This window comes from Echeneis naucrates, chromosome 3 (assembly GCF_900963305.1).
Source record: "Echeneis naucrates chromosome 3, fEcheNa1.1, whole genome shotgun sequence".
Classification (NCBI taxonomy): Eukaryota; Metazoa; Chordata; class Actinopteri; order Carangiformes; family Echeneidae; genus Echeneis; species Echeneis naucrates.
Window position 1 is genome coordinate 23,502,603 of NC_042513.1, and position 72,089 is coordinate 23,574,691.

The following is a 72,089-nucleotide window of genomic DNA, read 5'->3' on the forward strand; positions in this document are numbered from 1 at the left end:
GTATGATAAATCACACAGCAGGATGAAGGCAGAACGAAATGCAATAGGACCTGTTCTGATCCATGTATCAAATACTGTTCACGTGACGCAATCCGAGACCATGTCTGTGAAAAATGGACGGTCTTGACCGTAATGATGTAGTGAGTCAGCGTCAGAATGAAAGAATTTCAACGTATTCTCTCTCAGCAAGTTCACATAGCTGGACTTGATAAATGTCACTGCAACAATATGAATGTCTTAAAACTGAGCCCGCACTAATCCTTCAGTGACATTAGAAATTAAAATGTTTCATATGTAGCCAGTAATTGTTAACACAATAGCACATTTGCATGCTGAGTTATGATAGCTGTATCCACACTGCATCCATAATGATAAAAAAATATGGCCTTGTTGGGAAACATCACCATAAAGCACCAAAGATCTTAGTTTCCATCTGTATTTTGCATTTAACATTAATTGCACTTTCCATGCTTTATTCATTATATTTTATAAATCTCGCTCTCCTTATTAGCATTATTATTCTTATTAATATGTGCATCTCAATTTCTGATGAATAACCAGTCTACAAACTAAATGATAAAGGTCCCTCTAAACACTGAAAGCCAAGTGTAACAGAAACAGCCCTTTTGTTGTACTTGCAGTGAAACAGCAGCCCCAACTGGGGAGCCAGAGACCTCCGAGTATTTACAGATCAGGCCAAAAGTTTGGACACACCTTCTCATTCAAATGAATAGGAAAGTGTGTCCAAACTTTTGGCCTGTACTGTGGGTCGGCCACAAACACACAATAAGGAAAGTGTGGTTCTGTAGTTTCAGGTGGCCTGAGCTGCAGTGTATTTATGTACACCACAACATTGTACGGCCCCGACGTGTTGTTTTATTGTCCTTAAAACTGAAAACAGAAAGGCTCTGATGCATCACCTCCTAGAATTTCTACTGTCTGTTCGTCTGGATTCTTTGGGAACTGCCAACAATGAAACAATGCAGACTTTAAGTGAAAACTGAGGAAAAGAGAAAACGGAAATGCCGCCGGACGCGTGTTAAACCGGTTTCAGCACCATGGACAGAGAGCTGGACGCTGATTGGCTCGATAGCAGGACGCCCGCGGATTAAACTCGTCCTCCGATTGGTCAGGCTCAAAAGTGACAGCGGATTGGAGCTCGCTGATTGGCCGAGAGTCGGGGCAGTCAGGATTTGTCTTTTCTGTTCACAGCGTTGATCAGAAAATATAATAACAGTCCAAAAGACGCCAGCTGTCGTCCGACTAGCAGCCGGAGTCCTTTCGGTGTCCGAAGCTTCCACCGGAGACCGACAGCGTGCGGAGAGAAAGCGGCCGCTTTCCGGAGCCGGTAAGCAGATTAGGGTTTCCGTCGGAGTCGGTAATTCCTGCCTGTGGTGGCCAGCGAGCCGCCGAATTGTCCCGCTGCCTCATTCGATCCATCAAAATGCTGGATACGAGTGCATCCGGCCTCCCTGTCTGAATGTGTGTGTGTGTGTGTGTGTGTGTGTGTGTGTGTGTGTGTGTGTGTGTGTGTGCTTTCACTTCACCTTTATCACCACCACTGAGAATGAAGTGTGAAATCAGCTGTAAGTGGCCACATCTACGGAGCTGCAGGGAATAAATCACCGTGCTTTCTCCTCTTTGGCAGGCTCAGGAGACTGAAGATCGACACTTTATCCACATGGCAGGTCAGTGATTACACACACACACACACACACAGTATCTGCTGCTGGACAAGTTCTGACTGCTATTTTTATATGTTGCAGAACCAAACTTCCCTCCACTACCTGGATTCATTCCGCTCAAGCCATGTTTCTACCAGGACTTTGATGAAATCCCAGAACAGCACCGCAGCATGTGCAAGAAAATGTACCACCTCTGGATGTGTAAGTGGCGTTGGGATGTTCAGCTGTTGTGCTGAGATCAGGCTACTGTTTCTTTAGAGGCTACAGCAAAGCGGCAAAAGGCCCTAAAAGGAGGTTGAAATCATCTGAATTCTCCTGGAGGTCCCATAAACCTCTTCTTCTCTGAGGTTAGCTCATGATAAGACGAGAAGGGCAACAGTTTACAAGGATCCTTTTGATCCAAAAAGATTCTTGTTTTTATTGGCCGAGACGGTTATATCCTGACTGGTTTATTTTCTAATGACTCATAGCACTGACCAGATGGCCTTGGTTTGAGCAGAGCAGTTAACTTTGGAATTGCGTTTAACAATTTTTGCCAGAGGCACTTTCATCAAAGTTTATTACGCCATAAACAAGCGATACAATGATATTTGTGATATTGCTCTGCTCTGGAAGCTTCACGCCCGTCTGTGGAGGCATGCAAGGGAGCCAAAGGCAGCGAGAGCGGCAAGAAAGCATCCAAAGCTGCTGCAGCGATGATGCATGAGCTGTGACATTCATTTAGCTGGTAGGAAAAGAACAACAAGCTGAATGCCAATAAAAAAAAAAAAAATTAATAAACAGCCATAAAGTTGCTGACACAACGTTGCAAATGATTTCAGTCAAATGAAGCAATTCAAGCATCATTCCTCCACAAACTGATTACAAACTATAAACTTACATAATGATCTCATGTTTGCATCGATAAAGAGAAATTTCTTGCTCTGGACTCGTTTATAACCCATTTTCTCTCCACAGGCATCCCCTATTTTGTAATTGATAAACATTTGCAGGTATTCAAAGTCCCAATTTGCTACTGGCTGTGCTGTTATTCTTATTTTCTCTGTAACAGTGGCGTGCACGTCCCTCTTCTTTTTGAATTTGCTAGTCACAATATTTTAAAATGTGCACGTATTGCATGCACGTTGCTTTTCACACGGCTTGAACTTTTGATCTTGATTTGTTCCTTCTTTCATTTGTCAAAGTCACTGTTTTTTGTATTTAAAGAGTTCACTTAATAGCTGTCATGTTGCAGCTGAGTCTCACGTTCTAATGTTCTCCGTAGACCAGGGTTCTAAATACACTGTGACATGTGAAAGAACATAGAACCAAAGCGCAAAGACTGCCAGAAAGGAGACGCACAAAAAGTCCGTTTGGGCAACACAGGCCATCTCTTATCAAGTCAAGTAAAAGTATAACATCATTTAAACATAATTTTAATGCTTGCTGTCTTCAGATTCACATTGGTTTCCAAATTTCTGTCTGCATGTGTGTCTACATGTACTGAAGAGTTTTCTTTTTTTGCGTCATTGCTTCAGCTCTCTCTTTTTGCGGCTCTTGCAGTGAATGGTGCCACACTCGCGGTGAATCTCATTGGCTGCTTTGCTTGGATGTTTGGTGGCGGCGGAGTGACCAACTTCGGACTGGCTATTATCTGGCTGCTCATGTTCACCCCTTGCTCTTATGTCTGTTGGTTCAGGCCCATCTACAAGGCCTTCAAGTAAGATACACACATTACTGTGATTCCTTCTTTATGTATCTATCTAAAAAAAAAAAAAAAAGCATGTTTGCTCCAATTTGGCCGATCAGAGGACGACAGTAGATGGCAAGACATTTCCTGCCAGGGAACCATTTTTGATGACGTTAATTTCTATCCATACTTTGAGAAACACACTGAGCCCAAAATCAAGAGGAACATTTTTTTTCCTCAGTCAAAGGACTGACTGTGCACGTGCATCTTAGCCTCGATCACAGATACTTACATACCTACATACTGTGAGGATGCTGGATGCGTCAGCCACTTTGGGAAGGCAGCACAAACTCATCATTTACTAGCGTGGCGTTGTCCTGTGAGGAGACAAAGGATGCAGCACTAACATGATGCTGCATCTCCGATGATTATAGACTGACGGAGCGTTGGCCGATATGCTGAATGGTAACCTGGAACAAAACGCAGAGTTCAGTTTGGTCTGTCAGCTGGTAGAAATATAATACATGCTTGGAGGTAACACAGACCTACAGAGGAAGAGCGCTGCCTCGATGCTCTGTCACACTGTCACACATAACACAACCGGCACAGCGGCGCACCAGGCCTCTCTTCAATAGCAGCACTCTGCACTTGACAACGCATACGTGGCAGAAAATATGAAGTGAAAATGAAATGAGTGAAAAAGGAAACTGGTGGTTTATCTGCGTAAATTTGAACTTTTGTTTGTTTTTCTTTCTCAGAAGTGACAGCTCCTTCAACTTCATGCTGTTCTTTTTTGTGTTCATGGCTCAAGTTGGCATCAGCATCATCCAGAGCATCGGCATCCCTGGATGGGGAGTCTGGTAAGGGTCAAAGATTTAGTCATATTTTTAACGGACACATTTATTCTCCTCTCTTTCAGATTTACTCATTAAAAAAGAGTTTTAATGTCAGTTTTTTCGAGGACAACTCTTTGGTGGCTCTTACGGCATTCATACTGAAATGTTACAAAGAAACCGCGGCAGTTAATGTGATTCAAGTATAGTAAATGTTACTGAAGTGATAAATTCAAGTTCAGAAGTTGGTTTTGAGAACACAACTAAATCTGTACTTGAATGAAATATTTTGAGTTCAAGCAGGAAGTCCAGACAGGTAGACTTTTTTTTAAAGACCTTGTCCGCTGCTTTCATTAACATGACAGTGATGGACCATTAGAAATTGCCCTCATATAACATTTATGATGGCCAAGTTATTAGATTTTGAGAGGCCGTTAAAAAGCTCCTCAAAATGTCACCTGACTCAGGCTGATGAACAAAAATTACTATTATGACAGCCGCCATAAAGTTTATAAATGCCACCATGTGCAATTGGGTATCCTCATGCATGAGCTATAAAACTTTTAAACTTTATATCAAAGCACTTAAAACCCACAAAGTTATTGTCATTTAACATCCAGATGTTCAGCGGTAGAATCATAAGAAACACCAGACAATCTAACAACAGACGATAACAGTTCACATTGTGTTTCGATTCGTTTGTGTTAAAGTTCGTGTCTGTCCTTTTTCAGTGGCTGGCTGGCTACCATCTCTTTCTTCAGCTACAATATTTTGATTGCACTGATCATGCTGGTCCCGACCATCATGTTCACTGCTGTGGCCTCCCTCTCCTTCATTGCCCTCACTAGAGTAAGGCTTGAATGGAATAAATGATCATTTTCTGTCTTCTGTCCGATGCTGCAGCTGTTTTTGTATTTTTGTATCGGGGTTTCATGATGCTAAGTAAAACAAACAAACAAACAAAAAAACTCCACAGTTCTAAATAGGACTTATTGCTAAGAGATAATCACTAATAACTCTAAAAATCTGCACGACGTTATCAGCTAAATCAATGAACAGCACTAACCTTAACTTGTACGTTTCCGCAGATCCATAATTTCTACCGTGGCAGCGGGGCCAGCATGACCAAAGCTCAGGAGGAGTGGACCACCGGAGCCTGGAAGAACCCCCACGTCCAGGCAGCAGCGCAGGAGGCGGCCATGGGGGCAGCAGCCGGAGCCATGCAGAATCAGTACTCCAGCCCGCAATACAGTGACAACCAGATGTAGCCCTCTAAAACAAAGAGGTGACACTTATGCCAAAGTTTGGAGGTGGCAGAGTACGGAAGGGTTAGGAAGAGCGTCTGAGTAGCTTTGAATGTGTTGTACTTTAGTGGCTCCATTATGAGAGCTATGAGCTTTGTGTTGATGTACAGACCTTCCAGTTTTTACAAAAGAAAATATCTTTTTTTTTTTTTTTTTAAATACAATAATGTTGTACACCAAGGATAAATTATTTAGTGTCAATCTACGTATTTATATATGTGTTTGTATGAATTATCTATAATTATAAACTATTTAGGTTGTAATATCTTTCATTTCTAAACTTCAGGGTAAACCAGAAATCCACTCTAATTTTGTAACTTCATTTTAAACGACTCTTCTTCTTTCTATGAAACGGTTTCCTGATGTTTCTATGCAGTTTATTGGTGCTTGCACGGTGAACTCAGAGAATGTTGCTGTCTGAAGCAGTAAATTTGATGCCTCTCTGATGTACTTGAAGCTTCCTGTTGACACGTCTACCTGCACTGAAAACGTCAGATTTACATCCAAGATGAACAAACTTGTGTTTCATTAGTTCTATGTGAGTAGAGTGAAAGTAGTCGGTTTACTTTCTGTAGCTTTGGGCCAAATGCCAGTCGAGCATGCCCCCCCCCCCTCTTTTTTTTTAAAGGCGCTGATGAATGCAGTGTTGAGGAGATAACCTTCCTGCTGTTGTGTAGCTGTCTGACCACAGAGGGGCGCTGATGGCTTTAGTGTGAAATAAAAAGCTCCAACATGTACACATTACCTTCATTCATCCTTCACAGATCACCGTCTGCATTTATGGTTGTTCTCTCTATTTGCTGTCTCACTTTCTCTACGAGACTCGTTTCTTTCATCTTCATCGCCGTCAGACGGAACGAGGCCTGTGGAAATCAAGGTAATCACTAAACAGCTACCCACAAGCACAAATGTAACGTGATGTGCTATTTTTGGGATGCATTTGCTCTATTTAGCAGCAGTCTGCGCCTCACAGATACAGGTCCAAACATCATTTGGAGAGGCTAAGTAGCTGAGCACCTCCAGGACAGCTGGCAGCGACTGGAGCATTGTTGCACGGCTGACCTTTTGGTTAGCACCACACACATTCAAAGTTAGGCACCATATTAAGAAATGATTTCCTAAATGATGAACCTTCAAAAGTTTTGGCATGAGACGCCACACTAAGAAAACACACATAATGTTTCATTTCATTTAATTATGTGTATTATGTGCATTTCCAATATATGCATTACAATAAAGAGGCACTTTACTTTTCACTTGACAGTTTCTCTTTTTCACTTCATCATGAGATGACGGGTCTCGGTGCATTAGGCAGCCTTGTTTGAATAAAATGGTATGTATCAAAATCGTAATGAGCTGCTAAGTTTAATATCCACAGATTTGAAATAGTTTGTTATATCATTATTGAGCAGTTGCGTGAGGAGGTTGCTTTGCTTTGAGCATATTTGTTTCTTATCTGAGTGTTTTGTCATGTTTGCCCCATTTAATCAAGACATTTTACTCAATCATTAAAGTGTGATTTTAAATTGTTTCCAATACATTACACACAGCAAATGGTTCCACAGCTACGTATAAACACTGACAACATGGAGATGAAAAAGAGGAGTTATGTTGTTTTCCTTCAGGTGGCAGTATTGGTCCTCTGTAGCTGTTCCCCGGTCACACTGTCCTTCCACCAGGGGCGCTATATGACATGTTTCTCTTCCCATTTGTTTGTTTACGGAGTCCAGAATTTTGACATAGTTTGGGTGATAGTTGGGAGTCATATTTGGTCAAATGTAAGAAAAAAAATGCACATATAAATCTATATCATCCTGAGAACCAGCTACTCATTTCTGTCCTCTGTAGTGGACATTAGTTTTTGCTTGATTCCTTTAATACTTTCAGACGCACCTGACGCAGAAGATAAAACATTCAAACGTGCAGAGATTTCCTCTCTGCGTGTTTGAATGTTTTATGTTTGACATCAATTGATGCCTTGTTGTCCACCCCACACTTAATTTATCCCCAGAAAGTCAAAATGTAAACACCTTTTGTCTTCCTGGGTCTCCGGAGGATATATAAATATATAGACATATATGTGAATTTGAAATGGATTTGTATCCTCCTCCTCTTTTTGCAAATGATAGAATTGCTCTGTGTGAAATTATTCAACAATATAGATACCCAGAGGACCCACCAACAGCCACTAACAAACGCTGTAATTGCCATATACACGGAAATCTCTCGTGACAAGCTGTGACAGCAAAGACTTGTGCGTTCAGGTAGACAGGAGCGGTTGACAGCTACAGAATATATTCATTGATTCATGACAAATCAAATGCTTTCTCCGTGTACTCCTTTCTCTCAGGCCACAGAATGGGAGGAAAACCATTTGAGTGCATGCCTCTTGTCATTTAACTCAATAATTTACCTTAGGAAGGCTTTACGGCGGGTAACGCTTTGTCTTTTTGTGAGATTCCCACACTAGCCAGGGAACTCTTGGGCAAGCTGGTTAATAGTCCCTGCCTATAATGTGAGTGGTGTGGTGGTTTTTAACTGCCAAGCTGAAAACAGAAGCGGTTGGTTTATATTCCTGTGTTGCAAAGTTTAATGTTTGGTGCTGCTCTTGTGGCCTGGAGTGGAATTTTAAAGCCTTTTAACTGGAAAAAAAAAACAAACAAATACAAACCAACAACAACAAAAAAAAAAAACAAACACAAAAACAGCTGTTGCATCTGGAGGGTAAGCGATTTGGAAGAGGTGGAGGGGGGGCACATAAAGGGCACGGTATGACCAAAGCTGACATAGCACAGAGGGCCTTTGTGTTTTATTTCTCAGGAGAGATGGCGCTGGAGTGGCCTTTAACTCTTAACTCACACAGACACACACACTCCCATCACCATCTGGACAAAGTTGTACAGAGCTGGATTCATGCACTCACAGAGCCACACATTTATGCTCATGTAACACAGAGACACACACGTGCACATGGAGCCGGGGTGCTAACACCCACTCGGACCTCCTGAGGGTGAAGCCTTCACAGTTCAGCCGAGGGGCAGGATTAAGAGGGAAGCACTCTATTTATTCATACAGAGCTGAACGCCCTGTGTGATGCTGACCATTACCATCCGGCACGAAGTCCTTTGACTTCACTTTTCTTATCCTGTTCCATTTCTCCTGATGTCCCTCAGCACCTGAATTCACCTGTACTCATCAGGCAGTTTGAAATTCACTGTAGACAAAGTTGACTTGGACTAATCGTCAGCACATGACAAGAATCCGAAGTAAATATTTAGACTGATTTTGACAAATGACCCAAAGAAACAGACGGCAATCAAATCCGTGGGCGTGAATCAGCTAACTCTGCCTCTGTGCGTGTGCATCTGCAGCCCGAGTTTTGCAAATGGTGTGGTTAATCATTAAGTTGGCTTAAATGGAACAAAAGTAAAATAAGAGTTCGCTTGCAAAATGCTCCATTTTCTTCTCTGTAAAGTGGTTCCTGTTAATAATGGCTCTTACATCTAGTGACCCCAGAGTGCCCCTGCCTTTGTGCACTGGCTGATCCTGCTGCAAGAAGCCATTAGTAACGCAGCTGCAACAAGAACTAAAGCAAAGAATTTGTCTGGAATCATCAAAAGTTCGTTGTGCCTTGAAATAGACTTTCATCCCTGATGTGAAAGTAAACAACAAGAAAAAATTCAAATGTGTTCATGATACATGTGATGGTGATCTTATAGCACAATCACTATTTCTGCTAACTGTGCTAAAGGTGTGTGATTTTTTTTAATCACTGCAGCGCTGAAACTGAGCAGAAGCTTATTTCATTCTATATTTCACCACAATGAAAAATCTGTCCACTCAATGTGGCGCCGTGCCAATCGTCAATCTTTTGTGCCAGGCAAGTTTCTCCCATTTGAACTGAGCTATGCTAAACTAAGTTATGCCAAGATATGATCCTGCAGCTAGCAGTTAGCAATCGTGGTATTGATGTACTTGTCTAAGTTCCACATGCAGCTTATGTGCATTTCCAAAAATGTCAAAATATTCCTTTCACAGCAAACTGACATCTGACATTCAACTTTGGAACTACAACGATGGTTCAGTCCCAGTTGGACTTTGATATTTTTTATTGACACACACTCAAACAAACACAAATCAGCAGCTCTCAAAAGCCGTTGGATTCGTGCATCACGAGAGGAATCAGAGCATCCACCCAGCTACTAAGGAGGGGTCACCCAGCTGTCTGGAGCGGGGCCATGTTACTCAGCTACAGCGAGGGAGTGCTGCTGCCACCAGCCTGTGAAATCACCGATCTGATGATGGGAGTCGTCCTCCTGACAGCACAGGAAACGGTGACAGTGGAGGTTGGAGAATGAGTCTGGTGAAATATGGGCCTGTCAGAGGGGAGAGAGGCTGAGCACAGTGGCGCAGGGCCGTCACTCCCCGTGGCTGACTTCATCATTGATGCTCCCTACGGAGCTGATGGAGGTGCGGATGATGGAGCTCGAGGTTTTGTGAGGACCCGATTAAGGCTGTAAGCCTATCTTCCGTCTACAAGATCTCCTCATTTGTTCCAATTGCCTGGGGCTATAAACACGAATACCCCAACTTCAATTTCTGTCTTTCAAGGAGGGAAAGCCTTAATGAGAATTTATCGCCCTGTTGTTGTAACGGTGTGGACTCCCGGGGCCCCATTTGCATACTCCTTCAAATTGATGAGTAGATAAAGTGAGGGAAGTAAGTTGCAAGAAAGTGTGCTTTTTTTTTGTTTTTTTTTTCTACAGATGACGCCAAAGACAAGCCAGATGTTTCAGCGGCGGGGCAGGTGGTATTTAAACTGTCAGGCGGTGCACTTGAGTGTATCTTGCGCCTGTGACATGAGATGCTTCTTTGCCCCGTATAAAGCCCGTCGCTTTCCGATGTGGAGTGTTAACACAAGAAGTGAAATGTTTGTTAACTCAGATATATACGGTGGTGTCAGCTCTGTGTAAAGTGTGCGAAGGATGAGCTATTATCAAAACAAATGAGCCAGCAACCGCAGCTGCATGTAAATCAGAACACTGCTTTTTTCCCCTCACGATTCAAATGTCCTCAGCCATTTACTATCTCCCAGCCAGCGCTTTCTCATCTACCTCTATTCTTCCTTTACATAGCCAGCCTTTCCTCTTTCCTCTCCCATGCAGCAATGTGTTTATCCCTACGGAAATGAAGATTTCTTCACATCTTTATTCATTTAATTAGGTTGCAAAGCAGAGCTACAGCCAGAAGATGAATTACCTGTGGCCTTGATATTGTGCCATAGAGTCTCTACACAGTAGGCTCTGCAGAAATTAGACCTTAAGTCTGGAGGTGGGCTTTTTGGCAATGTCGGCTTACAGACTAGTCCCTATTTTCTCTTTCCACTAAATTCAATTATCCTCACATAAACCTGCTGGAGTGGAGAGTGGAGGTCTCAAATCGTGTCTTTCATCCCCGTCTCATCGTAGGGCGGCTCAATTAGGGTGGAGCAGTTTGACTCTTTGTCAACAGTTAGTCATTTGATTAATATGGAGGAAAAGTGGAACTAGTTTACTTTGGAACTTTGCTGGACCCAGAAGATGTCAGGACGTCAGTCTTATGTTTATATGATTTACATCCACAAATCTTCACCATCACCATAAAAGAAATACAAAATTGTCTCAGACGAAGTCCAAACTGATAAATAAACACATGAATCCAGTAAAAGCTTAATTAAACTCCTTCACATGAAACTTGCTGATTGCAGAGGCAATAGCACCCCAAACAAAAGGTCGGATTAAATGCAAACAATAATTGGAATATAAATGCAAACACTCCCTCGTGTTGTGACCTCAGCATGAACCAACACACGCACTGGCTTTGGCTAAAAAAGCTAAAAGTTGTTAAAGTTTTTATTATGCACCGCATGAGTGAAATCAATGTCAGATCAACGACACTCTCTGTGCACAGGGAAGGAAAAATAGAAAAGGCGAGGATTGGAGGAGGAACACCATTTTGGAGCCTAATGATATTTTTTTGAGGCAGAAATTACACTCGGCCAGGATTTTTATTAGGAACACCTGCACACCAGCTCATTCATGCAAATACCCCATCAGCCAATAATGCGTCATCAGTGCAGGGTGGAAATTTATGTTAAAACTGGTTACGACTTTGAGTTTATGTTCACATCAAACAACAGAATGGAGAAACGTGATCTCGGTGACTTTAACGGTGTTGTTGTCCTTATGAATGGACTTTTCACACTCCACACCATCTAAACTCTGATAGTTTACATCCAATTTAAGGCCGGGGGAAAAGAAATAGTCTGGTATGATGAATCCAGATGTCTGCAGAGGAACACACATGAATCCCAGCCAGCTTTGGGTCAACAGCCCAGACATGTTCAAAATGACTAAATTATAATACCAATGAGCCAAACAGCAGAAACAGAACAAAAGATATGGCCTTCTGATTATCTATGCCTGCATATGCACAGAGGCAGTTGTTGAGGTTTTCAGCTGGGAATGCTTCATTACTCTCACTGAAAACACACACACACAGCACACAGCAGGACAACACTGTTCTGTTCTGCTAGATCATGGCAAAAGGGTCCATCACCAAAGGCTCCTGCACGTTCTGTGTTGACGGACAGGAAAGCTTAAGTCCCAGATTCTCAGCTTCTGCTCCTCGTTTAGCTTTTAACATGTCGTAAAAAACAGAAAAGCCGTGGCAGCGTGAGCAATATACATTAAAAGTCAAAGGCGAATCAATAAAAGCCTTTATATGGCCGGAGAAAGGAGACAAATTATTGTGATCACAGTTCCTGTCCCTGCTGCATTTTTTGTCAAGTCGTCGTCAAACTTGGTGCAACTCTCTAGACAGGGCGACAGTTGTTACCCCACAGTGCTGTGCCACGGGTTACAGGTATTCCATCTCAATAAGGCACATCTTGTAAATCTAAATCACAAAACAAAACGGCCCAGGGTCACAGAGTCCATCAGGGACTGAATGGCTGCATTTCCAGTCTCAGGATGGGGCGCCATGTTTCATCACTGGCTGGCTGATGCCAGTTATAAAAGGCGGAGGAGGGTGGTGCTGTATTTTGGGTAAGAGGGTAGCTGCTGCTGCTGCGGGTCAAATGAGCATCCTCAGGATCCGTGCTGTTGCTCTGCTTGTCTTCTTTGGGGACAGCAGAGCTCGTCCTTGTTAGAAATCTGCCTCTTCATTTTTAAACTAGGTTATTAGCCAAGTTAGCCTTCTGACACAAATACTTATCCATCTAAACTATCAAAAGGGCCTACGCACAGAGTAACCAACACCAACAAACACAGGTCTGATTCTGCAGCAACTTCAAGCCACTGCTGCCGAGTCAGAAGGCAAAAGTTAAGTTAAACTGCTTCCATGAACAATCGGTGACCCTCGAACCTCCTCAGTCACTAGAAATGAATCCACCTTTAAGAGATTTGACTGAGGCTGACTATATGAAGCAGATCAACACGAAAGAGTTTCTCACAGCAGTCTTGTGGACTCATGGAAACAGAGAGATGGCCGAACCAGCATTGGTGTGGTGTGAAGTAGCCTTACTTACTCATTCTTTTCTATTTGGCACAGTTTTTACTGCTTGCGTATGAGCACATCCTCGTGAGCTCGGCCGAGCCGAACGTGATGAAGGTGACAGATGAACACCTGACACAACTGGCCTGTATCCATCACAGATCTGCAGGGTTTGACTTCTGGTCCTCCACCATCGCAGCTATTACCCTGCTCCAATTTGCAGCCCACATTTGGTCATGACTGACTTTAGATCACGGGAAAGGTGTTTCCTTGTGTTTTTCCATTACACCCATGTTTTTTTTTTTTGTTTTTTTTTTTTTGTGTGTGTGTGTGTGTGATGACGTCCTTTTTTTTTTTTTTTTAATTTAATGACGTTTCGCCACTGAGAATACTGGAAGATCTAATCAGTGCTGCTTCGCTTCACTTGATCTGTTTCCTCAATTTGGCTGCAAGCTTGCAGCTGCAAAAATGTTTGTTGCTTTACATGGTTTTACTGGTAAAGTAAATGTAGCTTGATGGTGGTGGGGGGGTATTCATCTTGGGGGTCTTTATCTCTCTCCCTGGGGTTCTTTTCTCTGTTGATGATCGGACAAAACAGCTCGCTGCTCCAAGCGGAATATTTACATATGTAATGGGTTTGCTCCTGTCATGTTGCAACTTGATCTCTGCACAGACGAGAATCTTTCCCTTTTTATTTTTTTTTTTCTTGTTGCCTGACTTCTCTTGGGATGGACCCCCCAGTGAAGAAAGCTTATAGTTACATAGAAGATCTAACCCAGGTTTAACTCTTGGATCAAGAAGGGCACTGATGCTGCACATGCTGTCAGATAATCAGCATCATCTGACTCCAGCAATCACAGCAAGCTGTTCTGACCGTTTATACCAACACATTGTGCCACTGTGTCCCCCCCAGCCGCCTCCTGTTCCACCCTCTTACCAGCACCCTTGCGTTGGATATCTCTGTCATCATGTGTATTACATATCTCAACAATGCGGTATGTCTGCTGGGTTTTCTTCTGTACACCCCTCGTGGGTATGTTTAGGTCCTCCGCTCAGAATGTCAGACTGTTTGGATTCGTTTGGGAAACACCCTCTAGCTCATTTCCGATGAATGCAATTACATATTCCTAAAAAAAAAGTCTTGAATTCAATGCTGCAATGTGTCCTTTTAATTACCAGCAACATGAACGTGAAGCCAGCGATTCGAAGGAGGTTCCTTTAGGACACTGTGTATCAGGGCTTATACATTCCCATTAAAGAATATAAGACTTTACCAGCAGCTGCATGAAAATATGTGCTAGCAAAACAGACTCACAAAAATGGATCTGTAGCTGAAATGTTTCAGCGGGCCAGGCAAAGTCTTTTTTTGGAAACGTAATACACGAAACAATTCAACACATCATCTAGTTTCTCCGTCCCTCATTAGGTGTTATCCATCTCTGTCACACACTTACACACGCCAAAATATACATCGACACACACAAGCTAATCAACATAAACACGTATGTTCAAAGTCAAGCATGTCAGCACGCACTGTGCCACTTTCACAAAACACTGGGCCGTTGGAACTGGGCTGTTTTCATGTGAGCAGCCTGAACAAACAGCCCATACCAAGAGGAAGTCCCTTCATAGGGGTCAGGGTTTTGTTAGGATGGACCAAATATGAGAGTGAGAACTGCCTATGAAAGCAGCCAGATAATGGATTCTCATTCCTCTGGTGGACAGGAAATACTTCTACTCAGAATGCCTATTTGTTTTCCAAATCAAAACGTGCTTCACCGAGTTGCCATTTTATCAGACACAGGTTAGAAGAGACTGCAAGTAAAAAAAAAGAAAAAAAAGAAGAGAGAATCTTTATGAACCTCTTTTCTCCATTGCTCCAGCCCAAAACCAGCGTTAGAGACTGTTTTTATACTACCGAGGCCAAACTGTGAAAGAGTTAAACTGTCAGCTGCTTGTTTTTTGAATGAAAAGTACAATTTTCTCTTGACGAACTGTTGGATAGCAGCTGAAAACTTGAGCCCTGCCTTCTCTCTGATTGAGGGGGTGCAGTATCTTTCTGTCTTTTCCAGCAAGTGCTGTGTCCTCTGTGTGTGTGTGTGTGTGTGTCTCCTCTTCTCCACTACTCTTCTCTTTCATTCCTCACATCTTCCTCCTACAAGTTCATGTAAGTAGACTATTTCTGTACAGCTTGCAATTTTTGTTCACACTTGGTCGCTTTTCAGTTAAAAGTATCTTCATGTTATCTTGACTTTCAGCCATCAAAGTGTGACGAAGCTTGTCAGCGCAGCAAAAGTACTAATCATTAGACAACACTTCCATTTCAACACATCGCTTCAACATTGCCAATTTTCTTGTGTGAGTCGGCGTGCTGTCTCGATGTAAGAGATATGCAGCTGCATTAGAGGACTGAAAACAGCAAAAATAATAATGCAATGGCCTCCTTATGTATAAAACAAAGAGTATTACATTTAATGCACCACATTGAGATTTAATAACATAATACACTCCTCTCACTGAGGCGGCGTCGTGTTCCATGTAATTACTCTTCGTGCATTGTGTGTTTGCTTCCAGACGTCAGGGAGAGTAAACTTGTGGAAATGGATTGTCGAGAGTCAACAACAGCATGGAAACCAGTGTGACTGATTCATGTATGCAGAGTGCTGCTGCCGCCACGCAGTTGTTCATTCAATGTTTGGTGTTTCTAAGCAGCTTATATGCAGCGTGTTTTTTTTTTTTTCTGTGTTTGTAAAGGTCAGATTTGCATCTCTGTCTGAATCGTCTATGACAAAATCACATGCAGAACCTGGAAAACGCCTTAATGCATTAAACATATTACACCTAATCTTTCACGAGGGGGGATGATATCAGTAATTTGTCACACCTGTCATAAGGTGTTTCCTTTGGATCAACTGATGCTTAGTCTGTGTAAACCTGGAAATACGGTTTCATACGCAGCACTGGGAAAAGAGTGCTGCCGAGCATTCTCATTCAATTCTCAGTAAGCAGCAGATGTGTAAATGTATTTATTGTATATGACATTTTGACAGGTGTTCACTGTTAGAGAAATACAAATTTCATCAGCACATGTCAAAGACGCTGTATAACTGTCACCTACTCTTGGGCTGCCGATCCACTGAGTGTCAGAGCGTCACATGTTGATGCATCCGTCTCAGTGAGTGTACAGTATCATCACGAGCAACCGGAGTAAACTGCTTTTTAGACCAAATTAGACGACTATTTACAGTACAACATGTACAACAAGATGAAAATGGATGTGAAAGACCTGCAGGTGTTACTGCAAGTTGGATACCAGGCCTGGATCCATCCCACGTGATTTAAGCAAATTTAACAACATAGATGGCACGCTGTTAACCATAATTATAATTAAGCTTTTCACCGAATCACATTCTTGCAACATGAAATAATGAATCCTGATGACACAATAGAAGAGCGCCAGTCATTCACTTAGCTGCGCTGTAAACAGATGCAACACCTGACCCCATGTTTTATTTACACAACATGATTCCTGTCACAAAAGTTCTGTACATGTAATACTGAATCTCAAGCGTCGCCAATTCCAGCAGGACTGAATTCTTTAGGATTTAACGTCTGCAATCTTCATTTCATCGTCAGTGACAGTCTCAGATCATGTGCTGTTTGACGCATGCAGCGGATTTGAGGGTTTCAGCTGTGTGTTGATACAGAGCGGAAGGAGGCTACAGTCAACCATTACAGGCGTTTCCAATGGCAACCAAACACGTAACAGGAAACAACAGCTCACTCAGTTGGAGAGGTAGGTAGAGAGATGACTTTTTGGCACTCTGCATATATTTATAATACTACAGTATGTTTGTGTTCTTATCCAACAACACATACTATTTGAATCATTAAGATTACCGAGAAAATATATAGATTCATTAAATTTCACAAATTACAGTAACAGGTCCAAAAGGATAAAGTACAGTAACAACAAAATATCCTCCATCATTAAAGTCATGCATCAGTGGAATATTTGTATATACATTCTTCAAAAGGTAAAGATGACCTATGTGCCATCTGACCAGTGTTGGTAGTTGAAGAAAAGACCCCGCGACAGCAAACGTTTATCTCTCATACTGCGATCCTTGTTTTTTAGACAGCAGCCTTTTCTGCCAGTTAATCTTCCTGTTCCTGTTTTACTGAAATAAGAAAGGACAAATGGTGACCCGACGTGCATTTCCAAGGATTTGGAGGAGTACAGCATCAAGTGCTGACAGTCAGTCTCAGCGATGACTGATTTGATTGAGCTGACAAGATAAAATAGGACCTGCTGTCCTCCTTTGGCTGTTAACATGACATTAAACAGACTGTGCCAAGAGAATCACAGTGTCCCAGCTTGACCCACTGCGGGGCAGTGTGGGGGGGCATTATGGTTCTTCTGAGTCACTGAGCATCTCCGTCTGCCGCCACTTGGGAAGTCTTTGTCCCATAATTTTGTTCGTTGGATTCTCTGCTGAACCCTGACTTGGCTGAAGCGGCTCATTTCAGCACCGCTACCATTTCATGCTTTATTCATAATTCAAGCCTTGTCACTCAGTGTGTATGTGTGTGTGTGTGTGTGTGTGTGTGTGGGGGGGGGGGGGGTAGATATTAGTGTGCAGATACAGTAAACACTTTTAGCATGTAACAAAAACCAAACTGATAGCACTGCGATATGAGAAATTTAACTGTTTGGGAAGTATTATGAGATCGTTTTCAGGGATCTGAACTGTTGGTTCATTATTGGGTTATCAGCATGCAATATGCATTTTGCAGCATTACGTGTGTGTGCCCACTTTAAACTCCCACATTCTTATCAGTGCCAGTGGAGCCCTTGCTTGCTACGGGTCCAGGATATCAAAACAGAAAAGTAGAGACAAACAACATCAACAATGAACCAACAACAAATGGATTCCATTCACATTTCCCTCCAGTATGGCAGCCTTCCAGTGCCTGATCAAGACCTGGAAAATAAACAGACAGCAAATAACGCATTTGTTAGGAAAACTGTACGCAGCTGATGCAATAAGAGACGCATCCCATATGGCCACGAAGCGCTGATTAAGCTTAAATGTAAATGGTTGCTAATTAACCACCTTTTCCCTAAAAGTATAAAAAAGACAGCGAACAAATCTATCTTAAAATGATGTTTACATTTTTTCATTTGATTTCAAGTATCTTTAGACTATCTTATAGAGGCAGTAATTCCAAAACAAAACAAAAAGAAAGAAAAAGAATAAAAATTTGAATGAAAAGTGCAACTAGATAATATGAAAAAGTGTTAAACCCCACTCAGGATAAAGCTGAATACCAAAACAGAATATCACAAAATAAATGGATAACCAGCTCTCTGCTGCTGTGAGGGTTCAATTCAACATTCAAAATAGGCAGTCACACGTTTCAGGTGTTTTTATGGGTGTATTGGAGTTTTAATTTTTTTTTGTTATTATGAAGCTGCAATTTGACCGAAGATTAAACGTTTTTCTTTTCATAAAGAGCACAATTCACTGTTTGCCCAGTTCGATCATTCTTCGCGACAGAACACAGAATCTCTGTTTCATTATATCAGCAATAGCATGCAAACAGCGACGAAATCAGATCTTAGTAAAGCCCTGAGTGTCAAGCAAGATGTACGATGTGATGTGTTGGTTCCTTTAGCGTCAAAGGAAATCATAATGGTGTGTAAATAACGGCGTGGATTTAAACATTAAATCCAGCTTCCTGAATATACTGAGCTTTGCTTTGATGATAATATTCTTAACTGTACCAATGAAACTCAGAGAGTCAAACTGGAGTCCCTGACACCTCCTTATAGCTCCATGGAAAAGCCACCACGTCTCCCTTTGAGCGCGAAATATGAACATTTCAGTGGCAATTCATTTTAAATGGAAAACACGAGTCATTAAATTATCAAACATTTCATCCAGGACGCCATTTACTTAACTTACTGAGCTTCTTCATAAACGTGTGTGACGTAGTCACCTTTTCAAGTGTGTTACTGTCACTCAAAGGAGGGAAATGACACAAACCCTATTTGCCGTCTGCTTCTCAGTGTCATTCCACAATAGATATCTTAATGGTAAAAAAAAAAAAAAAAGCTGATATATAATGAACAAACAGACGGTATGTTTTCTTTTACTTACTGTGCTATTTTGCAGTTGGTTGTTCTAACAAACCGTCCTGTATAGTGAATGTTACACCGGACCACATTGTTGGTAAAGTCTGACTCCAGCACCAAGAATTTGGGATTAACCTGGAGCTGCAGGCAGAAAACAGAAGGCAAATTACAATTCATCTTATTCCCTAGTTTCAACACGCTTGCTTAGGAAAAAAAAAAATCTATAATTGGTGTAAATAACATTGAACAAATATAGATTTTCTCTGTGTGAACTGTAGACCTACCTCTGGCGGCCACATTGACCGAATAAAGTATGCATGAAAAGCAGACAATGTGATGGATGGGAAACCTGTGCCACTGAGCCGTGAAGCGCTGCAGCTTCAGAAAGTCTGGACGACTAGTTACCAACAAAACTTCCAAACTTTATAACCCGGATCAATCTATTTTTGTAGCCTAGGCCCGAGACGTGACCCCGTACTGCCCAAGAAACTTGCCCCGTCTGAGCTCACCAGCTCCTCAGTCAACTCTTACCTTTAGAATGTAGTTTCCAGGTTTGATGTCGGTGATATCGATCCACTGGCAGTCGATATCCGCATTGTATGTATCATAGCAGCCTGGACTCAGACCCTGAGGAAAGAAGGAGAGAGAAGGGGGCGACACTCATGAAGAATACCGATCTGAGTAAAAAACAATAGGAATTTTAAATAAGTACTCGAGAAATCTAAAATCAAGCTGCAGCTGCCGTAGTGCAGTGGATAGATATCGGCCTTGCGGTTGATGGGTGCGGTTGTGTAAAATGTATTGTTAGTCTCTGCTACGATGAACATCCATCGCTACGGATTACGCTGATGTTTCCGTCTGCTGCGTTACCTGAGTGTGAGCGGTGCAGGCGTAGCGCTTCAGGTGACCAAAGTCACAGGTGGTGTCCTCCAGACAGAAGCTCGCCTTGTGACCCTCAGCCACTTTCCGGCCAGTGCTGACCTCCAGCAAATCATAATGGCTGAACTCATCCATACTGTGGTAGTGCCTGTCAGAACAAGCAAAGAGCTGCAGCTGAAGATAAAAACCAAACTATCAAAGTTTAAACAGATCTCAACTGAAACGTAATGCATGTCAAGATACCCACTGATGAAGATGTCTCCATGGGGTTTTTAATATAACACACAGAAACAGCATGAGTGACTTAAGGAGTAAACTGCGTCATTCTTGTTATTTCATAGAAACCATTAGCACCATTAACACCATGTGAGCAGCCGCCTTACAAGATAACAACCCAAATAAACAAACGACTGCACTCACCAGTCATTGATTTTGGTGCAAAACAGATTCCTCCTTGGATCTGGGTCTGATTTAGCTCAAACATGGAGCTGCCTGATGTTTCTTCTAGCTCGAACTGTTTTTGATATGCACTGTTCTTTTTAAGTCATGCCTGGAGAACAACTTTCATTTCAGCTTCTACAAGTTTAAGTGTACTTTTCATAGAAACGGTCACATTCATTAACTGTGAATTCAACTTGTTGACCTCGTTTGTTAACATTTTTGTAAGTGATGTTGCACCTTGACTGATCACATTATTTCACATGGAAGGACAATGGATGGTAATTAATGGAAACAATAAAGTATTGCTGTAGCACGACATTAACACCCTAATGATGTATGAATGATGTTGTTAATTAGCTCGTATCAGTCGCCAACATCAGAGGTGCGTTTGTGTGTGTGTGTGTGTGTGTGTGCATACTTGTAGTTATGTTTGAGCGGGCATTCACATATTTGTGTGTGAGCGTGTGTAACTTTTTTGTGTGTGTGATTACATTAGTGTATTTGTGCACACTGCTTTGAGTGTGTTTGTGTGTGTTTGCACAGCTTTAGCAGCTTAGGAAAGCCTGGATGCACCTGAGCACTGATCATCACAACTGAACCGTAATATGAGCTGAGCGAGTCCGTCAGCGAGCTGGTCCTTTTGACATCATCTGCAATATTAACCGCATCGTGACTTGCAGCTCTCTCTGATGCCAGCGTGACCTGAGTGCTGTTTTTTTTTCTAACTGGTACATGATAACAAGTGTATTTGCACTAAGTATGGTGACAGACATTATAATGATGAATTTATGCACGGCAGCAGTGACTGAATTATTGAAACACATAAAATTATTGTAAAAATGCCCTGCAGTCCCATTCATCTCTTTTTTTTTTTTTGTTCTCCCTCACCCAAATGATTGAATGTTGCTATGCAGCTTGTTTAATTTTTCATTTATTTCATGAAAAGATGCATCTAATGAACGTGAAAATACTCCGCATGCAAATTCAAAGCTGTTTTTCACCGAGATTTTGGTTTCTGTGTGCTCTAATGTGAGCAGTGCGATGTGTACGGTAAGGCAGATGTTCTCTGTCATACGAACACAGCCAGTGATGAGCTATGCTGTGTGGTCGAGTGGTATAAAAGTGAGCTGACGGCAGAGGACACACAATAACACGCACACACAACGCTCCTCAACGGTGCTGATACTTTAGGTGTGTGATACAGGCACAAATTTCATGGGATCAAGCGACTGTGCAGCTCTGCTGAATATGAAGCATGGCTGGTCAGGTCTCTGGCCACGACATCATCTGTCAAAGGCACGACAAATGCACATAGCCAGCAGTGAGAATCTGGCCTCTATATTTCAGATAGCACCGTTGGTACAGAATGAAGGATTTTCTATGTACACATCTTTGAAAAGGTCATCAACAATAAATCCAACTATTATGAAGTTCAGAGAGGTGTCACGCTAACACTGGTCACTTTGTAGAGTGTTTTTGTTGTGGCTTTGTGTTGCATGCTAACAAAATGCCCAGTCACCAAATTCCTTAATCAGGGACACATGAACAAATTTTTTTAGACATTATACATACATCATCTCAAATGCATATTAATATCATAATGTTTTTTCCAACAGGAAACCCGATTAAAATGAGCCAATGCAAGATTCAAATATGGCTTCAAGCTGAAATTGTGAAGGAATCTCTCTCCATTATTCCCTGACTCTTGAATGACTCTACACAGTATACTTCAGCGGTGTTGACTTTTGCCGTTATAGAAAGTGAGGTAAGCACTGGAGCTCTCACAGTCAGACAAACTCGGACTATATAAACATTGCCCTTTCACCTTACCTCATGGCCCATGTTTCAACATAGCAACAGCTTTTACTGGAACACTCATTAAAGGTCGAAAGAAGACTTGGAAGGAAAAGAGGGTACTTTCCACAGATGGAGAAGTGACCATTCAAGGACTCGTTCTTTCCACAGGAGGGGGCGACCAATTAAGGCTTATTCTCAGGTAGAACTGTTTCTGCTGCTATCTGGCTCTTTCTTTTTTTGTGAGCATGGGCAGACATTACTCTGTGTGTTTTTTTATAGGCTCGTTTTATGAGGCAAGCGAATTATGCAACACTCACATGTATGCGCACGCATGCATTCAAATATGCGTTTGAATCAAGACGGGAAATGGAGCGCCCGGAATTTTGAAGCACGGTCTTTGTTTGTGTTCCCGAATCTGGCGTTCATTTCAGAGGCAATCTTGAGGTGATTATCTACAGTATATATATGTGTGTGTGAAGTAGACAGGAAGAGTAAAGAGAGGCAGAGAAAAAAGATTGAGAGTGGGAGGAGCTGGACTACGAGGTGCCTGGAAAGGTCCCCAGCCTTCTTAGATTCCTGGATCCCCTCGCTGACTACGTCAACGACAGAGAATGTAGTGTTGGAAGAACATATGACGTTTTTTTTTTTTAACAAGAATAGCTCGTGATTGTAATGTACAAAACATTCCCGGTTGTTGTCGTAGTCGTGACTCATTTTCCACTTGTGTTGCAGCAAACAAGACTTTAAAGGTTGTAAAGCACAGACGACCACAGTAGGTTCTTTGAGAGCTATCCGGCGGTGGCCTGACATTTGTCTTCCGTGATGTGCAGACGGGATATGGAGACATATGTCAAAGCACCTGCACAAACAGCAGCAATGATCTTTGACCACAAAGGTCACATAGTTTTCTGAAGCTGACTGAGATGAATAACGCACAGGCTGCAGAACTTTTTCACTAACTTCTGTGCATTCACATTTTGGCTCTGTCATTATTGATTGTCGGTGTTTCTACTTCGTTTGTTTGAAAAAAAGGGACGTAATGCGTTTGGGGGCTTGTTCGGGACGGGGTCACAAAGACTTATGAAAGGATCCTTAGGCATTTCTTCTGGCCAGGACTCCAGTCTGATGTGGTTAGCCACTATTGTTCATGTCATGTGTGTTGAGTAACTGGCGAACCAAACCCAGAGGTTCCCCCCTTGCTGCTTTCTGGCCCGTACCAAAAATAAAAAGTTTAAGAAAACTAATCAAACACTTTTAATAACTTCCCCTTGCTTCCCACGCGGATGGGTACAAAACAAATAAGTTCTACATGGAATTCTGTGTACTCATTTGGGTGAAGAAAAACACACAAATTCCAACATTTTTACAGCCTGTGATACTCAGGAGGATGCTGTTCCGTTTCTTTGCTGTAATGCTCAAGCGAGGAAATCGGAGTGAATGTAATGAAAAGCAAAACTGTCAACGGCACAGTTTATTTGAAAAAATGTAGGGCAGGAAAGTTTATTGTGAGAATCTGGGCTAGAGATTTTCTTCCCCTAACCCTTTCGTTGTAACCAAACACTGTGTCCCAGTAACCTACAACCATGTCCTCATACTTTAGCAGCTGTGTGATCTGGTGTCACGGATTGACGGGGGAAAAATGGATTGATTTGTCATTCTGATCACACAGCCAGTGGAATGATTGCCTTGGCTTTCTGCCCCCTGGGAACCACTGTGTAAATGCAGACTGATGTCAGACAGCAACAACACTGCCAATCTCCTAACGGCCAGTCAACATTCTTCAAAGATGAGGCTAGCGGAGCAGAGCCTGGCACAGGCGTCAGTGGGCGGGCTCGCTTATATTGAGATAAGAGCCGGTCTACATGGAATATAACGTCATAAAACAACGGCGATATCCTCAGAATCACCTCATCAGCAGCACTCCGCAGAGATCCGGTCCGAGCCACAACTGCCTCACTAAACCAACTCAAATCTATTCACGGTGGAAGACACAATGAGAGAACCGCTCTCTGAATTGCTCAAACACACACAGCTAAATACTATCATTTTTCATGTGATTTGAATTTAGAGTGCATTGTCCTGTTGCTCTATTTCACGCTGGGTTGGCTCTTAAATGAACTCTATGGGTTTGACCCCTCCTCCAACCCCCCCAGCACCACCGCTCTCCTCTTTAGAGAAGCAAAATGAAAAACAATCTGTGCCCACTCAACAGAAACTGAGCCTTTTCCAGCACTGTAACCCCCACGGGGCATAATATGGGGCTCATGACTGGGTGAATTCACCTTCAGTCAGATGGCATCGAAATGCGCCCCATCAACCTGCCAGATATGAACTCAGAGCTTTGTGCCTTCCAACACAGGGTGCACTACTACTGTACGGACCAACAGCACTACAACGAAAACCTTTTAAATTCCTCCCCAAGCCACGCTTTAAACTGTGTGAAATACTCTGCTATGATTAATATAATACACACAACATGGTTTCAAAACATAAAAAAGGAAAGAAAAGGAAAACTGGGACTGCTGCATATCTTTTTTTATCTTCTAACTCGTTTGTTACCCGCCTAACACGGCTGCTTGCACGAGGTTGGTGAAAAGGGAATCATGATGGTTATTGGTGGAAACATTGGAGAAACTCGGCCTCAGTCCGACTCAGAACACAAAGAAAAGTCTGTGGTGCACCTGACCAGTTGAGTTAGCATCTTTTATTTGTACTCTCTGTACTCAGAAGGTGTTTGGTTTTATCTCGCCTATCTCTGTCCATGTAAGTTGATGGAATTGGTTGCTTGTGGAAGATGACGTATGAACTGAGGCTCTCTGGATCTGTTTTTATGAGACTGCCATCAGTTTACTGCAATTTCAAGGTGGAGATTCACAGTCAAGGTGTTCACTGTGTGTTCAGAATATGTCTAATGTGATAAAACCACAGAACTCAGAATCAGTGAAGTTAATGATTTTTCAGTGGAAGGGGGTCTGCCTGCACCCTTTTACAAACCAGCTTTATCCAAGCTAGTTTTCTTCTTCTGGTATTCACCTAGATGCAGTGAGGCCACTTAAGGTTATTAGGCTGGTTCGTGTCTGACACCCGCTGATGAGAGGTAGCAGCTCCTGTATTGTACAAAGTCGTTTCGAACTAGGGTTGTTCACCACATGAGAAAATAAACACAATCTGTGTCAATAATTGTCTGCGGTATTAACTGAATGTGCAGTCCTTGCACGAACGTGATGACATTATAAATACATGTGTAAGACTGAAGTGGGATTGTTTTGAAAGTCTTTGCAGATGAGCTCCTTGGTTACCACAGCAGCCAATTCTGTTGTGACTAAAGCGTGACAAGCTGATTGAGTAAAATCTGTTTCGTATTAAGCACTTACTGATGACAGCTATGCCACTCCCAGGTATGACGTGGCCTGTTAGGCATGAAGTCGGCGGTGCCCTTGTTCTTCACCCTCTGTGGGAATCGCAGCAGGACGCGAACATCGTAGTCAGTGGTCTCCGGACCGTAGGCCGAGCTGAATGTTGGACACATGCAAACAAAAAACAGTCAGGGGGGAAACGGCTCAACTGGCTTCAAAAACAATGTCGGCGTGTCTGTTTCTCATAACTAAGACAAGGAGAAAAGAACAGGACTGTGAAGGCTTGGAGGCAGGAAAACAGCCACTAAATAATTCATTCTACAGATTACAACCATCTCTCAAAAAAATACACTTTCAACATGGGGGTGGGGGGGACACTATGTTGTACAATACACTTTTTTTGTGTGAAAAAGGAGGGACAACCTTGAGTTCATAGTACCACTGAAGATCTAAGCCATTCGTCTTGTGGCTGTTGTTGACACTGGAGTCTATGGCAAATTACAACAGCCCATCTGTCGGTGATTGCTGCAAACTCAGACAGGATATGAAAGGGCTTTGAGGGATGGCTGTGCTTGTGATGGGGAGAGGGCAAATAGAGCAGCCATGGGGACAGCACACTTCATTCTTCACACTTCAGCACCATCATTTCAATAGTTTCCTTAGTGCACTGACAGTCGAAGGGTCCAGGTCTACAGCTCAAGGGATGCAATTCGCCAGCACAGAGAGATGAAACTCACGGCAGCCGGTATCCCTGACGGTGACGGGCATTCAGCCGTCGGTCAACTCTTTTCATCATATCTTTCAGATTTTATTGCACAGAATGGGTTTAATTCGGAAGGTGACATTAGAAATACGGATGGTTCACTCATTGGTTAATGCTACCCAAAGGTGAAGAAGCTGGTAAAAAATTGTATTCATAAAGGAATTTACAATTTGTTGATGTGGATTTATAACTTAATTCGTCAGGAGGCCACAGAAAAAGGGGAACGAAATGAACTGTTTCCAATTTCATGAAGTTAAACATCTTTGGAACGAACCAATCACTGAGTCACAAAAGACTCTTAAGATGTAACAGAAAGAATGGAAATAAGAACATGTAACATGAAAACAAACCCAATAGGGCCAAGAACATTTCTGATACTGCAACAACAGAATGGGGTCACTGAAAAAGTAAAGACGTTTATGAATTAATAACTCGTAACGGACATCCAGAATTGAGTTTACCTTGACAGGCATTTTTCCTCTGCAGCACAGCGGAGAGAGTACATGTGGGCTCTCTGGATGTACGTGGAGGCTTGGACATAATTGGGATCGGGAACCAGGTCAGGCAAACCTGAAATGATAAGATGCACTGCTCACCTTCTATTGTCAACGTATAGCGTGCTCGAAAATCGCACAATAGTTCAAGTATTTCTAGCGGTTGCAGTTTCATGATTTTATTGAGGAAGTATCAACTTTTAAGGCCGTGGTGACTAATAATTAATCATGTGCTCGGTTTGGTTTGACTTGTTCAGGGATAGAAAGGGGTCCAACAGTTTTAACATTAGACTGTCTTTGTCTTTGCGGTTACAATAATAAGAACATGGTTACGTTAGTGGAACAGTAACGAATAATACAAACAACTTAAACTGATTCTGTGTTTTGTTGACCCATAAATCTCCCCGACCTAACATGGACCTACATCACCACACTTTTCCCTTTGCTCCTGTCATCATCACTGCGGCGGCTGGATGTCTCCTCACAACGGAACAAAACATATGGGTCATAATAAGCTGCTGCACAAACAACCTACAGGCTTGTTTTTTACAGGAAGACGGTCTCATGTGGCGACGCTGGTGGAGGATACGATAGGCAACGATGCACACGCTTAAAAATTGAATCCATTGGCCACTAATGACCGGGAATTCCAGTTTATCATCATGGTTTCCTAACAGGACACTTTTACTCACATGGCTCTCAGAGAGAACAAGGGTTACATTCGTTAAATTCAAATACATGTTGCACAATTTTCTTGTTTCTCATGCAACACAACCACATATAAAGTGCATCCAGTGTCAGTTTAAACTCCCTGCTTTCAACAATGACATGGGATCCAATCAGTTTTTATAATTATCAGCCACTTTCATGTGGTGGCCGCATGAAATATTACCATGTTAAATGCATCCGGCTAATGAAGAAGACATGAAGAAAGGCAAAGGTGCACAGAGTTAGAGCTAGACAGAGACACAGAGAGGGAGAACACGCACGCAGGGGCGAAGCAACAGTGATCTCACAGCAGTCCTGTATTTAAAGTGGGCTGCTGTCCAAATCTGTCAAACAACCTGAGGAGCAAGTAAAAAGGAAAAGCAGGCCCGACTCTTCAGAGTCTATATGTCGTTGTGTCCTGTTCCCAATGAAGTCCGTGCCAGCAAGAGTCTCTGACGTGGCTTATCACCCCTTTGTGTGAAGCCCACAAAGGTCGGACACACTTTAATGTGAGACTGTTCAAACAAGTCAAAGTCAGGCCACCTGACCTCTGAGGCTGGAAAAATTAATAAAATCAAAAATGAGTAATCTTGATGTCTTGTTGTGGCATTTGTTCAGCAAGGAAAAGAAGATAATTGGAAAATGATTAAATGATGTCAGTTTTTTGATTTTGGTCTGGCTACACGAGGGGACTTTGGTCATAAGCTGTTTATGGAAACCAGATTGGAAGTTTCCTATTTTATATTTGCCTGGTTTAACAACCATCTGAGGCTCTACTCCCCAACTGCAAGTTTAAATAAGGCCATTGCCTTTGTGGGCACGAAGTAAACATCCCATCTGACAGCCCCCTCTGAGGCAGACTTATAGAACAAGGGGTAGCATCATGGGGCAGACCATGTAAACAGCGTAAGACCGGTGTGAAATGCAGCAGTTTTCCAACAGCACTCTCAAGTCTGTTTTTTTCTCCTCATCCTAGCGCGGCTTTGTTCTCTGCCCTCTAATCTTTTGAAATGTGAAATTGGGTCTCTTTCAGGGGGATAAAATGTATTGAGAAACCAAAGCTGATCAGCTCTCGACAGCATGTGACAAAGCCACACATTACTGTCTAAGTGGGGCACGGAAAGAAGAAACTGGATCTTGCCAGCCTTTTATATCATCTAATATGGCATAATAAAAGACTCAAGGGCTCCCTCTCTAGATACTCCTGCTTTAAGCCACAGGCCGTTTAGCTATAGACGACCGTCAGATTTGAATACTCAGAACTCATCGAGGTCATTTTACAATAATATAAAAAAAAAAATCAAAAATCAAAAATCAAAAATCACAACAGCATCGATGAAGAAGACTCTTCTTTCAAAGCTTCCTTCGTCAGACTGTATATATCCCCTACTTTAAAAATGAAAAAGAATCTGATCCATCTTTTGATTCAGCCTCTTTACTTTTGGTGGCTGGGTGAAATTATTACAGATTAATTTCAGAGAGCAAAAGTTCCTCTCTTAATTTGAAGATGCCATGGTGAAACTAATGAGAGGAATAACTGTGGCACTGCCTTGCAGCTGCCTTGATGAATTAATATACCAATTACAGTTCAATTATTCCAACCGATCACTGCTGGTGGCTTTGTCAGGGAATATGAGCGTAAGGAAGAGTGAGATAAAATGACAATGTGCTGCAAAGGGCATAGTTGGGACAATCTGCAGACTTTTTAAACCAATCTTTGCCATGACACTTCATTAAATACTATTTATTACTCACAAAACCACTGAATCACTGCAGCTTTCAAAAGCAGAAAGCTCTCTCATAGACAGAGTAACATCACCGAGGCTGCACAACCCAGTCAGATCTTCTCAGAAGCAACTCGGTGAGAGCACAGCTAACAGAATAAAATGCCCTTGAATTTGTTACAGTGTCATTGTTCTTTGTTAGTTTGCATAGTCATACAAAGCAGGGGTTTCTCAGGGACACACCTTCAGTGTAAGCAGTTCTGTGCTCCATTAATTTGCAACCAATTAGTTTTGAAAGGAACGTTATGCCAAACCGGAATATTTTTTCAGTTACATAAAATGTAAATTTGAACCAGTTAGCAATATTTGTCATAAAAGTCCTAAAAATGTAAGAGTGTTTAATTTGTTTTCTGTCAGCATGTCCAGTCTTACACTTCAGCATCATCAAGGAAACTATTGCATGACATGACAAAAGTCTGGAGTGACTTCAGTGAAAAAAAAAAAAAAAAAACACAATCTGTCCTTGGTCTTGATCAAAGTGTGTTCTTTGGCTAAACTTAACCACAGAAGGTGAGTCAGGATGAAAACCTGGTGTCACTGAGTGCACTTTGTACACGCCTGCAAATCTGGTGTAACAGATAGATGTAGCATTTAATCCCCCCAAAAAGAAAGAAATCCAGCCATTGATTTCAATGCAAGCAGAGAGGATCTTCGTCTGCTGTCCAGCGGACATGACCTGAGGTCTTTGGCTCCTTGATGCCGACTGTAGGACAGAGCGCGCTGAGAGCATCTATTTGCTTAACACTTTGAACACGCAGCACATCCAGTGCAGTGTAAACTGATAAATGACCTTAAACCTAATCACTGCAGTTACGATGCTGATAATGCTCGCCAGCTCGTTCACTGATGCTAATCTCATACTGTCATCTTTTTTCTATCCTTTATTTGGCCACAAACGGAATAGACTGAAATTATCTCAATTACTTCTCAAGAGGGCCTCTGGACTGAGACAAATGTTTTATATTTAAATGTGTTTTCTCCTCGGATAGGAACACTGGATTTATAAATCGGTGTATATAGTAAAACTTCCTTTTTAAGTCAGTTTTAAACTTGCGGCTCACAATACTTATTGCAAAGCAAATACGAAACAACTGCCCTGCGATGAAGTAATGCAATAAAAATGTCAGCTTCTCCCAATGGCTGAATCTTTATCACAATGATTACTGAGAGCACGAAGCCCTCTGCACATATGTTGGCTTTTTGTGCTGGAGAAATGTCTTCCAGCTCAAGGGTGTGTAATGACTGATAGCACACTGGAGAGACTGCTGCACAGTAAGGTAGATTACTGGGTGAAACAGAAGGTAAATCTGCATTATTAAGTGTCTGAGAATTTCGTTGGACATCCTCTCAGTTCAGACCAGACACAGCCTCTGGTGGCCGGTGCGATGCGGAAAAACTTCCACTTGTTAGCAAAGCCATTGACCGATACATTTAGGAGGAACCTCTCCTCTTTTAATCAACTGCAGAGTTATACACACAATTAAATACATAATTTCCATGAATACTAAGCGCTAATAGAGTCAAGAGAAGTGACTGCTGTTTTAGAAACTTTTTTTTTTTTTTTTTAAGAAAATGAGGGCACTCTTCGTGTACATGTTTGACTTTTCAGCCCCCCACTGATTAACCGCCAAAATATTTTTTTGATTTCCTGTAGCTGAAGCAATGGACCCCATGTGTTACTGGGACTTTCCACACTCTCCTTTCCCTCAAGAGATTGTAAGGAACTGTATCCCCCCTTGTTTCCCCTCTCCTGTCCTCCAGCCCAGAAGGCAGCCACTGCCCCATGTCACAAGCCCACCCTCCTACCCCCACCCCACCGGTGATGAGGTCACCATTACCAAACTCCAGTCTACTCACGGACCAGTTGCCTCTCTCGCAGCACAGCACTCCCCTCACAGAAAACACAGTGGTGCTTGTGTGTGCAGCGCCTGTTCGACACCTGGTTTCAATAACTATTAAAGTGGGAAAAGATGAACCGTGTGTCTGCCTCACATTGTTTGTAAACTGGAAAAGTGACTGAATTTTAAGCAGCTGCTTCAATCTGATGATTTCAGATATCTGACGAGCCTGAAAGAAAGATGTTGGAAAAACATGATTGCGCAGTTGAGAGAGGTGGTGAGTCCTGCACACCCCTGGGTTTTGCATATTTCGAACTCAAATGTCCAGCAATAACAGAGATCACATGGTGAGCTTTTCACTTTCTGCCTCAAAGACACAAATGCCTTGGATGATTGCCTGCATGTGAACTCGCTCCATTTTTCCCCCTGGAAATATGAAATAGTTTTATTTAATCAGCAGCGGTGACAGCGATGGTCACTGTTCTCACGTGTCACAGGTTCTGCTAATATTGGCAAAACATCCTGAACAAAATGGGAAATAAAGGACACATTGTGTTAGCTCACAAGCAACCAAACAAACAGTTTATTGTACCTCTCTGTTCAGGCCGGTACACGCTCCCAACGCTCGTACTGGGGTTCTCCAGGGCAGAGTTCGGAGAATTTCTTCCTGGAAGGACTGGCTGCACGAAAGGAGGTTGGGGTCTTCCAAATGGAGGAAACTGCTCATACTGCGGACTCCTGATAGGCGTTTGCACGCCTGGTCCTGTCCTGTCCACTATCACAGGTGTGGCCTGGTTGGAATCGGGCGCAGCGACGGCGGGAGGATTTTCCTCGTTGTACAGGCTGTGGGTGTATCTGTGGTCCAGACCATCTGCAAATGGTGGCTGTGGAGCACGCGGTGCCAACGCAGGATTAGCCCCGTAGCTGTAAGTCTGGAAGTAGCGGTAACTGTCGTCAGTAAACTCAGAGGGAGAGCCTGGGAGCACGGGGGCCAGACCACCTCCGTACCCCCCCCCAGGGTAAGGACGGCCACCTCCGTACCCTCCACCACCGTAACCTCCACCGAGAACAGGCTGAAAAGGAGGCTCATAGCTCCTGACCGGTCCCTCCACAAAACTGGGGTCATAAGGTACTGGCTGGAAGGGGGGCTGTTGAGGATATTGGGCCTGTGGGAAGGATGGCACATTGTAAGAGGATGAGGAGAAAGTGGAAGACGATGATGACGATGACGACGAAGAGCCTGTGGATGGCCTGAAACGACTGCTAGACGATCCCTGGAACTGACCACCACCTGCACCCCCTGCAGTCTGTCTCCAATTATTAGGCACCTGCCCAAAGCCAAAAGGATGCCTTGTTTGCCCACGGACGGTCTCAGAGGACCCTCTTGATGGAGCCTGCCGGCGGACGTTGCCTCCCTGAGTTCTGCCTGAAGATCGTGGACGAGAGTCTGCCACAACCACCCTGGGAGCTCTGTCCTGGGCTCCTGCTCCAGCTGGGACATATTCAGCTCCACTGTTCATCAGACTAAACACCCGACCATTGTTCTCCCACTGAATCACTTGCCTCCATGGAGTTCCAGCGCTGTCCTGACCCTGGGCCCGTCTCTGGCTCTGCTCCTGAGTCCGTGTGGCAACCTGGGCCTGCCCTGAGCCAAGCAGGAACGGTACCAAACATATCATAACCATATGCAACATACTGGCTCCACAGACAGCACAGCTCACCGCACAGGGGGGAAAAAAAAAACCTCCTGGTCCAGCAGAGGATCAAACTAAAACCACCTGTAGCTCTGTCAATAAAACATGTGTATCTTCTTCCCACAGGTACAGCTCTGGTGTGACTGTTGAGACAGATGAAGGGTGGCGAAGTAAGCCTGTGGGTGAGTGCATCTGCAGATCTTCAGTGCCAGCAGATGATGTTGAACGTGCATCCAGGAGCAATCAGATGCAGGAGTGTGAAAGTGGCCTTGAGAAGACCCAGCGGTGGTGTTACCGTCTGTCGGTGTTATGAGGATCCGTCCCAACTTCTCGTCGGTCTGCTGGCTCGCCTGTCAGTAGACTGAGCATTGCTCTCTGCCTTCTGGAAAGAAGTGCCTGTGTGCCGCACAACTGCAAGCTTCTATTTGCCTGATTGCTTACAATGGGCTGTGAAAAAAATCTCAAACTTTTCTTTTTTTTTTTTTTTTTTTTTTTTTTTTTTTTAAACAGAGGTCCCACATGGCCCTAGTGCTAGTGATGTTTCCTGGCCTGTAGCAGCCGGGGCTCCAGAGTCAACATTACCATCTGCAAAGGCATTCACACACACACACTGTACCGACCATCTCACTTTCATTGGCTTGAATTCTTTTCTCGTCTTGTACAAGCACGGAAAGTGATTTGGATCTGGATTTTTCCACAGGTGTTTCAAAGGCTTGTTATGTTCTTACTTTGCCTTTAAACCTTAAACATTTACAATACCCACACACAGATGGGAAACTACCTACATAGAACAACTGATGCAATCTACACAATGCACGGCTGTTTCTTTTCAACTATTGCCTTTTGTATTTTAGCACGTAAAGCAGTCATGTGTTTGCACCATTAGCAAATAATCAGTATGCTGCCAGGTAACACGCATGAAATAATCTCATATTCTCACACAGTTCTGTGTTTATGTGGTGGATATGTTGGGAAATGTGTTCTGTACACCCCACCCTAAAAAATATCAAACTGAGGTCAATTAGGTAAGCGTTCAAAGGCCTCCTCCCACTGAAAGCACACGCACAAACACACAGCACCACCTCTCTCCACCCCTCTTTCCCCTCGCTGCTTGTAGTACACTGAATGCACAAAAGGCACGCATGCCGTGCTCCCCAGCAAGACAACACTGCGTGTGTTGTTGTCTGTGAATACTATCAAAGCACTGTTGCACTCTCAAACCCTCATTTGCACAAACGTTCTGAGAGACGAGTCATTAGTAAACACAATTCAGTGGGGGGTGGGGGGGGGGTTGAAACAGCTAGGTTGGTTCGCTTTGATAAAGTGCATTCAGGCAGAATTGGGTTTCACCCTGTTATCAAAGTCAGCACTTTGGAAGGTGTTTTCATTGGAAGGGCTCGCAACGTGCCACGGACAAGGCAGGGTGACGGTGCAAACTGGGCGGCAGCGGTCAATATTCACAATGTCTCTGTGAAACAGCAACTCGTGACAAAATAATAAACTGAGTGAGCAAATGAAGAACAAAGTGAAGTTTGGACCGACTCTTTCCTCAGCAATGAGAATGTAGTGAATTCTCAATGTGTACGAACTCGTACATCTCTGCAGTGGCTCACTGAAACATCCATGACTTAAGATCAATCAGCACATTATCTTGGTCTCCTGTTTAATTTATATTTTTTCTATAACAATCTATCAAAATGTTACATCCCAGAAACAGAACTAACATTTGTGGAAAATTTGAGTTCATGCAACTGCTGCTGCGCATGATCATTTTTAGATCACCGTAAGAATTTCTGAACGCTCAACGAGAACTTGTGGTTGATATGCAGTATTAACAGTCCTCCAGCACGAACATCTCTTCTATTGTCAAGTGACAAGCTGATTTATTTAATCTTGTTTTTCATTTTATTGATTTATTTATCGTGGAAATCTTTCTGTGATCCTGATGGTGGGGGCTTATTTCAAAGTGACAATGTGGAGAAATTCCTTGTGGAAGGACAGTGTTGAATTCTTCTGAGGTTACACTGTCCCACTTTGGTACTTTTTAAAGTCACTAGTTTTCTTCATTCTGTACTCCTTGCATTTGTCTTGCATGCCCTTAGACTTTTCTATGGTTATGTCAGGCTTGAGGACTTTCTTTCTTAATTACAGATTGATCCCAGGAGATTTCTCCTCTGAGACAGAAATGGCGGACCAACAGAGAGCCTCCGAATGCCATAAACATTCTGTCACTGAAACATTCCACAGAAATTAGACGAAGTTGTGAGGCAAGGTTGGTTGTTTTTGTGTGACTGCTGTGTGTGCCTCTGTCTGCTGGAAACACCGTGTACCCTGTGAAGTGCGCTGAAAGGACGCATTGATCTGAGTGACTATGCAGCACAGGAGGGAAAGCCCAGGGAGAACGCATCCTTTTGAGCGCAACCTTTAGCTGCGCAGGATCAGAGCCAAGCATGCTGTTCTGTGCTTGACTCATCCTGAGACTCGCTCACTTACGTGATGCTACAACTTATTTGTTTTGGCTGATTAGAAAACAGCTACTGCAGTAACTGATGTTGCTGGATCATTGCGGGCACATCTTGCATCCCACAGAGGGAAAGTCATATTTGCTGCAGAGTTCTGATTTCGCCTTGAGGTGAAAAATTGGACTAAACATTGTAGCCTTGATGATCAAACTGTGAGAGGCTTTGACTTGGTAAATGTTTTTTTAACGCTCGGCTTTCGCCTGTCGAAAGGGAAGAGCTTTTTAATTTCATGTTTTAGAAAAGTGGTTATGCAGTGCAGATTTCTTGCTAATTTTGACAGTTGACAACACAAAATCACATGAACTAAGGAGATGCCATAATTTTATTTATTATTAATTTTTGAAGTTGACAGATGTTGCAATGGTGGTTTTGCAATAGGCTTATTTTGGTTCGTTGGTACAAAATAAAAAAAAATAAAACAGAAAAGCTCTCTGCTGTCGTAAAACATCTTGATTTATAATATACCCTGAATTTGTCTTAAAATGGAACAGAGCAGCTTCAGGTCAGCAACCATGTTGTTAGAAATGAGTTTTCCGTGACGGCTACATTTGTGTACTCAACGCCAGATATGACGATAAACCTCTTCCTGAAGTCGGTTAAGAATCCGACACATTCAGCATTTTGTTGTCCTAAAGCTTTCCTTCCCATCTGTAATCTGCTGGAAAAAAAACATTAAAAGATTGCTGTGCCTGCGTTTTCCGTGGAACATTTCCAGCTATTTTTCAAATGATTTTTAGGTCACGGCATCTTTTTTTTTTTTTTTTTTTAATTATTATGAAAGCTGAATGTTGAGGCTGCTGTGTATTTTATGTTTAGGCGCCTCAATTTGATCTGTAATCTGGGTGTTTAAATAGGTCAGCTGTAATGTTCAGCTCAACACTCAAACACATGAGACGTGCATTTGTCAACCTGTAGATTCCTAAAAATATATCATCAGCAGCATCACAGTCCCCCATCTTTGCTCAACACTGTCTCTGATATCAAGTCATTACTTCTGTTCACAAGCCTAACTTTCACTCCTCCGTGACAGAGCTACAGCAGCCGAGGTTGGAGATTACAAGCACGTTTGGTCATACTGTTGGAGCAGCCAGCCTTTGAAGTACCCACCTGCTTTCCATTAATTTCTTTTTCATTCAAGGAGTGTTATCAGGCACCTGCACTCTGCTCCTGGCTCAGAATCAGATACCAGGACACAGAGACAACAAAAACGCCTTTAATTAATTGGTAAAAAAATCTAAATAAAATGTCCAACTTCTTCTAAAAACAGTTTGACCTCACATAGTGCCGACATACATATATTAGTAAAATGTCATTACACAACATCCAGGCTCATTTCTAAGCCCCGAAACGCACACTGTGACTACATGTAATGAGTAAAGTTCAACATTACAAGTCGCAGTACGTGAAGCCCACAGTTAAGACCACAGATCTTGTACGATACCACCTGCTTCACAGTACACACTGTACATAATATCATTTTGCACGTGCCAGGATGAAAGCCCCTAGTGTTTTATATGCTGTTCTCATGTTTAAGTCAATTAAATTGGGTTTCCATCTCCTTCCCCGTGAAGATGTTACAGCCAAGATTGTCTTGATTGTTCCCAGTGGGATCGTTCTGGATGTAGTAGTGCTGCTCGTGTCATTTTGATTCTTCTGGTAAGCAGCTGCATCGTCATGGAGGAGTAGAAGGAGGTGCGACAATAAATACCGCATTCACGCCTTTGGGTGGCCAAAAACAGCATGCAAAAAAAAAAAAAAAAAGTTTAGTCGCCAGGACGACGCTTCGGGTCAAACAGAGACATACTGGCTGACTCCATCTGTAATTAAGGCACCATATTCAAAAAACCTCCAAAATATTTTGTACTATGGGGATTAGATTATTCAGTCCCTGGATGCCACTGACCTAGATTAAGTGTAGGAAGGTGGTGGTGGTGTTGGGGGGGGGCGGCGCAGGGAGATAACTGCCAAACAGGGCCTGCACATTAGCTTCTCAATGGCTGCCATCCCCACCTGCATTGAGAGTGATGTGACTGATGTTAAACTCTAGTTTAGGGTGGGTGAGATGGCTTGGTGTTTAATTTAGGCTGATGGGGGGGGCATAAACACCCACATGTACCTGGTTCATAATACTGCGGATGGTATGCACCGGAGTCTCCCACCACTTTAATATTCCTGTCGTGCTCCTTCCATAAATAAGCCACATTTGATAAGTTATGAGCGCTTTCACTTCCCCTGTTCCTCTACAAACATCCAGATGGGCCTTTAGGTGGCGGTCTTCTCTCCTCACACGCTGTGACAGAATCCGGGGTGGGGGGAGATTAATCTGCACATCTGATCTGCCTGTTTAAGTGTGAGTTCACGACCTGCGACCCTTATCACAGATGCAAACTTCAGAGGTGTGGGCTAATTTGAGCTCGGATCCCGTGCGACAGCGGCCTTTTGCATACACTGCTCAACCTCGGGGGAAGGACACGGAGGCAACACACAATCCAAATCAGAGATTATAATGCAAACAGCCCTGTGGGGCTCACTAATGACTAAGGTGAGCCTGAGATGCAGCTCTGACTCGGCTTTGGAATATCAATTAGGTCTCTCAGGGACACAGGGATGGAAGGGAGTGACTGGCATAGTAAGTGTCTACTGCTTGTCTGTGAGCACCGCCAGCAAAGGCTCTGCACCACGACGAATGCTGGGAGATACCGAGCGGCGAGGAAAAGAGGGAAAAGAGGGTCAAAATGGGTAAGGTGGTGTGGCTGGGGGCAAGTGGTGCAACAGGAAGAATCCTGAAGAATCATGAACTTCCCAAAGAAAAGAAGCGTCTGGAAATTTGTTGGAGCAGCCTTTTCAATTAGCTCCACAAATCCACAGCTGGTCCCCGGAGAGTTGTCCAACAGATGTGCTGTGTGCCGTCGCCTCCACACCCCAGAGGACTACCTCTCCTCCCCTCTTTGTTATGTTCTCAAGACAACACAACAAGGTCCTGGTTTTCAGATGACGTCTGAGGATGGATACAGAGCGTACAGACAGACAACAGGCTGAATCTGAAATCATCTCACACCTTCGCTCGATCCGACTGAGAATCTTCACAGACGTCTCCACTTGATAATGTTCAAGGAGAAAGAAGCATCCAAGACTCTCCTCCGCACAGACACAAAGGCAGCCGCACTCCAGCACATCCACATTTGGAATATTGTACAGAAATAAAGAGCAGGCGTTCATCAGATTCATGAAGGTGCAGCGTCAGAGATCCCTCAGAGGGCTTTGCTGATGACAGAAGATTAGCCTCTTAAAGAAATTCTTTTAAACAGTGCTTGATTTCAGACAGAGGTAAACACAGTAAAGCTTCTCATTTCTTGCCTGTGATCGTAGAAATGATTTGTCTCCAGCCAACTCTTTAACGTTCCCTGCTGACTTTATTTAGTTTTAATGTCGCCTCGTTTTCACTTTTAACGGCACGAGAATGAGGACTAAGTGATGTGTTTGGCAAACCTTGTGTTGTCTCAGGTAACATTAGCTCAGGCTGCTGGAGATTAAAACTCCTTAAACCAAACCAACAGCAGAACAGAGGGTGCTAAAGCCATTCCACACATTTATATTACTTATCTTGATGCTTGGTCTTGTTATGCAGTAAAATCCTTACATCCCCACATTATGTGAACTGCTAATAGAGAAAGTTTTGATATAAAAATCTCACATATTACTTTGTTATTTTTTTCTGTCTGTAAAATCTTTCCGGCTTGTCCCCCCCCCCCCCTTTGCAGACAAAGTGATTGATCTGATACGCCATTGAGTCAGATTACATTATGCAGTTCTCACTGATAAGAGAATAGAGAAACAACTATTTTCTTTCCCCTTATCTCCTCCAAGAGGCTGCGTTTCTAAAAGGAGAACTAGCCTCGCCAGCCAGATATCATTATTCATTTTGATCCAAGGCCTTCAGTGATTACATTTTACAGGCTCAGAAATTTCACACCGATGGTCAGCAGTAAAGCTATTGCTCTCCTCTATTTTCTTTTTTTTTAAAGGATAAAATCTGGAATATCGCATGACACTGAGTGAGTACACAAAGGTATCTAAATCATTTAGGTCAGGTGTTGAATGTGGCACTTCTTCCTGAAATTCCACCGTTAAAACCTTGTCTGGTGTAAAGTCAGGGGTCAGGATGGTGAGCTTGTGTTTTTCACCACATCACATGCTCCCACCCAACGGGCGTCCCCCAAATTATCACCCTGTCACTCCCACTCCCTGGAAGGGTTGAAGGCATCTGTGTGGATGATGACAGAAACGAAATAAACATTAGCACAAACACAAGCATCAGCTGAGACTATCTACTGCATGCGGGGAAATTACTGCAACATAAAAGTCTAAATTCACATTGATTTAAAAGCCAAAATAAGAACATGTGAAATCAATCTTCAACTAACAGATGCTGTCGATGGTGAACAGTCCCTACAGGATGACAGATTGTCTCTGTTACATCCACTGCAGTCAGAGAACAATAAGCCTTTACTCATCCCGGGAGGGTTGTGCAGTGACCATGTGCACGCCCTGCTTCACAGCTACAGGCAGCGATACCTAAGAACACAATCCTCCAACTGTTGGCCTCTTTTGAGCCGCTCCATTTTGGTGCCTTGCTCAAGAGCACTGAAGTTGAAGCGAGGTGGTTGTTGTTTCTCATCACGTGTAGTAGATATTTCACAATACATGTTGCCTCGGTCCAGTTGAACAGAGTATTTCTGTTATATATGCTGCTATGCGAGTTCAATGCCAAAGTGCTTGGGGTGGGAACAAAGAGAGCGGGAGAGCTGTGCAAACCCGCTGCAGAGGCCGGACCAGAAAACCACTGGAACATTTGCTCTGGGCTGCCTGATTTAGTGTTCTGGCATTTTGGATTAAGATGGGCAGGTTAAAACACTTCCCAGACATTTCCTGTTGATTACATTGTTGGCATGTAAATGCTGGCCACCAGACAGGCCCATGCACACGACCTGATAGAGACGTAGACGTGAAGTCATGGTTGCTCCTTTCTTTCTTTTTCTTTTCCAGCTTTCCACTGTGTTAGCTCCAAAGGTTGGCCACTAAGCTATTTACTTTTTATATTTGAATCTAGTCATGTTGAGTCATTGCTTAATGTGCTTGAAGTTGGAAATACTGTCAGATAAGTGATTTATTGCAGTCAAGTATTTATTAGCTTTCATTGTATAACCATAGTGTTTGTGATAAGATGAAGGGAAAAGGCTCTTTTCAATAAATTCCCAAAACCTCCTTCACGAAATGTGTGAATTTAGATAAAAGGCTTATTGATGGAGAAAGAGGAAGTCGATAACATATCCAGTGTTTAATGTTGTCGTGTGGTTTTATGTTACCACCCATTAATGGACCACTGCGCTGCCCCCAGACATGAACTCTCCCTTACAGCCGCATCTAAACTGACATGGACGTCAACAAATTACTGCCCCCTTGTGGGTCTCTTTATGGGCAAAGACACAAAGGACCAAGTGACCAATCCTCCTCTCACATCTTCTTCAAACGTGTGACAACCAAAAACTATCTGTATTGGATTGATTTCGAGCACTTTCGAGGTGCAGAATGGGGCCTGGCAGGTTTTAATGGTAGCCAGAATTGTCACCTTAAACCTGCCAACACAAATGCCCCCTTAATCCTTCCGCACCTTTATTTATCCTGTTTGTGTCAGCTGTAGTCACGGATAGGAAACGATCTATTCGTTATCCTAAAGATAATCTCAAATAAATGATGGAATAACTAGCATTAGCTTCACTTTAGAGCCCCGATAATACACACGTCTTATCTGTTTATTCGTATGTGTGAGTAAATTGCTCTGTATGTTCGACAATAAGCTCACGTCGTGGTTTTCGTGGGTGGAAGATAAGCACAAAGCCGCCTGATGCAGCTCCTGTGGAGGTGAGGGTGACAGTGCACGCCGAGGCTTTTTAGTGTCACTGAACCCTTGGTTTTTATGTGATTGCCTCTCAATGTAGTTTACAGTATACCACCGTATGTAAACACCTCAGCATGGAGATGCTTGACTACTTTAGCAATTCTCAACACCTTAAAGTTTTATTGTATATGAGCTTCCCTTGGCAAGCATAATAGGCCTGAATTGCTGACTTGGGATCTGCTCTGCCAGACATTTCTACTCTTGTTAACTATTTTGAGTCCAGGTCTGAGTTAAAAAGTAGTTTCAATACTTTTCCTTTTCTTGCTTTTTACTAGTAAAAAGCTCCTAAAATTCACATCAGTGTAAATTTATTGGTGTTGTAATTCTCATCTTGTAAGCATAAAATAAACCCGAAGAACTAGGTTTGATGATCCATACTCTCAATTTCTCAGATATTTAAACCTCAGGTTAAAACATTTCCAGTGAGTAGAACCAAGCGCCAGTGTTTGGTACAAGATCAGGGTTCTTTATGTGTCTTCAGCGTACCCTTTGCAAGAGGCGAGAATGCTTAATCAAATAATAAATATAGACAAAATGGAATCAATGACAGGAGTGACTTATTATTATTCCTGCCGTGGTGCACTTCCTGGGCCTTTATCAGGCTGCAACCTCCCACCCCTATTTTTCCAATACCATATCTCTCCCCCCTTTCAGCCCGAGCGGCTGGATTCTGCTCCTCTTGTGAGATAAGCAGACTGCCCTTTCTTGACCGGGGAAATGCAAGAATAAGAATGCAGGATTTGTCCTCTGCGTAAAAAATAAAACAAACATACCCGAAAAGGAAACAAACAAACAAACAAACACAAGAAAAAAACCACAAACAAACAAAAAACAGAACTTTGCCACCTTGTCCCACAGCTGAAAATGTCATCCTGGCCCAGCAATAAATCACACAGCGTTGTGATGTGTTTACTTATTACAGTGAGGCGCTTCGCTGCCATCCACACTTTTATTTACTCTCCTGGTCCTCTGCACTCCCACCAAACAAACTTCCGTTCCAGCTCCTCTGCCTCGACATCGCTCTCTGTGTGTCCCTTTCATTCACTGCAGATTCAGGTTACTTCATTTGCACCCGTAGGTACCTGTGGAAACACACACACACCCTATTCTGACCAAATAAATCTAATCTAGGAAGCTCCTTGAGATACCCGACACTAAATTTGAAAGCCTTTACCGACAATGCCCTAATGAGAATCTGCTGCCATTAAGAATGGTGCAGTCACAGTGCAAGTGTCTTAATGAATTGGCACCAGACACCAGAACCAATTCACAGAAGAGAGAGAGAATAAAGCCAGCTCTCTCTATCTCCAGATAGAAGTTCCTGTCAAAGGGACACAAAACTAAATTGGTAGTAACGAGCACAAAGGCCCATTTCCAAAAGTGCAAAATGTATTGAAACTTCACATTGTTTTACCGATCATTGTTAATTAGGATGTTCAAGACTTACGTAACACCATCCGAAGCAAACACAGCACTCTGCTCAGTCTCAGCGCCGGTTAACCAACACGGCATAATGAGCACGGCAAAATAATTACAGATGCTCTCTCCTGGTGAGGGAACCACTCTCCCCCTCGCATCTATGGAGGTTGTCAGTGGTCGGCACGAAGACGACTGCGTTCTCATTGACCTCAGGATATGTTGCTGCTTCAAAAACTGTTTTCCTGGGTACGTGAAAAAAAAAAAAAAAGAGACTGCATTGTTCATGTAATTTTGTCTCAGAAGAGGCTCCCAGGGACGAGAGCAGGGCAGCGAAAGCTCGACATGAAAGTGGCAGGAGTTTGATAAGAGCAACAGCAGGCAATTACGCTTCAGCTGCTCACCAGAGAATTGGAGGCTGTAACCTGTTGTTGGGACGGAGCCATCACAGAATCTGCGGTGACGGACAACCTCGTCCGTTCTATGATTTTCTGGTTCTTATTTTTTAGTTTGAATTTTTTTCAGGTATTTATGATTACTACTTCAGTTTAGTGATTACATCATTTCCATAATATCAAAAGTCACCGTGTATTTATCGAATGAGAACACGTGTAGAAAAATGAAAAAGTGCAATCAGCATCTTTTTTTTTTTTTTTTTTTTTTTTTTTACAGCAACAGCATGTTATTTAATGGAATTTAATCTTCTTCACTCGGAGCCTCGTGGAGGGCTTTCCGTGTAAACTCTAGTGAATATTTGTGTGTCTGTGTGTTTGTGTGTGAACGCTATCTTCCCTCTCCATTTGAAGTTAGTGTAGCCTTCGTGCCCTCCCTCCAGCTCATTTCATCTTGGATTAGTCAAGGCTGATGCTGCAATACTGAGGGAACATTTTTTTCTCCTGTGTGTTGATATTGCAACCATCATACAGTATTTTACATATTGTCAATTACACACAGTAAGAGGGCGGCCTCTTTTGTTCCAGCTTGAGGAAAAAGGGTGCATCAAAAATTTATACCCATGACAATTGTTCCTGTCCTCACATACATGTGACTACAAAACTGACCTGCAAAACCTCTGCTGACGTCACTCAGGAGGACGAAGAGGAGGAGCCAAACTTATCCAACACCTACTTATGTACTGCACAAGAATGTAAAAGGGAGAATAACTGGCTCTGGTTACGTACTGAAACAGTTTGATGTGTTTGAAAAGCAAGACTAGGATGAGGTTAAACTTAACTAAGACAAAGCGCTGCAAAATAATCACAGGAACATTCCGGTTTACAGAATGATTTGTGCATTTCCACGGACAGAGTAATGGACAGATAAATAGGTAAACAGATTTACTTTGGGAAATGGGAAATTCTTAGCATGTTATTGGATATATAAAAAAAAAAGAAAAAAGAAAAACATAAAATAAGAGTACAAATATATTCTGGAACAAACTAGACATGTACAAAATATGTACATTGTATATGTGACATTTTTTATACACAAATGTATATAAAACAGTGCAAAATGTGGCAGGGTTCAGAAGATAATACTTCAATAAATAAAATATATAATAAATTGTGAAGGTGCAAAATGACGGGAGGACCAAGAGCAGCGCTATAAACTGTAAACTACAGCAGAGCTCTCTCTGTCTCTGTCGGACTGTAGCAGCTGCGAGGCATTGCAGTAAATCTTAAATCTAATACCACTGATGGTACACAATAAGAAAATTGAAATCATTACTGCTTGGGTTCTGCTAATCAACTCCTTTTGCAGATAAAGGTAAATACTGTAGTGGTACCTGATAAGCAGTACTTACCTCATGGATGAAATGTTTAAAAGGCTGGATATTTTGGCCTTTGTTTTGACGCGCCAGTGGAAGTCAATCAACGACTGTGAACAGATGTGAAATGACCAGAAAGACACACAAAAGAAAAAGAAAAAGAAAAAAAAAAAAAGACTATACAGGGATGTAAAATTACCACAAAGAGACACAAAAGAAGAGACGACTACTCAGCGATGCAGAATGACCATAAAGGGATGCAAAACAACCATAGAGATACAAAATGACCACAAAGAAGCACAAAACAACCAGAGAGTGTGTGTTTGTGGGACCAGCTGACATGTTATATGTCTGTACGGGGGGGGGCCACAGTCCGTTAACGTATATGGGCTGTGTGGTTCGACATTACGAGCTGTATGAACTCATACGGCTGCTGTAGTTCAGCTTTATGTTATTTACTGAATACTGTAGACTGTTTGGTCGAGGTTGATGTTGGGAGGCTGAACAGAGGGAGTGAACTCAGGAAATAATGGGATACTTAGATCACTGAGGCACAGAAAACTTCAATATGTGCAATTAAGGCAAGGCAACGCTCATTTTTCAATCCAGTCATGCTTATCAAATTGATCATGCCTTTTTCAATTTTCTACGCATTTCAGATTTTTTTCTTCCATTTTTACACATAAAAAAAAAGAAAAAAGGATTCAGTCAGCACTTTCTATTTGTGTACCTTTCCTGTCTTGTGCTTGGTGTTTCCAGATGATGATGTAGTGCTGCCGGCAGAAGAGAGATTGGAAAAGTGGAGCAGGGATTTCAGCACTGTGCAATGGTTACATTGTGTGTGTCAGCAAGATACCATAAATGCCTGGCGCACACAAACATGCCTTATAGACGATGCCTTGTCAAGAAGAAGGTCAGATGAATACAGAAGGTAGACAAATTACACATCACGCGCTGACAAAGGGAGCAAGAGAGCAGGAGAAACAGCACTGCAGGTCCCAGAGCTGGGATTTATGTAACATGACTAATGATACTGGCCGATGGTGGATCATACATGTCATCAGTGTCCAGGAGCCTCAAATCCAGACCCTGAAAGAACTGTTACTTTCTCTCTGCCCCCGGCCTTTTCCCCTGGGTGGCCATTAGTGCTGGTTAAAGTCCATCCGTACATCCACCAGTAGATGGCGCGGGCGATCTGACTGTTCTGGCAAAGATGGAGACTCTCAGCCTTCTCTGACAGTCTTCATGATGATTTGCTGAGTTACATAAGAGTGCAGTATCTCTCAGCAGGCTCTACATACGAAATTATGCGTTAGATCTCAACCCAAACTCCCTGCTTTTATTTCTTTTTGTTACTGCACAGAGCTGTAGCAGAGAGCCACCGAAGTGCATTTTTTCCACCCCTCCTGAGTGATGGAGAAATCCCGCTTTGATCACTGACCTAATTAATGAAGCAATTGATGAATGTAAATACCAGATTAGTTAGGCAAATGATCACACCACAGAAAAAAAAAAAAAGAAAGGGGGGGGGGGGGGGGGATACAGTGCCCCCATTTGGAAGTTCTGAGGGCGTAGAAATTATGAATGCATGAGGCAAGATCTTGTTCATGATAATTTTTAAAAAATACAGATAAAGAAAAATAAAGCTGTGGATTAGGGAAGTGTGGCAGAAGGGTTTTTAGGGTAAGAGTGATGTGAATGAGGCTGCAGGATTAAGGCTTTTGCCCTTGCGCTCCCTTCCTTTTTCCTAACTGTGAAATGAATACAATTTGTCAAGACAATCTGTGACATTTTCATCCCTGCATTAGGCGAAGGAGTTTTTACTGCAGATCAACATGTAGGAGAGTCAGGACATTTCTGAATCCCAAGGATTGTTAAACACGGTACACAAAGTGAATACAGGAAAGTGGCATTTTGACAGACGATGAGGATGTGGTCCACTCTGTATGAAAGGCAGATTGCCTTTTCCTGAGGCCAGTTTACTGACCGAACCTCCTGAGCTATTGCATCACTGCCTTATGAAAGAATGAAAACAGGCTGTGGAAGATATATTAAAAAAAAAACAAACTGTATGATATTTGAACTAAACTTTCGATGTTGTTATGTAGTTAATTCAGTTTAGTAAGTTTATATTCAGAAGATGTCTGACTTGTTTGGGTGCATCCACTTAATCAAGTATTAGAAATAAATCTAGCGCTTCAAGACTATAAAATAATTGGGCTTTTTGAAGTGTGGATAATTTATGTCCAGTTTGTTTGTCTAGTCCAGCATAATTTAATTCAGGTGAGCGGTGGTTTGAGATGGGACGACTGAAAAAACAGTTAATAGTTGATGACATGGTCACAGCATATATCTTACTTCCATGAGTGGGAGGAGAGTATTCATCTTGTATGGCAAATCATAGTTTTAAAGCAGTAAGGTGAAGTTGAGGTTGAACTGCTTGAACACTTTGGGCTGTTAAAAGCTAAATATGTGATGCAGTGGATGGAGAGATAGGCTGCTTCACATTGACCCAGACGGAGGGGAGGGATTTATCCCAAACGATGGAGTAATTTGTCATTTGGGAGGATGCTTAGCTAAGCTTGCTGGTTTCTTGTTTCAGATTTGTTTTTATTTTTTTATTTACAGCTTCATCACTGTGTGCCTGAGGAAAGTCAAATTGTGCACCAAACTGAAAATAGGATGGAAGCAAACGTGTGACTGCAAAGTTGCTTGGTCAAAAATCTGCACCAGCACTTAAATGTTGGCTTTGGAAGTGAATGAATAATCCCCTCTTCCTAACCCCAACAGCTTAAGTGGAGCTATTTAGAGACCTGCAGTCAAAGACTGTGGTCTTAGTGGGCAGCTCGAACACACGAATGAGCACTGAGTGTAAAGTAGGGCATTTCTGAAGAGGGGAACACATACACATAATAAAATCTTTGAACAAATGAGAGTTAACTTGTCCCAGCTTAATTAGTATTTTGCAGAAAATGTGAGGCATGCACTGCAGACTGTATGTACATTTGATCTCTCTTAGAATCCTGGCAAAATGTGCACTGACATTTTTACAATAACAAGGGAGGGGAAGCTTCACACTTCTGCTGCTGGGCCCTGATGTGAGAAGAAATAATGATGAAACCAAAAAGCCTTAAAAGAAGTCCAGCTTTCTAAAATTACCTGAATTTTTCCAGCAGCCTGTGCCATCAACCAATAAGGATCAGAAGCCTTCCATATGCTCTTCGTGCCCCTCTCTACAATGGAGACTCCAGGGATTAAGGGGCTTGGGCTGCAAATGAAGCCAAAGTGGCCTCAGCTCTACAGCTGCACAGAGAGGCTGGAGCCACAACGAGCTGTGATCTTATCACTGTTTTTTTTTTTTTTTTTTTTTTGAACCCGCGCATACGATCGGCTGCCAAATCAGTTGATGGACAGAATACATGTGTATCAAACTGTTTTGTGTGACTGCCAAATACCGCAGTATTAAACTACTCCCACCTGCAGGATATGAACTGATGGCTTCCTCCTGTGCCAGAGTTGTTTATTACGTGGTACTATATGTAATCCAAGCAACCTCTGCATAAGGATGTTCATCTTAAAGCTTCTAATAAAGATTTCCCCACTGCTCACTCCGATGACTGTGTTCAGAGCCTTCAGGGTTATCATGGTGGCACAGAAACCGTGGTGCCTGTAGGTACAGCCGTTAATGCCATTATCTCGGCAGATTTGCATGAGTAAGTAGCAGCTTTTTATGAAGTTGAGGTGCCGTGCAGGAGCATCTGACCCTCTCCATGTACACTACCAACCCAGCACTGAGCAGCAGGCAGGAAAAAACATCAGCAACTGGTTGGCACAGGAGACCGTTTAGCCTCTAAAGAGCCATATCTCCTTCAGGAGATTAGGTGGAGACCAAAAACAGAGCTAAAAGAGCTCAAATATTGGCGTTACAGTCTTCAATGCTCGACCTTTTCAGGGTTCAGGAAATGGACAAACAAGATACTAATCCACTGACTGCTCCAAAAAGCTTTCAACCCTGAAACAGATAAAGAAAAATTCACAAATCCTACAATAAACATAATTTCCTTCTTGATGTACACGACTTCTGCTGTGGTTGAATGTTGACACTATGCATATCTGACTTTGGAAATATCATTGGGCATCAAGTTTCTAGGAATCCAGTGACAATGTGGTCGTTTTTTCTGGATACAGTTGAATTACCTGCACCCTTTCTTTAACTCCTCCAAGGTCCCGATCCTTTAATGACTTAAAACAATCAAGGCAACAGCACAAATGTGCTTCACTCAGCCATTCCAAAGTCAACAGGGGCTCATGACTTAAACTAACTCCATCAAGAGCGGCTGTGACTTAATTAAACCTTGCAAACAATGTCACGGACCACAGGGGCTGGCACTGCTGCCTTGCCAGAACTCAAAATGTGAGAGAAATGCCATTACCTCAAAATGCTTTGCGAAGAAAATATTTTGCTCAGAGGAACTCACACTGCCTCTGGATACGATCCTTCAGCAGACAATCGTCCGTATTTATTGGCCTCTAATGAGGTACTTTGCATTTATTTAGCAACCTGCCCTTGAAAACGTAATGCAGTACAGATCAAACACTGTCAAACTCATTTTCCTCACGTATACTGGTAGCATAGGTTATTAAAATTTATAATTAAGTCAAACAAAAAAGCTTAGCCGTACAATGTGGATTAAAACTACTGACTGAAGGCTTCACCACCTCAGGACTTAGCTATATGTTTATAGGCCATCATCAGCAGATCATTAGAACCAGCTCAGCAACGTGGAAAATAGGATGTTCAGTGTTTCTAGTTACAGGTTTGTGAAGCAGATTGCACTTACACTCGCAGCGAAGTAACAAAACTCAGAGGTTGCTTAATTAAAAGCAACCAGCATCTGTTCAGAGAGCGATTAAATATGAGACGCATTAACATGTGGCATTTAAACAGAATATTGGCACTATGGTTTCTTTAACAGATAATTTAGCAAACAGCTGTTGGTTTTTTTTTGTGATGGAGTGAGCTGGCGTTTCCATCAGCCTGGCAAGCCACTTTGTTAAGATGCTGTTTGTCAGTCTTGCTGAGCAGTGAAGGTGTTCTTCTCCGGTCAGGTTGGTCGACCTCTGCAGCAGTTGTCGGGGTCTGGACTGTAGCATAACTTCATAATCTTTTATATCGCATTGTGCTTTGCACTGCACATCTGTTTTACTTTTTCTTGCCAAGTTAAAGAAAAAAACAAAAGAAAAGACAAAGACAAAAGTGAACATTCACTCGAGAGCACCCTCCACAAAGTAAAATCGCTGAATGATTTTTAACAGGGCAAAGTCAAAACCTGATATTTGTCTGACCACCTACGATCAAAACCACAAAAAAAACATATTTGAGGCAAAATCTGTGCTTTTGTTCAGAGAGCAACTTGGAGAAGACAGACTGTCCTTTTTTTCTGCCTTGAGACAGCCTGGAAAGTCAGAGGACAGAGGAAGGAAAGACATGCGGCCAAAGGGAAAAAGGTTGGACTTGAACTCGAGTTAGCCCAAGTGGCACCTGCTCCACCAGATGAGCCCCCGGGGTATCTAAAGACAGGTTACCCCTTCTCTTCTCTCTCACACACTGCTCACAGGAAAGACACAATAGTTTAGCCTTTTCTTACTTCCAACTCCAGAATGTAACAGACTTTAATCAGAGGCAGGTCTTTATTTTTAACTTCCTCCTCGGCCAGGGCGGTATTTTGGTGCAAAGCTTTGTTTTGAGTCGCTCCTATTTGCAGTTGCTGAATAACATGTTCATACAAACTCAACACGTCCTGTTACTATTTCAGAGTTTGAGCATGCAGCCCCGTCGAGCAGACAGAAACTTTCATTGCTGTGCTGCAGGCAGCAGATCGTCTCCAGTCGCTGGCCTTTCTGCCGGTTACTGGTTGTCCAGATCTGCCAGTTGCTTCAGCAGTTATGGATGAATTCTCTTCTACCTCTCTTTGCTCAGTCTGTCAGATTTTTCTTTAATCACAATGATACATGGAGATGAGGCTCAGTGTAAGGTAGCACTGCTCTCACACTTCCCAGGTGGACTGTCGTGTAACAGGAGGTTGGCAGATATATATGGTCCAGTCTTGGGAAAAAAAAAAAAAGTCTCACAACAACGCTCTAAGTTGACAACACTAAACGCAGTAAACACCCCATAATACAACCTGTTTGTGCCAGAAACTCAGTCACGTAACATTTGGTTGACCAAGGATGAAATATGATCAGTCAGTCAGGGACATTCCAGATTAAAGAGCTGGTTCTGCTGTTGTGGTCCAACCAAAAACAAAACAAAGGCTGGGAATATTCAGAGTTGGAAATCCATTCATGACCTTTTACTGCTCATCCTTTATTAGATGCAGGAGAAGACAGTAAAACCAACAGACTCACATCTCAACTGGATTTCTGGATATTCCTCAGAAAGTAAAGTGGCCACAAGTGGTCTATTTTACAGTGTCCAATAAGTATGTAAATGGCATTGCCTACTGTTATCCTCAACTAGACCCCGGGGTGTGAGTCTTTGAGGCAGAGTGGATCATCCTTTCTCTGATGCTTTTCTTATGACCACAGTAAAAGACGGTCATCACAGAGTCCGCTGGCTATGCCCCAAAAGTGCCAGGGGCAAAAGAGGAGAGCATGAATAGGTGGGCTGCTGTTGGGAGGAGCAGAATAACGGTCTAATGCGCCAACGAGTCCACCGATGTGGCATGACAGACTCCTCTCAAAAGCTTTTCAATGTTTTGCTTTTAAAAACATTTAAAGGAAGAGTTTGCATAAACCACCTACACGTAGTGAAGCACCTCTCAATGAGAGCCTATTTCAATATATCCTGAGTGATTTTTATTAATTCTTCCTGTCAGACTGTGTCTTCCCCGCTCTCCATCCAAACAAAAGGCAACAGTGTAGAGAGGCTTGTCACCTGGCCTTTGCATGGATTGAGCTGTCTGCTGGGTATACAAGGTTGCCCTTGACTGTCATCTCTTTGCCGGTGTTGACTACTTTGAAACAAATCATTAAATATTGTTTTCTATTATGCGTTTCAGCAGAGGAGAAGAAGACAGATAAGACAGATTCATGTTGTTGTTTTAACCTCTGTCGTACGGTATAGTATGGTGAGCTATGGAATTGTTCTACAAAAAGAGTTGGCCTCAATTAGCACCTTCCAAGCTTCCAAAGCAAATAAGGTGAGGACAGCCGGTAATTTTTCACAAGCTGAAGTAATATTAAAGGTGAAATAGTCAGTAAGTTCTTCACAAACAAATTCTTATGCAGGCATTTTGTTAAATTTAGTTTTATATAGATAAAAAATGCTTTTCATTAATTTGAGAGTCGGCTGTTTGCATCATGCCCTGAAATCTCGGGAAAACATGCACTATGAGTGGGGAGAGAGACGCTGTTGCTGTGCTGTGTAAACAGGAATAATAATTATCTACTGTCTCTTCAGTCTCAGTCAAACATCGTTAAAGGTTTAGTGACTGAATCAAACTGTGAGCTTGAATAGTGAACTCAATGTATTTTACACTACTCGAAGCCTGTCAACACACAACCAGCTGTGTTGATAAAACAGCGCTGGTCTGTATTTCAGATTATAGACTCCTTGTTCAGCTTTGATGTTTAAAATCAGAGACCATAGTTAGCCGGAATATTCATGCAGTACAGAGGATCCTAGAAAATAGGGTGATGCATTTGGGGCGATGAGTTTTGCTTTTAAATGTATTATCAAAATAAACTTGATTTTTACGTTGATGTAAATCAAACATTTTATGCTAAAAGGAAAATAATCTGTATGACAAGCTGTGGGCCAAGTTCTGAGAGTTACCAATAAGTACAGCTTGTTATATATTGTGCAAGATTAATCTGCAACACGTTCACACATAACTCCAAATATTCAACGTTTGGAGTAATTGTGTTCCAATAAATGTGACCACCTGCTAAATCTGAGAAGTCATCTAGATCCCACATAGAATTTATGTTTCCACGCAGTGAAACGCTGCACACACATTAAATCACACACTTTTGGCAAAGGATGGGCCCTCTTGTGTTTGCGTAGGTTAATGCTGGATGTCTGAGTGTGCGGTTTGGTGTGTATTTGACTGTGTGTTTATATGCCTTTCCAACAAGAGGTTTTGCCTCAATTCATGTAAATTGGGCTGTTGTGTTTTTTTTTAGCCACCAACATATTTCCTGCACCAATTTTATGTATTTGTACTCATAAAAAGTATGGCCACGGAAATCGAAATAATTGCCAACATTTTGCACACACTTCTAGCAAGAGCCAGTGCCGGTTTGCATCGATCTGCATATTCCCATTGCTTGGCGGGTATCTTGGTCTATCACAGCCATCTGGGGGGGTCGCAGTTTATTTTTCACACCTCCACCGTCCTCCCCTTTGAAAAAGATGGCAGGAGATAGCAAATCTCTAAAATGCCTTGAGGTGACTTAGGAACCTTCTTTGACAACCAGACTGGGTCAAAACCTAGATTAGATGGCTGGACCACTTCAGTTCACATCCTAATCTTTCATTGTCGACAAAGTCATCCGAGATACAAACGAATAAGAAAGACAGATTGGTCTCTATCCCTCAGGACGAGCGCTACAAGAGACACTCACTTCTTTTAAACGAATTTCCTCCGTTGTTTGCTTTTATTACAGTGAGAGAGGATAACATGCACCAGGTGAGCTCCCGGGGAGCGTCATCACAGACATCGCACTATGTTTCATCATTTGTCTCTCACACTGAGTTCAGCTTCCATCTGGGACCCACAATAGCCTCTCTGCTCCCCCTCTCTCCGTTCAATGTGACGTTAAGTTATTCTTCTGCCTGCTTTATTAATCTTGATACATGTAATGAAAGTAGTAGATTTGCTGTAAAGGAGGTGAGGCACAGTGAAGTGGAAGTACGCCTCCCCTTTCCTGTCATTCCTGAGCAACCAGCACACAAGAAGAACTCAACAAAAGGTGCAGCCCTCAGCCTCCAGTTAGCATCAATACAGGGTGTAACCAGGAACCGCAAGTTAAACATGGCATTTGAAAAAAGAAAGAAAAAAATAAAATCTGGCAACAATTAGTAAAGTTTGAAAACAGAATCTATGTGCACCAGAAGCTCCAACTCAGCGATGAGGCTCTCAGCTGAGTAGTGGTGGAAATACCATCCGTCAGTCAGCCGGTGACATTCCAGGTTAGAGCGCTGGCCCCATTTCAGTCCAGCCAACAGGAATCAGAGAAAGAATCCTGCTTCAGGGGTTAGTGCAATGCATTTAGAAAGCTCCAGCAAGCAGGAATTCTCACACTGTGCTTTACAGACACTGTCTTTGTGCTGCACTTGAAGCACAAACACAAATCAATTTGTCATCATCATCACCCTGCAACCTACCAGCTGTGATCCTACAGTGAGTCACTGGACACTATTATGATGACTGATCTTGCATCAGTTACTAAGTGAGGCCAACAAGGCTTCAGCCCCGATGGCCTGAATGCAGTCATTAGTATAATATGATAAATAGGAAACAGATTAAAGAACATTTCCCTTTTCTAATATGACTAAAGGTCTCATTTGGAGATATGGCTAATCTTTACACGGCTCTCCATCTCCATCATGGCGCCTCCTCTGAAACTCAGTGAGACGATTCCTCTCCTCCTTCAATGACATCCCCATTAGAGCAATCCTGCTGATAAATGCCAGGTAGATTACAAAAAGGCTGGTTTCATTTCAACATGCTCCTTAGGCTGCACTCCAAGAGAGGCCAAGCCTCGGTTCCCCACCCTTTAAATTATATCCTGTTTCTTCGCACAGTCACCCCAGACCCTCCGACTATGAATAATGCATCAGGGTAATCATGGCCTCTCAATGGATGCGTAGAGTGGAGGGGGTTGACAAATAAAGCACCGATTTAGGTTCCACACACTGTATGCTTAAAAGACGACAGACATCATTTTAACACAGTCGCAAACTATGAAACCATTCACCTGGTCAAAGTGAGCAGATATTAAGTAAGGCAAGCTGGTTTAGAAGAGTGCCCTGAATGCAGCACAGGTCCCAAGTATTGATAGAAATGCTTATAGACTTCCCTCAGATCAATAGCATACAGTATTCTGGCTTTGAATTATCTAATGCCCTGCAGGATGCAGATTGTCAAGAAAATGACCGAGCTTTTAATGCAGACTAAATCTAAACCTCATTACTGGTGGAGGGCGATATACTGCTGAACAAAATGTATTGTTATCATGGAGGAGTGATCGATCTGGGGCATTCACAGGGTGCTGATGTCACATCGGAGGTCTCCATATGGTGGAGATCAATTGGAGACAAAGCCCAGTGCCAGTGGTCGGCAGGACGGTCTGTTATCAGCACAACTAGCATTTCAATTATAACAGTAACAACGTTCAGATCAAAGATAATGCCAGAACTAAGAACAGCCTTTAACAGAGAGCTACAGCTTCTCTCAGGTTCTCTGAGAAAATAAAAACGCTCCTATCTGCTGTCTGTCTCATGAACTAGTTCGGGCACCATAACTGCACACACCCTGAAAGACAAAGTACAGAGCAACTTTTATATCAGCACTGTAGCTTGACAGCTTCCCTGCACACGCCTCAAGCCGATGATAGGCATGTTACCCACTGCTTAAATCACCTGACCGAGGTTTAAATACTTTGAAAAGAATTTGCTTTGTAGCAACAGAAGTAGCATGGCCTTTCCTTTTTCACATGCATCTACTCATGATGAAAAGAAATTCAACATCCGAAGACAGACAGCAGCAGAGCACACGCCTCTGAGTCTCTGCAGCAGGTCAGAGATCGCATCCGCAACAGTTTGTTTCAATGTAGCACTGCGATGTGTTTAAGGACCGAAAAAGAAACCTTTCAGATATTTTGCTTCTATGATGTAAAGTTTTGTTATGCACTGTGCAGAATATCTGTCTGGGCATAAACTATGTTGAGATTACAGAGCACTTTTGTGTCATGTCGGCATGATAAATTAGTATAGAAAGATTAAACTGAACTTTGCTTCAAAATAAGTTCAAAACATTTGTCAAGATTATACTAAAGACTGAGATACAGAGCTTTATTAAAAGCAGCCAACAACTTCAATTTAAGATGAAGGAAAATGGCAATTTAATTAATTAATTTATTTTATTTTTTACATATTGCCTTTTTATTTCGCTGACAGTGTTATCATTCATCGTCTGTACTTAAGTGGTGCAATAGATCAATCTCCTGTCAAATAGTGCATCCTGTGTGGGTGCAGCGAGCTCACCTACTCACAAGCTTTATCAGTGTATCTCCAGCTCTTCCCACAGTCCAAAGACAAACACATTTCAGGTAATTGATGATTTAAAAGAGCACGAACGGTTGTTTGTTATCTGGACACCGGTCCTGGGACAGACGGACCACCAGTCCAGAATGTAGCCCGCCCTCACCCAGTCAGCTGGGATTGGGTCCAGCCCACCCGCTGCTCTGAAGGATAAGCAGCCCAGATGATGGATGGATAAATATATATTAATGGAAAAACACAAGGAAAGATGTTGTGTCTGTGCTTGCATAAAAAACTTTGATGAGCATTTTGACATTTGATGTTCAAAGCTTCTCTCGACTGCCTCTGTCAGGTGGACAGTCGTTTTTAAAAAGTAAATCTAATCTAAACTGAAATGTTGGGAATGACGGCAACAATATTGTTTTCTGAAGTGAGGAAGACACGACGCCCTCAATAACCTGGCCGTGGGTGTTACTCCCTGGGCTTATTACAACTACGTTTGTGTAAGAGAGATAAAGCCGTCATTTTTAAACAAACTGCTAAAACAATAACTCACACTCATGAGATCATCATGGGAACTTGTGCAGACAACATGGCATCAATCCGAGCGAGTCTTAGTTAGGTTGACTTTGCTGACAGTTTCGAATTCATAGCTGTAGGGGAACGAACATGGATCTCCAGCTGGCCCAGATGTTTTTGAGCTGGCTACTCTTCCCAGCAGTCAGCGTTTGTTTCTAACCCCGAGGAAATCACAGAGGCTCAGCGTTGCTTGGAGTGTGAGGAATTATTGGGTTTGACTGGACTTTTTAGTCACCAAGGGAACTTGGCTGGGCAGGTACTGAGACCGACAAACAAGATTTTTTCCCCTCTTTGGTTACCAAACAACGCTGGTTTTGCTCACCTGCTGTTTTGGGACTGTTAGTCTGAAACTGGATGATGCGCTGTACCTTCTCACACAAAGCACTGGCAGGAGGGGAAACTACATTATGACTGCTGTTTCTTTAGTACATTTTATTTGATGTAATCAACTGTTCCACTGAAATCAAAGTAGCTCTCTCTAACATCCAAATATTGTCGCAGCAACAGCATTGGATCATTCATTGCTTGGGATTGTTTTTATAAACGGGTAGAGCTTGAACGGAGGATGTGAGATGGGTAGATTGAATCCAGAACGCAGGGCCTGAATCTCTGCCTGAATGGTGAGATGAAAGAGGTGATAATAGACCCCCCCCCACCGTGCTGTAGACACACAAATACACACACTCACAGCAAAAGAGCATGGGACCAAAATGCAATTTCCATGCAAATTTTGAGCATACTTACAAAAAGATTTCCATATTCAGTGTGATTGTGACTCAAACCTTCTGTTTTCTCTGCTTAACCTTTTAATTTATTTATACATTTATACTTATTTCGTTTCCCCCTCGCTCCATCTCGCGGTCTCTTTCTCATGTGTTGGCTTAATGCAGGTCTTGCGCACTGTCCAGAATGTACGGGCACAGGGCTGTTTTACCCTCCTGGTCTTGTCGCTTTATTTATTCATGTGACATCTTGTCCTTTTGCCTCATCCAGCTCAGTGCTTCGCAGGGATACAGATGCTTTAGATAGCAGACACATTTGGGTTGCTCAAGCACTGATCGTATGCCAGCTTCTCAGACAACACCATTAATCTCTCTTATCAGCATCTCAGTGGGTGCTCTGGCCCCAGAATGGTATGTTCTGCATTGGGCTACCATTACTCAACGGATGCTAAATAAACCACATTGCTCCCTCTGATTTACCCTCAGCAGTGAGTTACAGCCTCAGCTCAAGAGACGAAAAGGGCCATCGCTCTCCCAGTGGCACTGACCACTTTGTTATTGTTAGTTGCTTCAAAGTGTTCCTGGCCTCTTACACCAACGGCTTGACAATTTTGTAATTGCATTGTGTGATAAAAAGCTAATTAAGTTATGGAAGATCTCTTATCTGTTTTATTTTCCTCAGCGCTATTCAAGGGATGACCTTGATAAGATCAGTTGGAGGCTGTTGGCTTTTTTTCACTGGTGCTGTGTGTTAATAGGGACAGTGATAACTACTGTGGATGGAGATGAGAAAGGGCTCCTTGATGACAGTAAGCTTAACATAAGATACAGAGATACAGGCCCCGATAAAAAGGCAGGGAGTGCCCGAGGGAATCACCCACCAATAAAGTTCTGGTTCTTGTGATCCCATAAACAACTGATAAGACGTGGAAGCCTAATGAGTTGAGTTATTTTACTGACACACGGAAAATGCGGGTTGACTGGTGCCTCATGAAGCAAAACTGCGTTCACGCACGCAATTTGTACCATAAGCGATAGAAAGTGACTTTGCGAGGCCCCCAGTGTTTCACGGGAAATGGTGAAGATGTGGTTACAGCTCAAATAACACAAACTGGGTGCCACACTTTTGCATTATAGGAAGATGTAATAAATAGTAAAAAAAAAGATAGAAGAGTGGACTCATATCTGCCTATCAGTCAAAAACGGACAGGCACACCACTCATGCAGCTCCACAGACACACAAGCTCAGCCATTTCATTCAGACCAATCTCTTCCCTTAATACTGTCCCAAGGAATTGCACAGAGCTGATATCCCATGATTGTGTATTAGGACAGATTAGGATTGTGCTGTCTGTGCAGGAAATACATCTTAGTCTGGGATTTATTGCGCCTGGTGGCTTGTTTATGGTGCTAAGCATGGTTAGCTGAGCAAGCGCAGCCTCAGACATAAAACATCATTTATTTTAGTTAGGGATGCCCTGCTGCACATATATGGCACAGGAATGGTACAAAATAGCTTTTTCAGTCTATAACACACACGTCAAGGAACCTGTAGTCCACCTGAGGCTGCATGAGAAGCAGGAGCTGTCACAGCTGGCCCCGTTTTTCATCTAGAAAGTTAAAGAAACATTGAAGTGGAAGAAGTTTTATACAGAGATTCTCGGATGAAGACACGAAAATCCTATTGTTGGTATTAAAACTACACAAACAAATAGATGGGTCCATCAAGTAGGAGGACTGATATTTCTACGTAAAAAAAATGCCTCATTTGTCTCGAACTAGCATATTTTCAATGTTTGTGGCAACACTTCGCCTTTAATGATGCCGTGAAATCCTCACTAGACAATGCAGCTTTATTTTCCTGTTCTTTTGGATGTGTTAAAAAAAAAGTATCTGGGGGAAAATTTGACAGCACTCTCACCATGCATTACCTAAATGAACTGTTATCCTCAGCGCTTACCCAGACCTTGTTTGGTATTAAATAATTCAGGACATTCTCTGTTGCAAACTTCAGCTGCATGCACGTCACGTCCCTGCTCGCTGTCTCCCCTGTGCTTCAGAAGGGTAATATATTACATTGGCCCATGATGCAGTGGAGACTGTTGCACATACTGTATATAATATGTGTCAGTTTTGCTTTCACCTGCCCAAGGGTGTGGTTAGGGTGATGGCAGGGAAACAACTACACAATTACACATAATTCTTTCTGCTGTACTACGATAATATTTTCACTGTGTAGGGTAGCAGCAGATGACGAAGGGAGCAACATGGTTAAAAGAAAAGCTGTAAACAAAATTAGATCCTTAACCTAAAGGGGGAAAAAACAGAGGGGGAAGGAGTTGGAAAGGGAGGATTGTTCTGTCAATTTCAGCCGGAAATAACCTCGAGCCTCTTCTTGATGAGTGACTCCACAGTCGTTTTGTCTTCATGTGGCAGGAGGTTCGCACTCTAACAAAACCTCCATCAGCAGGACTTGAACACCTTCTCTTGCAGAAATTTAACTGCCCAGCAAGCTAATTAGTTATCTGACATCTGGCCTTTCCATTACAGAAAGAAAACATCAGAGCTAAGCTATCACTGCTTCGAGATGACCTGCTGACAGACAGTGTTGGGGACCTCGCTGGGATTGCTGTATCGATCAGATGAGAAAAAAAACCCATTCACAGTGCAATATGGACAGTTTACATGTGACCAGACCTGAGGGTGTAGGGTGTGGGGTGTGGGGTGTAGGGTGTAGGGTGTGGGGTGTAGTGTGTAGTGTGCAGTGTGTAGTGTGCAGTGTGTAGGGTGTAGGGTGTGGGGTGTAGTGTGTAGGGTGTAGGGTGTAGGGTGTGGGGTGTAGGATGTGGGGTGTAGGGTGGAGGGTGTAGTGTGTAGGGTGTCGGGTGTGGGGTGTAGTGTGTAGGGTGTGGGATGTAGGGTGTAGTGTGTAGGGTGTGGGGTGTAGTGTGTAGTGTGTAGGGTGTGGGATGTAGGGCGTAGTGTGTAGGGTGTGGGGTGTGGGGTGTAAGGTGTAGTGTGTAGGGTGTGGGGTGTGGGGTGTAAGGTGTAGTGTGTAGGGTGTGGGGTGTGGGGTGTAGTGTGTAGGGTGTAGGGTGTAGTGTGTGGGGTGTGGGGTGTGGGGTGTAGGGTGTAGTGTGTAGGGTGTGGGGTGTAGTGTGTAGGGTGTAGGGTGTGGGGTGTGGGGTGTAGTGTGTAGGGTGTAGTGTGTAGGGTGTGGGGTGTAGTGTGTAGGGTGTAGGGTGTGGGGTGTAAGGTGTAGTGTGTAGGGTGTAGTGTGTAGGGTGTAGTGTGTAGGGTGTAGTGTGTAGGGTGTAGGGTGTAGGGTGTGGGGTGTGGGGTGTAGTGTGTAGGGTGTAGGGTGTAGTGTGTAGGGTGTAGTGTGTAGGGTGTAGGGTAATAAAAAATGCATTTGGAGTAGCTGAGAAGGGCTCGACAGCAGCAAGAAGACAGATAGCAACACTTTTGTTAGTTTTTAACACATTTTGTGCACACAGATGAACAAATACCAGCCTAGAAATCATCTACATGTGCGCACACACACGCACACACACATCATGTCATAGTTCCAGGTGATATTCTTGAGGGAAACTGATATTGGATTTTCTTTCTCTTAAGTATCGGGTGAACAGAGCAGCATATTGACGCAGCGTGGAAAATGTGCCCTTGAATGGCTGCCCTCAGCACCCTGGCATTTGTGCTTGACAAACAGGCTCATTATTGAATGACTTAATGAAAGCCTTCCATTCAGAATAGATTTTGGTCCAAGACAAATGATGTACACTTGGCACCAAGAAATTAGACGTCTGAAAAGGCAGAATGTGGCTCTGTCCGGCATCCAGAAAGGGTAATGAGCCCAGATCAGTGAAATGATTGTAATTATAGTATTATTGTGAGCAGTCAGTCCCATATATTAGACTTGTTCCAACATGATGGATTTCACAGCCTTTTTTATATTTGACAGATGCAAAGGTCCAAGTTAAACATAACCCGATGGGCTGCTTCTAAATACGCTGAATCCTGATTGACTGCAGGGCCTGAAAAAGTAGATCACGCTTGACAAATTAAGTCTAGATGTCACTCATCTGAAAAAAAGAAAAGTATTAATAATTATTAATTGAATCTGAGTTAGTGAGCATTAGAACATCGAGAGCAAAGTCATATATGTGTTAGATTGGAGGCACCTGCCGTGTAACATATATATGACCATCCACACAGGCACAGAGCGTAGTTCTTTATATAAAAAACACACACACACACACACACAAAATAAAACAAGCAAAGAAAGAAATCACTTTCTGGCCATAGTTATGTTCCCTCAGTTTGCCCAGATGTCTCCCTGCAACGACCTGTTCTTTATTTCTCTCCGCTTTACTTCTTCATCCTCCGTCACCCTGATTCTTCTGTAACCTCGGTGCTTCTTTGCACACCTGCCCTCGCTGTCTGTCAGAAAAGATGCTGGAGTCAGCAGAAGCCCAACCTGCCCCGAGCTGGCCTTTTAACATCGCCTCAGCAAACCACTGGATTTCCCATTCAGGTCTGAAGAGCGTGGCGTTAATTTCTGCACCGCGGCTCGTATCCATTCCTCTTATTAATGTTTGTGCTTGAGAGCATTCTTTTGATACATAGCTTGACATCGAGACAACGTCTGTTTTTAATATTGCAGACGACAATGAGTGATGTTAATAAAGTCAGCCTATTCATTTCAGATTACACAAACAAAGACCAATGTCCCCCACTTTGCATTCACCAGGTCAATAACGAAAGCGCTAACGAAAGTGATTACTCACACAATGACAGCCCACTCATCTGTACATGCCTAAAAGAAGCTGCGGCTTAATTCAAAATAAATAACCGCTACCACAGGCCTTTGTGCATAAGAGAGAATGGTGCAGGACTCCAGTGCTTTCCTTTGACACACATTGGCAAATATCGTAGGCTGCTTGATTCACTGTGGCGTTATTTGAACTGTGATGTTTCAGTTGTTTGCTTGTCTCTTGAAACCTTTTTTCCCCTCTCTCGTTTAGGTCAGAGCAGTGGAGACGAGTTAAGAACACAATGTCATTAGCATTAAAATAGAATATACAGACTGACAGCATGAGTATCAGTATTGATTTGGATTCATGTTTTTTTATATGAGATTTGGCGAATATGCAGATTTTTTTTCTTGTTGCCCAAATTCCTCTCCACAAAGTCCTGAAGGAAATATGTTCTTTAGCTGCTAAATGCTAGTAATGGCTCAAAGCCAACTTTGTCTATTTGTTGTCTGATGCAAAGCAGGCAGCGTGTCGTGGGAGTTTTGAGCTTTTCACTGAAAATCGCTGCTGCTTCATTCAGAACTGGAGTGGTGAGAATGAACCAAAACAGCAAAGTGGCGTGCCAGAAAACCAAAACAAAGGGGAAATGTGGCATTAACTGCACAGAGCTGAGGGGAACGAGATGATTCAACACGGGTTCATTAATGCAAGCTTTCAAAAACAAGTAATCATGTGGTGTAGCTCCTGCTCTAATATATATATATATATATATATATATATATATATATATATATATATATACACACTCACCGGCCACTTTATTAGGTACACCATGCTAGTAACGGGTTGGACCCCCTTTTGCCTTCAGAACTGCCTCAATTCTTCGTGGCATAGATTCAACAAGGTGCTGGAAGCATTCCTCAGAGAGTTTGGTCCATATTGACATGATGGCATCACACAGTTGCTGCAGATTTGTCGGCTGCACATCCATGATGCGAATCTCCCGTTCCACCACATCCCAAAGATGCTCTATTGGATTGAGATCTGGTGACTGTGGAGGCCATTTGAGTACAGTGAACTCATTGTCATGTTCAAGAAACCAGTCTGAGATGATTCCAGCTTTATGAAATGGCGCATTATCCTGCTGAAAGTAGCCATCAGAAGTTGGGTACATTGTGGTCATAAAGGGATGGACATGGTCAGCAACAATACTCAGGTAGGCTGTGGCGTTGCAACGATGCTCAGTTGGTACCAAGGGGCCCAAAGAGTGCCAAGAAAATATTCCCCACACCGTTACACCACCACCACCAGCCTGAACCGTTGATACAAGGCAGGATGGATCCATGCTTTCATGTTGTTGACGCCAAATTCTGACCCTACCATCCGAATGTCGCAGCAGAAATCGAGACTCATCAGACCAGGCAACGTTTTTCCAATCTTCTATTGTCCAATTTTGATGAGCTTGTGCAAATTGTAGCCTCAGTTTCCTGTTCTTAGCTGAAAGGAGTGGCACCCGGTGTGGTCTTCTGCTGCTGTAGCCCATCTGCCTCAAAGTTCGACGTACTGTGTGTTCAGAGATGCTCTTCTGCCTACCTTGGTTGTAACGGGTGGTTATTTGAGTCACTGTTGCCTTTCTATCAGCTCGAACCAGTTTGGCCATTCTCCTCTGACCTCTGGCATCAACAAGGCATTTCCGCCCACAGAACTGCCGCTCACTGGATATTTTTTCTTTTTCGGACCATTCTCTGTCAACCCTAGAGATGGTTGTGCGTGAAAATCCCAGTAGATCAGCAGTTTCTGAAATACTCAGACCAGCCCTTCTGGCACCAACAACCATGCCACGTTCAAAGTCACTCAAATCACCTTTCTTCCCCATACTGATGCTCGGTTTGAACTGCAGGAGATTGTCTTGACCATGTCTACATGCCTAAATGCACTGAGTTGCCGCCATGTGATTGGCTGATTAGAAATTAAGTGTTAACGAGCAGTTGGACAGGTGTACCTAATAAAGTGGCCGGTGAGTGTATATATATATATATATACACACACAGGAAGAATACATTTTCTGTTTTGCCTCAGTTGCTTTGATGAGTTTGATAAATCTATAAAAGACTCCCCTAAGCTCAATGTTTACAGCTACTATGTCAACATTTCAGGACCTTCTAAATTTGATGAATGCCAACATGTATTTGTAGACATACTCTAATATATTGCTATGGCCCCAGGAAATAATAATAAAATTAAAGAAATTATACAAATAATTTCTGAGTTAGTAAAATTACTTTGACACCTTGAAGCCGTCCTACTATAATTCTGTTTTCCTTGAATTATGTTTAAATATTTCAGCAGCTACTCCATCTCCAGAAGATTCAAAGTTCAACAATCTTTTTGTTTTTTTGTTTTTTTAACGAGCATCCTTTACGTTTTATACCCGACACATGGACGATGTAAACATTTTGTTTTCCTGCTGTGACACATGCTTGTAAGAATGACAGCAAGAGTTTGAGCATTGTATCTGCGGCTATAACGTGATCAGTCAGTGGCCTAAAAGTGAAGGTCATGCAGCTGATGATCCCTCATGATCATACTCATCTTTATTTCCAGCAGCAGCTACAAAATTCACCAACAGGCGACGTGTTGCAGAGTCATGAACGACACACACATTGCTTAAATTGCAACTACAAAACTGCACTGGGCTGCATTTAGGCACTTAGCTATTTTAAAATGAATCCGTTCATGCCAGAAACACTTACAGTATATTGGAGGACACAAAATGCGAAAGGCAACATATGCCATTGCAGAGTGGCAATAAAAAGAGAAGTCTGAAGCTAGTCATTAAGACAAGTAACAGCCACGCACATTAAGCAGCGATAGAATAAAGATAAACCAGTCGCACAAGACTGAGGCTTCGTCCCCTTTTAAACCTTCCACCTTCATCACTTTGCCCAAAGCAAATTATTTATTTTACAGATGATTATAACAAATACAAGCCTTAATAATTCTTAACAAGGTAATCAGCGTTAACAGACATTTTATAGAAAAATGAATAGAACATTATGCGGTGAGCGCCCAGACCAGACTGCACACACATGACTTGCAAACACATAAAGTGACTTGATGGCGTTGATGCCACCTTCATCTTTTATAGTGTATTTTTTTTATTTGCTAGCCATGTAAGTTTAACCTCATTTTATCTGCTGTGTCCTCTGACTCACTGACTGAAATGAGACAGATGAATAATGTGTCCTGTGCTCACAATCAGCTTTATTACTGAAAAGTAATTTGAACTCCTTGATGCATGCTCATGGGTTTAACCCACATGCCACTGTCGCATAACAGTCCAGGACGTAGTGAATTCTGCAAGCATTAGCAAGGCTAGACAATAATAATAATAATAATAATAATAAAAAAAAAATTGGTTCACAATCTACATTTTTCCTCAGCCGTCTGCTAAGTCGAAGCTGCTGAATCTTTTTTCTTTCATGAGGAGGGAGCAGATTCATGGCTCCGATGATATACTTTTGATTTAAAAAATGAAATAACACCAGAACTTTGATTTGTAAATGATGTTCATCGTGATGGATGGTCTGTGTAAAGAATATGACAAATATATGTGGCCCTTGAATAAGCTGTGTTGGGCAAACGATAGTGTTTTATGGTGGGAGATATAACACAGTTCTCCTTTTGTGGTCGGAGATGAACTGAAGATTAACGCAGTAAATTGTTTGGCAAATAGCAAAACAGAAGTTGGCAATGAACTTCGAGGACGTTTCTCCCTCTGAGGAAGGCTTCCTTCAGCAAATCACACAGTGGCAAGTCAAGGTTGGATGGTAATCTTTTTTTTTTTTTTTTTTTTCAATGCAGCATGTGTTGGAAGGAAAATTCGGCAGGTTTTTTTTTTTTTTTTTGTGCGAGGGCGGTCCAGCCAACCGACATGTCATTCACAGTACAAAGTTTAAAAACTAAAGTTGGATATGTCCAACGGACTACGAATGATATGAGACATACTTTGCCTGCTGAACTTTTGGCCTGACCTGATTAAGCAGATCGATTCAGTACAAAAGGCTAAGAAAGCCTTGATGGCAAAATTACACATCTGAGCTGTCTGATTGCTGCCGACATTCCTTCGATTGACCCGAACTTCACATGTTGGAAGTCAAGTTCACAGCAAGTCGGCAAAACATCCATCAGGCGCTGCCGAGAAAAGCTTTGTTTTGTCAAATCCAAATGATGGATCACACGCTCTTCAATAAGGAGCATTGTCTTTAGACTACCGAGAGATACTTCTGTTAAGCTTACAAACGATCGTTTCAAGAACAAACTGTGTGTCTGACCACTGACTTAACACACATGGATTTTAAATGGATTAGACGAGGCCATGGTGGGGGAATCTGAGTTGAATCTGTGATTTATTCACCCTCTGTGAGGAAATGGGATGCCGCCTTATTTTATTTATTTATTTTTTCTGACACAGAGTTAGACAATGAGACAAATGGTTGCATTAAAAGATAAAAGAAAGTGAACGAGAACTGAATACAAAGGGTAACACGAGCGCAGCTCCAAAGATATAAACTATAATTCTTTTCGTGACGTAAGCATTGACCTGCGATACCATCCTGCACTCCATTGTGGTGTGTGGGTTTTATTTCTCTGCAGGCTGCACGTGATATCCATCAAAGCTGTGGAAAAACTCCATGTAATTAAATATACAGTATGTCTGTTCGCTCCCTCCCAGCTATTTAAACACAAACGCCTTTAAATGTATCTGCGTTTCCCATCTCTACTCTGCAGTGCTTCAGAGAGAGGGCGAGCTTGTGCGTGACAGCATGTGTGCGTTTTCGTGTTTTATTGTTGCCCACTGAGCCCTTCTCTCATGATATATCTGAGCAGCGATAATGTCTGCTGGGGATCTCATGTCTAGCTAAAGAATGGGATTACACATGATTGCGATCAACGTCTTCTGTTCTCGACCGAGCTGCATACAAACATCCTGTGCTGCCGGTCTGGCTTCACTTTACCTTGCATGAGCTGTTTCTGTTTAGTTTCATTACAGAGTACCACATTAAATAAAAAGCCATGCGTCCTATGCCTTCACTATACCTGTATTGATCCGGACAGTAACTTTGTGCCGTCACCTTGAGTCATGCCTGGAGAACAGCCAGACTACTTGTAGCCAATTTGCGTCACACTTACAGCACACACTGTTTTCTTAATAGGATTGTCACACTGCTAGTACAGGGTCCATCGAAAAACAGCGCTTTTCCAAACTGCTGATTACTCTCAGAGAAGACCCGAGTAGGGCTTAATGCCTTTACTTATCAGCAGGGAAGCAACACACTAGCTGGAGTGAAAAGCACTCATTAGTCTTCTCATTTGCCCGCATGAGTGCAGACCATATGACACAATGAAAAATTCAGTTGCCTGGTGTAGGGTACATCATGTCTGAACATTTTCAATCTGGGTCATCTACAAGCAGAGCAAGAGCTTGACACATTCGAACATGCACATGTGTGAGCACCCTGCAGGTTACACATGCAGGACACACAGAGGAACACAAACTTTACTGTATTTTGATGTTGACTTGCCCAATAACACACATATTCATTGGAGGAAGCTCAGTGCAGAGTGTGGCAGACTGCATCCTTTGTTTTGAAATCTAAATTGAAGTATAAAACAGCTTACATTTCTTCTGCTTTTTTCTGAGCATTTAACCCATTAGCATGATTCCAGGTCGTGTTGAATAGTACAATGTCAGTGCGCTTGGAGACACAAAGGAAGATCACACAAAGATAGGAATATTCTGTTTCTCTCTCTGTTCCTGTCCAGAACCGACATGAATGTGTGTCTCAGGTGATCTGATCACAGGTGGACCGCTGCAAGCAATTCAGTTCACACCTGGAAATAAAATGCATCTCAAGTGAGCACTTGTGATTGGGTTTCCCTCCAATGCTTCCATGGAAATAAATGAGTGTGTGTTGTGTTTAGCCAACCAGACCGTGACAGGTGGATCTGTTGTCAATGTGTTAATGAAAAAGAGAGAAAGAGAGAGCTGGCCAAGGAGGAGTTCAATGCACTGAGCACATACTTCCAGCTCATTATGACACTGTGGCAAGACCAATATGCAGGAATATGCAGCCCTTAAATGTGACCCAGGACTCCTTTGAAATTATTTGAGTTCCACCTCTTAAGTCCTCAGTGCGTGTTGGGTGTGTCACACGAGAAGCGTTTTAATACCAGAACTACAGAGTCATATGACACCTTTAACCTCCACATTAGTATGTTATTCCAAAAGCTGATTATTTGTTTTATAATTCCAGATGTGCAATTTGTATGTTACTTTAATCAATGGTGGAATGCTACAAGTGTAGCAAGTGTTTTTTTTTTTTTTTATTTAATTGGCCTGCAATTTAAAAATGCATTGAAATTCATATGTATTCACACAGCAGCATACAAGCCACAGTGCACTGATTTAATATCCAGCATTCAGTGACATTTTGCTGAGTATGCTTACTATTTTTAACCCGTGTCCTGCTTAATATTTTTACAGTCAAGCGCAGCTGTAGCAGGGAGCTGCCCCTAACACACAAAGTGGCGTGGAAAATCTGCTCATCTGTATGGATCCGAGAGCGTTTCTTTTCATTTTTGCTGTAAGATTTCCTTTCTCAAGATTATACCCTATAAACTAAATTAAAGATAAAAAAAAAGTGAAATAAATCTATCTGTCTATAAACATGCACTTTATTTGTATTGAAACTCGTTATTGTCAGGTACTAACCTGCAGAGTTATCGCTGTACTTCCATAAAATATGAGTCAACTCTGAAAAGTAGTGAAATAACATCTCAAATCAAATGCTGCTATTGTTGAACTAACAATCAGAAATGGGTGACTCAGTTCAGACTGTTGTCTCTCGGTAAGGATTGGCATTTTATTTCTGGCCCCAATTTTTCTGCCTACTCTCATCCACAATCATGCGGCCGCCCCACGATTCAAAGGCATTCAAGAAAAATGGTTCAGAGACTTGAAATTGCCTGTAAGTACAAACTGTCTCTCCATTTGTGTTAACGCTGTAAAGAACCAGAAACCTGTGCACAGTCTACCCTTTGTGCACTTTAGGACTGTAGGACACCGTGACACAAAACAGAACAATGTCAAGCCAGCGTAAAGTGAACATAAAGAGAAGACAGTGACAATAGAAAAAAATTAAGCACTCCATTTTTTTTTGAGTCTTAAAAATTAGACATGCATGCGTTTCCTTGTTTCATGTTGGAATGAGCAATCTGGTTGACAAAGCAGCTAACCGTTACAGTACGTGGCAGTTATTGTGTCAACCAGGAAGCAGATGGCTGCAACCAAATCCAAAATGTTTCCTTCCTAACGCGCTCTTCGACAACCAGACTGGAGGTGAAGCTGACAGAAATCTTAAAAACAGAGCGGCTGCGTCTTTCAAATGAGAGACCCTCAAATTTTCCAGTGGATTTTGGGGTAAATACCTGTTACCTTTTAGGGCAGATCCTACCTTAAGATGCACGGCATCCTGGGTAAAAATCAACAAAACAAAAAACAGATTTTTTTTTAACACGAGTATCTATTCCATTCAGCTCTTCAAATGGGAGCTCCATCATAAATGCCAGTCTCAAAAATCTAAAAAATCACAAATGAAGAGACAATTTCAGCCATATCTGAAACTGACACAAAAAACTGAAAATATTAAGATTGAGAGCTGCTTCAGGCACCTTCAAGTGACATTTCTGCATATTGCCTCAACAAACTGACAGCCGGTAATATAAGGTTGGAAGGACATAATTATTATTTCAAGTAAAATTCGTTGTGCTTCGCCTTGTCAGTATCTTCATTAGATTTATATGCATATCAGTTTATATGAAAAATGTTCAAGCAAAGTTTTTCCAAGGGCACAGCCAGAAATTAAGCTGAAAATACTGTCCAGTTTCACCATCTTAATCATTTATTATAATTAAAACACTTTAGGAAACAAAGTGAGGACCAAGTAATGAAGAACTGGACTCTCAGCCTTCACACAAACACTCTGGAACTGGAGCTAAAATCCAAATGCATCTCTTATTATGTGCAGTAGATTCAGGTGAGTAGTTCAAAGTATAGGTTGTAAAAAAAAATTCAAAGCAACACTTGATAAAGTTACATAATTGGATAGCTACCCTTTTCACCAGATCTGTAACCTCTTAAGGGCCATAATGTTGTTTTAAGATATGTGGGAGCAGATTAGTTCACACTTTCACTGCACATTCTGTAAAAAGATGGGGAGCACAGCTGTTACTCGATGGAATATGATGAAACCATTTCTTTACATCAACACTTTTATAAGCATTCAGGCTTTCATAGAGTGGAGCCACACTTTAAAGGCTGCATTAGGAAGCTTAGCTGTTGCTACATGGCCAATATGAGCATTAACAGCTGTTTCCTTAGCAGTCAGGAGGAAACGTTATTGAGTTCTGTGTTGAAAATTCCTTCAGTCACCGAGTCACCACTCTTCAGCAGTGGAGATTCACACCAATGTTAACTCTGAGCTTCTATTCCTGACACCTTTTCCTTCCAATATATTTAGCATTCCAACCAGCTGGACCTGGACCGGCCAGGCCGTCCTGCTACTTGCTGACACCACGTCACTTCAGTGTCCAGTCTGACCTGAAGAAGCTGCACAGCTCAGAAGATGAATTAGAAGCTTTTGCACTGCAACCTCATGTCAGCTGTCAATGAAACATATTACCTTATTTCCACATACGTCTAAAGAAACCGCGGGTGTGTGTATAGAGCAGAACAAACTAAAGTTTCTTCTGCAGAGGTGGAGAGGTTATGCAAAAAGGCATGCAGCTCCGTACATTGACTCTCTGTGGGGTTACCTTGCTCCAATCTTTCATACCTCGCAGTGAGGCTGACAGCTGTAGCTGCACGGACTCCCTCACCTGCCTACTCGATGAGTTGGAGTTGGGGAGCAAAATGTACATTGCATGGTTTTCCCTGATGCAATTAAAGACCGTGAGCAGTGGCCTAGTCTGTTCCATAACCATGAAGCGGAATATTAGATTTCCCAGCTCCCCCAGCTTGAGCGGTCTGAGCAGTCTGAGAGCGATAAGGAGATGGGCAACTCCACACAGAAGAGCTGGGATCCATCACATTATTCAGCCGACCTGGTGTAATCATAGAGACCAGACTGACTTTAGAAAAAAAAGATCTTGACCGACGGACTTGATTGAGTTGACCAGCCCACACTTTGTCTGTCATGCAAAGCAATTTAGATGTTCCAGATAGTGTTTGGAGAAACACTGAGGAACTATGGATTTTGTTTCTCCGGTCACATGCTTGGTTTATTATTCAGCACCTTTGAACACCACCATATATTGGATTCTGTTTATCAGATTTGCAAAAACTAATCAGTATTGTATGCATGACTGCCAACAATTGTTTGTACTTTCCAAAATTATGCAGCCCCTCATCACAGCATTTTCAGATCTACCATTTCAGTGATATGAGGTAGCTGTAGTTTAAGCAGTCCTGTGAGCCATTTCCCAATCATTCCATTTTGTGTCAATTCTCATTTTCTTGTTGCAAAAGTATGAAAAAACAAAACAAAACAAAACAAAACACTAGTAGGCAGCTAAACTTTGACTGAAGGCAGGGAAAGATTATGCTCCTGGTTGGCGAAACCAAAAAATTATTACAGAACATTTTTCACCAAGTCACCAAAATCTATCCTAAATCTTTCTTTCCATATGCCTAACTTCTGCTCATATAATTGATGAAACACCTCTAAGTGGGGTTCACTAGGCTCTTCGAAATGCACTAAGTTGTTGAAAATTCCTGCTAAAGTGAGATAATTGATGAATGGCCCAAATTCTCTAATGGCCTTTACATGCCTTCCAGGAACAGATCTATCCATATGGTTCTTACAGTTATATGCGCAGCCATCCTCTTTGTCCAATTTGTTTCACTGTTACAGGAATATAATTTGCCCCTTTTTCCTCAGCTGCTGAAACAGGATGATTATCATTTGCACAACAGCAAGGGGTCTCTCATCACAGTAACAAACAAAACACACAGTGGTTGGACATTTTAAGTGCTTTCATAAATAACAAATACGTTAATTTTCCTTGTGAGAACAGTTTCTTGATTGTTCCATTACAGTGTTTTTTTTTTTTTTTTTTT

At 42.4% G+C, this 72,089-nt stretch overlaps 3 protein-coding genes across 3 annotated transcripts; 1 reads left to right on the forward strand and 2 right to left on the reverse strand.

The window, feature by feature from the left end:
• Positions 1 to 1,759: 1,759 nt before the first annotated feature.
• LOC115041242 (secretory carrier-associated membrane protein 5-like) lies at positions 1,760 to 5,455 on the forward strand (the record flags this gene model as incomplete). Its single annotated transcript, XM_029498580.1, has 5 exons — positions 1,760 to 1,886; positions 3,228 to 3,384; positions 4,113 to 4,214; positions 4,919 to 5,036; positions 5,276 to 5,455. Coding segments are annotated over 5 exons (684 nt in total), but the record flags the coding sequence as incomplete, so codon positions are not given.
• Positions 5,456 to 15,774: 10,319 nt separating this feature from the next.
• loxl1 (lysyl oxidase-like 1) lies at positions 15,775 to 33,335 on the reverse strand. The gene is made up of 7 exons (XM_029497898.1): positions 31,816 to 33,335; positions 26,861 to 26,969; positions 25,655 to 25,792; positions 20,034 to 20,190; positions 19,695 to 19,790; positions 19,189 to 19,304; positions 15,775 to 18,009 (listed from the first exon to the last, which is right to left on the reverse strand). The coding sequence occupies exons 1-7, from the start codon at positions 32,915 to 32,917 to the stop codon at positions 18,003 to 18,005; spliced, it is 1,725 nt and encodes a 574-aa protein (XP_029353758.1). The 5' UTR covers positions 32,918 to 33,335; the 3' UTR covers positions 15,775 to 18,002.
• A 26,498-nt stretch (positions 33,336 to 59,833) lies between these two features.
• LOC115041243 (extensin-like) lies at positions 59,834 to 61,735 on the reverse strand. The gene is made up of 2 exons (XM_029498581.1): positions 61,633 to 61,735; positions 59,834 to 60,573 (listed from the first exon to the last, which is right to left on the reverse strand). The coding sequence occupies exons 1-2, from the start codon at positions 61,733 to 61,735 to the stop codon at positions 59,834 to 59,836; spliced, it is 843 nt and encodes a 280-aa protein (XP_029354441.1).
• Positions 61,736 to 72,089: the final 10,354 nt, after the last annotated feature.

Bases quoted from the DNA above. Each gene is read 5' to 3' on its own strand.
- LOC115041243 (XM_029498581.1), bottom strand. From the start codon at position 61,735: ATGGATACGAGCCGCGGTGCAGAAATTAACGCCACGCTCTTCAGACCT. The intron at 60,574-61,632 runs GTTGGGCTTCTG...AGCCCTTCTCAG, and splicing joins AAAAGGCCAGCTCGGGGCAG to CTACTCCAAATGCATTTTTT.
- loxl1 (XM_029497898.1), bottom strand. From the start codon at position 32,917: ATGTTGCATATGGTTATGATATGTTTGGTACCGTTCCTGCTTGGCTCA. The intron at 26,970-31,815 runs GTACAATAAACT...TTATCATTTCAG, and splicing joins GTACCGGCCTGAACAGAGAG to GTTTGCCTGACCTGGTTCCC. The intron at 19,305-19,694 runs GTAAGAGTTGAC...TTCTGCCTGCAG, and splicing joins CTGGAAACTACATTCTAAAG to CTCCAGGTTAATCCCAAATT.